Source organism: Pipistrellus hanaki, assembly GCF_964339955.1.
Source record: "Pipistrellus hanaki genome assembly, chromosome: 14".
In the NCBI taxonomy this organism is placed as follows: Eukaryota; Metazoa; Chordata; class Mammalia; order Chiroptera; family Vespertilionidae; genus Pipistrellus; species Pipistrellus hanaki.
Window position 1 is genome coordinate 9,338,281 of NC_140516.1, and position 71,392 is coordinate 9,409,672.

Here is a 71,392-nt window from a genome sequence, read left to right on the forward strand (position 1 = left end):
TCCTTCTTTATCTTGTTATGTACTTTGTTTGAAAGTCCATTTTGTCTGGTATAAGTATTGCTACCCCAATCTTTTTTGTTTGTTTTTATTTTCATTATATATCTTTTTCCCATCCCTTTACTTTCAGTCTGTGTGTCTTTCAATCTGAAGTGAGTCTCTTGTAAACAGCATATGTAAGTAAGGGTCTTGTTTTGTTATTCATTCAGCCACTGTATGTATTTTTTTTTTTAATGTTTTTATTTATTTCAGAGACGGGGAGGAAGAGGGAGAGAAAGAAACATCAATGATGAGAGTGAATCATCAATTGGCTGCCTCTTTGTACACCCCCTACTGGGGATCAAGCATGCAACCCAGGCATGTTCCTTGACCTCCAAGTTCATGGGTCGATGCTCCACCACTGAGCAACACTGGCCAGGGGCCACCCTGTCTTTTGATGAGAGCATTTAACCATTTGCATTTAAAGTAATTGTTACCAAAAAGTGGTGGGTTTGACTTCCGATCAGGGAACATGAGGAGGCAACTGATCAATGTTTCTCTCTCATATCAATGTTTCTCTCTCTCTCTCTCTCTCTCTCTCTCTCTCTCTCTCTCTCTCTCTCAAAATCAATTTTAAATAATAATAAAGTGGCCGAAACCGGTTTGGCTCAGTGGATAGAGCATCGGCCTGCGGACTCAAGGGTTTTCTCTCATTGATGTTTCTAACTCTCTATCTCTCTCCCTTCCTCTCTGTAAAAAAAAAAAAAAATCAATAAAATATATTAAAAAAACTTAAATAATAATAAAGTAATTGTTGATTAATGTGTACTTATCATTTTATTATTCATATTTTTTGCCTTTTTTTCCCCCTTCTTTATAAGAAGATCCTTTAACATTTCTTATAATACTGATTTGGTGGTACTGAAATTTTAGCTTTTTCTTACTGAGAAATTCTCAATCCTTTAATTCTAAATAATAGCTTTGTTGGATAGAATAATCTTGGTTGTAAGTCCTCGCTTTTCATAATTTTGAATATTTTGTGCCAATTACTTCTGACCTGCAAAGTTTCTGTTGAAAAAAAATCAGCAAATAGGATTATGGGAGCCCTCTTATAGGCTATGTTTTTCTCTTGCTGCTTTTAAGATTCTCTCTTTGCTTTTAACCTTTGGTGTTTTAATTATGATGTGTCTAGTGTGAGGTTCTTTGGGATAATCTTGTTGGCACACTGCATTGTCTAGACTTGTATGTCTATTTCCTTCATCAGATTAGGGACGTTTTCTGTCATTATTTTTTGAAATAAATTTTCAATCCCTTGCTCTCTCTCTTCTCCTTCCAGCACCCCCATGATGTGAATGTTTGGTTTGTTTGAATTTATCCCATAGGCTCCTTAAACTGTCCTAATTTTCTTTGGATTATTTTTTCTTTTTGCTGTTCTGAGTTCTGATTGTGTGTTTTCTGCTTAAATACCTTTAAATTACTGATTTGATCCTCTGCTTTACCTATACCACGGCTGATTCTCTATATGTTCTTCATTTCAGTTTGTGTATTCCTCATTTCTGACTGGTTCTTTTTTATCCTCATTTTTATGTTTCCTATCTCTTTGATGGATTTCTCCCTAAGTTCATTGAGCATACTTATTACCAGTGTTTTGAACTCTGCATCTGGTAGATTGTTTCTTTCTTTCTCTGGAGTTTTATTCTGTTCTTTCATTTGGGACGTTTGTCTCCTTATTTTGTCTACCTCCTTAGGTTTGTTTCTCTGTGTTAGGTAGACTGCTACATCTCCTGGTCTTGGTAGAGTGGCCTTATGTAGCAGGTGCCCTGTAGGGCTTAGTGGCACCACAGCCTCCCTGGTCACTTGAGCTTGCACCTCAGATGCACCCCCCTCCCCACCACACACACACACCTGTGTGGGCTGTATACGCCTTGCTGTCGTAGTTGATCCTTGATTGCTGTTGGGAGGAATTCACCCCAAGGCCATTCAGCTGCGCTGACTGATCACTATCACTGTAGAGAAGCTGCTGTGCAGAGTCTGACTCCACGGAGCAGGACTTGCTTCAGTGAGGCTCTGGTGCCTGCTGAGTCTGCCCCTTGAGTGTGTTGCTTGTGGAGGCAATTAGGTGGTGCTTCAGCATGTTCTGAAGCTGTCCACCAGGTGGGCTGGCTCTCAGGCCTTCCAGTAGGTGCAGGCCAAGGTCAGCCACCACCTGTGGCCTGACCGGGCCACTCAGCATGAGTTGCAAAGTGATCTGCATGTCTGTTTCTCTTGCTGGGCCTGGAGATGCCCAGGAGAGGCCAATCTGTGAATCAAGTTGGGCTGCCAGTAGTGCCAGGCCTGGGGCCACTTAGCGAGAAGTACAAGGCACTCTTAGGCCAGATGCTGCTTGTTTGGAAGTTTTAGGAAAGTTTGTAGCATGAGCCAAGACAGACCATCTGTTTGGAAAAGCCAGTGGAAATGGTTTGGGTGTGCCCAAAATTTGGGTGGGGCAGGTTCTCAGGGAATCTCCAGGGCGGGGCTAACAATGTTATGGAGACTGAGGGAGACTCAGATTTGGCACCTGCCTGCTGGCTCGGTGGAGGGAGGGCTCAGCAAAGGAACAATGGTCTCTGCCAGCACTTCTGTCTGGGAGAAAGCTGCCCTTCTGGCTCTGCCCTGATGCCCAACACTTCAGGTTTTTCTTGTATGTCCTGGTGTTTTTTGGGCTGCTGCCCCAGTGCTGGACCTCAGAGCTAGTGAGTCCCAGTAAGCCTGTGAGCAGTCCCTTTAAGAGGAACACCTGGGGCTAGAGAAGCCCTCCGTCTCACTCAGCCACAATCCCCACTGGTTTCACAGCCAGAAGTTATGGGGCCTTTTCTTCCTGACACTGGAACCCTTAACTGGGAGGCCTGGTATGGGCCTAGGACCCCTCACTTCTCACGGGGGATGTCTGCAGCCACGATATCCCTCCCGATTTTAACCAGGCCTGTTCAGAGACTCTGTTCCTCCTACCAGTCTCAGTGTGGCTTCTTTATATCCTTATTTGTAGGAATTCTGTTGACCTAGATTTCAGGAGGTTCTGAATGGTGGATGTCCTGTAGTTTAGTTGTAATTTTGAGGTGGTTGTGGGAGGATGCAAGCACAGCATTTACCTACTCTACCATCTGGACTGGAAGCTCCAAACAATATTTTTGCCTTTTATTGATATATACCTTTTCTTTTTTTTTTCTTGATTGCTGGACATGATGTACTGAGTTAAAGGAATTGCCATTAGTAGTCCTTTAGTAACATGGTGGTACAATTTAGTAGTGTGTACACACACACACACACACACACATACACACACACACACACACACACACACACACACGTGTGATCCATAGTCACATATTTCAGAATACTTGCTTTTCTTCTCCCCCTGCCAGAAGCACGAGGAGACATTTTTCTAATATTGTGAGAACTTGGTCAAGCTTCTGGGGGTAAAACTCATAAAGTGTGAGGTCTGCCTATGACTTAGTCCCCTTGGCATTCTTGACTCTCACATTGTCCACAGTGAGCCCCCAGCAGTGAGCCCTCAGTTACAGGTTAGGTGTTCCCATCAGGGACTGGAACTCACAGAGCTATCTCATATGAATTTCTCTTTGGTAAGCTGTGATGCTATTTGCCTGTTGGTCTCCCCAGCTTTGGGGACAGCAGTGTGCCCTGTTTCCTCATTTCTCCTACAGATCTCAGAAGAGTTGTTGATTTTCTAGTTTGTTCACCTTTGTACTAGTTGTTAGGATAGGGGGTTAACTTCCAAGCCCCATCCAAACAGGCAGGAAGCTGGCATTCCCACCATTATCCTTCTATTGCATTAAGAGCTGGTATTTGGAAAAGCAGCCCTTTGTAGTGTGAGTTGCCAATGTGTTTCCCAGTTATTTGTTGGTCTTTGGACTTTACTTATGATTGCTTTTGCCATCCAAGCTGTGTTAGTTACTGAGGGCCGGGCTCAGTGCTGGGAGCTAAGGAGACCAGGAAGAATAAGACAACATGCCCCTGCTTTGCTGGAATGTCCAGTCCATTGAGGCAAGGAGGATCAGTTCAGTAACAACAGCACCAGATGTGAACCGAGATCTGGACTCCAGGTTTGGTCCTGCTGAAGAAACTATAGGGCCTGTGGCCGCCAAACCTAGAGCAGCACCTACACGGTACAGATGGAGAGACAGGCTCAGTGAAGGAAGAGACTGGCCCAGGGTTTCATGGTGGCACAGCTCTGGAGATTTAGTTCAGAGCTCTTTTCTCTTTATCAAAAAGCTGCTCCTGAACAAGCCAGTCAATGAAAGAGAGACACCACATGACCTCACTTATATATGGATGATAAAGAACATTATAAACTGAAGAACCAAAAGATAGATATAGAGACAGTAAAGCAACAAGCAGACTGTCAAATTACAGCAGGGAGGTTGGGGAGATCTGGGGGAGATAAGAGATCAACTGAAGGACTTGTATACATGCATATAAGTACAACTAATGGACACAAAACTCTGGGGAGGGAGGGTATGTACGGGAGGGGGGAGTATTGGTATATGTACAAAAATAATAATTTAGCCGAAACCGGCTTGGCTCAGTGGTAGAACATCGGTCTGCGGACTGAAGGGTCCCGAGTTCGATTTCGGTCAAGGGCATGTACCTTGGTTGCGGGCACATCCCCAATAGGGGGTGTGCAAGAGGCAGCTGATCGGTGATTCTCTCTCATCGATGTTTCTAACTCTCTATCCCTCTCCCTTCCTCTCTGTAAAAAAAAAAAATCAATAAAATATATTAAAAAAATAATTTAATAAAAAAAATATTAAAAAAAAAAAAAAAAAAAAAAAAGCTGCTCCTGCCCAGGATTTCAACTCAGTCTGTGCAGGAGGAGTATTTGGAGTAGGAAGTGGGGCCAGCACATCTTGATGAAGAGAGTGCAGTGAGTTAGAGACATCACCTGCTGGCAGAAAAGCTCTGCAGGGAGCTGCCCAATGGACAGACCAATGGACAGACCCAGAGAGGCATTTGCAGGGACTCAGCCCCTCCCACTGGCCACGCCTCGACCTCTCCCATTCTAACTGGCTGGACAGGCTCAGAGTACTTCTGAGAAATTTCCCTCGTCAGTTCTTTGGTTACTTTGAAGTAACAAAAACGCAGGATACATGCTTATTTCTTTTTCTTTATTTTCCAGGTTTTAAAATGAGTTGATGTTTTTAGCATCCAAATATGTTTTTTAAAGGATCATTTTGAATTCATGGATTTGAACACATCCAGTGTGTTCTAATCCAATGCAATTAAAGATGTCCACATTGTCCCATCTTTAGCAAGAGAGAGCCTTTTCGAGGTAGATCCTGGATCCTTTCTTTCTATCGGGCCTTCAGGAGTCTTTAAGAGCGTACTTAATATCTAGTTTGACAATAAGTTCCAGGCTTATCTTGTACGTTTTCTGCCCCAAACCTGCAACCAGCCGTTTCTCCGAGGAGCTCCTGGGGTATGAAGAGGCCACAGTCTGGGCTTATCTGTCTCTTGGGAGAGTTTCTTCATGTTTCCTGGCCAAGACATGAGAATTATGTCTCTTGCCTAACTCCAAAACACATACTCTGTCCAAGGCCTGAATATGAAAGGGGGACATTCCTTGTGATTCTGTAAGACTTTACAGTCGTTTCTCAATTTAAGGCAGTGGTTTTTCACCCTGCCGCCATACTAGAACGCCCTAGGGAGCTTTACAAACAATACTGACACTTGGCTTTATCCCCAGAGATTCTGGTTTAACTGGACTAGGACTGGCCTGGGAAATAGTTTTGTTTTTGTTTTTTGAAGTGTGAAGCAACCAGAGATGGTGCTCAACCCTGGATGTATGTTGTTTATCATTCCATATGTGTTTTTACACTTTACCACATATGCATGGAGCTCTAAACAATACTGTTGTGTGTGCCTTAAAACTTTATGCGAATTGTATCCTGAGTGTACCATTTCTAAGCTTATTCTTTTCCCTAACATTGTTTTGATGCACTCTGAATTGATATGGACACCTCCAGTGTATTCACGGTAACTGTTGTAGCACATTAAAACCTTCCCTTTACCCCATCATTTCCAGTGCAAAATTCATGCAGTTAGTTGTTTAGGCCCCAAATCTTGCAGTCATCCTTGACTCCTCTTTTTCTAACACCCACATCTAATTGTTCAGGAAATCCTCTTAGCTCTGCCTTCATATATACCCAGCACCTGACTTTCTCATCACCCCCACTACTACCTACTGGTCTACCTCCTGTTACCCCTTGCCTGGACTATTGCAGTAGCATTCTAGTGGTCTCCCTGGTGGAACCTACGATCTATTCAATGTATTGTCTCAAGCAGTCAGAATAATAAATCAAATCAGGCTGCTCCTCTTCGCCAGACTCCCCCGTGGATCCCCATCTCTCTCAGTAAAATTCCGTTCTCACCATGGCCTGCCAGACCACATGGTGTGCATCCACCATCCTACCATCTTCGCATCTTACTTCCAAGCCCTGCTCCTCACGCATGTTGCTCAAGCCACACTTCCTTCAAAATGTCCCTGGAATATGACAATCCCACCCCCACCTCTGGGCCTTTCTACTTGCTGTTCCCCTTGCTTGGAACATTCCTTCAAAATTCATAAGACCTACTTCCTTACTTCTTCCAGGTCTCTGCCCAAGGGCCCACTTTATGAAAGAAAAGTCCTCCTGGGCCAACCTGTCTGCATTACTCCCTGTTCTTGTCCTGAGTATGGGAAAAACTGATCCTACTCTTAATTTGTTGGGTTGGCCCGGACCATCACTAGATTACATAGAAAGATGACCAGAGGTACCAGGAAAGAAGCGTGTTGTCTTTGAAAGGATCATCCCCCCTTCCTACCCCCACCCCCAATCCAAGGATCCCTTCTAAACAAAAGACCATTCCCTTTTAAACCTAGAAAGAATTTGAGGGGTTAAAGCAGAACAAGACAACTTTTCTTTCCCCTTCCCGCCCACACATACACCCACAAAGTCATACCTACCTATTGATAGATCCTCCCTTCCTCCAACTGATAGATGGGGAATGACATAAACTCCACCTGCAGCCAGACATTCCTGAGCACTGAACCACCAATCAGCACCTGCCAAATACCCTAAGTCCCCTATTCCTAAGTCCCTAGGTCCCTAATCATATGCCTTATGTGAAACCACCAACCAGCGTGTGCCGAGTGCCCTAAGCCCCGTCCCTTCTCTTTCCTCCCCATCCCCCTTTAAAAATATATATATTTTATTGATTTTTTACAGAGAGGAAGGGAGAGAGATAGAGAGCTAGAAACATCGATGAGAGAGAAACATCGACCAGCTGCCTCTTGCACACTCCCTACTGGGGATGTGCCGGTAACCCAGGTACATGCCCTTGACCAGAATAGAACATGGGACCTTTCAGTCCACAGACCGACGCTCTACCACTGAGCCAAACCGGTTTCGGCTCTTTCCTCCCCTTAAAAGGTGCCTGCAGCCCGGCCCTCTTCCTCTCTTCCTTGGGAAGGCAGCTGTCAGCGGTACTCCTCTCTTCAATAAAGCCTGTGTCCTGGTCCCGGTCATCTTTCACCTACCTGTCCCATGGGACATTGGTAACAGAGTGAGGGAACGTGGCCTGGGATGAGGAGAAGCGTTCAGTTGGACCCTGTGATTTCTTCTACCACAGCCCTTTACAGCCTCTTCCCCCAGCTCACCTTCCTTTCCCACCCCCACCCCACAGGGATGCGTGACTCTGGCAAAAGATAAATCAAGTATGAGAGAGAATTGCTGGGCAGATGTGGCTCAGTGGCTGAACATCAACCTATGAACCAGGAGGCCACGGTTTGATTCCCAGTCAGGGCACACGCCCGAGTTGTGAGCTGGATCCCCATTCAGGAAGCAACCAATCAATGATTCAATTTCATCATTGATGTTTCTCTCACTCCCTCTGCCTTCCTCTCTGAAATCAATTAAAAATTAATTAAGAAATACATTAAAAAATAAATAAAAAGAAATAAAGTAGCCAGAGGACTGCTTTTCCCCTCAGTAAAATGGTGTTTATTTGTCTTTAACTTTAAAATAGTCCTCCATGAGAAAAGAGCACTGCTTTTGAGGACTCAGTGTACTGGGGAAGAGGGCAGCCAATCAGATAAACGAAGTGGACCGACTCCTCCCTGTTCTCCAATCCATACCTCTGTTCTTTCCCTCCAGCCATTATCTTGGCTCAGGGACTCGATCCTGCCTGAAAGGACCCATTTCTTTACCCTCTGCATCCGTCCAAATAGTCTCTGTTTTAAAGGTCCAGCTCCAGCCGAAACCGGTTTGGCTCAGTGGTAGAGCGTCGGTCTGCGGACTGAAAGGTCCCTGGTTCGATTCTGGTCAAGGGCATGTACCTTGGTTGCGGGCACATCCCCAGTAGGGGGTGTACAAGAGGCAACTGGTCGATGTTTCTCTCTCATTGATGTTTCTAACTCTCTATCTCTCTCCCTTCCTCTCTGTAAAAAATCAATAAAATATATATTTTTTTAAAGGTCCAGCTCCAGACCAGGATCCCTCCACAATCACGTCCACACCATTCCTGACCCTTGCCCCCTAACGACTGTTTTCCAAAACTCATCGGAGATTACTGGGAGCAGCCTGGTTCTGGGGAAGTTGAGGTGGGAGCTCTGGCATAGCAAACTTGTCACTGAGTTCTTTTAGGATGGTTCTCAGCCTTGGCTGTATGCTGGAATCATCCAGGAGCTCAGAGATATTGCTGCCTGAGTCTCATCCCAGATTCTGATTGAATGGACCTGTGGGTGTGGCCTGGGCAGGATTTATGTAAACATCCATTCCCAGGTGGTTCCGCTGTGTTCCAAATTGAGAACCTGCAGCTTTTTAGCAAGGACTCTCTCTTGCATTCTCCTGGTATTTTGTATTATTTCGGGTTTTCAGATAAAGAAAAGGAACCTGCCAACGCTTGTCACACACTTGCTGAAGCTTCAAGCCCAAAGCCCACAGACATTGTCTTTGATTTGTAGGGTCTTTGAGATTCCCTTTCTCAAAGTGTACGCCTTAGACCAGTAGAGGTCAGCATCCCCTGGAGCTTGTTAGAAATACAGAAACTCTTAACTGTGAAACTTGCAGCACAAATGGCTCGGCCCACCTCCTACACCAGCCTTCACAAAGCAGCCCAAGGCCCTCCCCCAGTCCCCGCCTGGGAAAGCTCTAGGCTGGCTGAAGAATTTAGCTTGTTCAGGCCAAACACCTGACTGTAGGTCTCTGACCTCCCTTTTCTTAAGAGCATTCATTTAAAAACCTTACATTGCAATCCTTTCTCTGTCTCTGAGATGTGTAAGTTTGTATCTCCCAGGAGTGTCTTTCTCAAGGACTGGGAGCCATCCTTTGAAATGCAATCATGAGAACAGTGGGGGCCCCACCCCTGTCTCTGTGGGAGGGGAGAGGCCTGGGGGGATGGCCAGTTAGCAGACACAGAGGCCTGATCACATGGAGCAACCCCCAGCCTGCTTTCTGTGATTTCCCACTTTGAGCCCCTGCATGTCTCCCCCACCCCCCCACTTTCTTCTTTCTCCCTTAAAACCCAGGCACCTCTGCGCAGAGCCCAGCTGCGCTGCTTTATAGAGGCCTCTCTTTTACACACACACACACACACACACACACACACACACACACACGTTACTGAAGAACACCTGCCTCTGCTGCCTTCTGTCTGGCTTTTTATTACCATCTCCATGTCATCAAGCTCCCTAGGTGATCTGCATGTGAGCAGCACTGACTTACAATATTTATCATCCCCTCAATGACTTCAACAAACAGACCCACGTGGTAGACAGGAATGATGATGCTCCTTTTCCCAGGAGAGAGCTGAGGGCCAGAGCTTTGCTCAAAGTTAAACTGGAACGAGAGCCCATCTCTCGGCTCGATGTGCCGCTCTTTGCACAACGCCACCCCAGTCAGAGAAGGAAGACCCGGGGCTCGAGGTCTCAGGCGTAAAACAGCTGGCGAGGGAAATCCTAACAATCACATCATTTCCCTTGTGCATCCATTGCGGCAACGTCTTCATAGGGTGGACTCTTCTTTAGTTACAAGAGAGCCGTTTCAGAATCAAGGGCCTTCAGGCACCAGGGGTCCCGCTCCCGGGGATGAGTCACAGTATGACCCAGGTGAAGCCCTAAAGAGCGTTCCCTGCAGGCTCAGGAGCCCAGCCCTCAGGCCTGTGCACACACCACACCGCTGCCACCGCCACAGGTCAGACCAGCCCCCGCCTCAGCCTGACCCAGCCAACTCACCCCACACACATGGAAATGCTGACTTTTCACATTTAAATCGTCTTTGGCACGGACGATTTAAATTCAGCCATCATTATGATAAATTTTTTTCTTGTTGGCTTTATCAGAAAAACTTGTATCACAGGCAATTCCTGCTGCATAATTTTAGTAAAGCCAGAGATGATCATTTCTTCTAGAAAAACAAACTTCTGTGGTTAGAAAGGAAGACAACAGATTTCAATTTCATTTTATGATCTACCTTTATCAAGCCATCCAGAGCACATCATTCCTTTATGTTATTACTTTAATCTTATGTAAGAAGTCATTGTAGAAAACACACAACCAAAAGCCTTCAATCCGCAATCTTCTAGTCAATCACCAAATTCCCCTAGGTTTTTAAAGACACGAAAGTAAACTAATTTCCAATAACAGCACCTCACACACCATATATGTTTGTAATGCGGCGCTCCAGCCAGCTTTAAGCCTCGTGTTTTGCAGGGTTTAGCTGAAATACCCCTCACAAACGTCTTAGATTTTTATCAGTCTTATTTGGGGGCTATTTTGTCTCACTGAGCCTAAACAGAGCACAGTGTTGAAGTAAGGAGTGATCTAGTCTAAGGAGATGGCCTAAGTGACCGAGTGGAACCCGGGCCTCCTGTGCAGCAGGTGAGCCCCTCTTATCCCTGAGCTGGGCAGAGCCCACAGTCACTTTTCCTCTGAGGCTAAACTTGCAGCCTGTGGTTTGATCTTCTTAGCAGCTTCCAGAACAGAGGCTAGGTTTACTTTATCTCCAAATTCTTTTTCTCGGTGCTCGAGAAGAATGCCCTGGAAGGAAAGAAGAGGGAACATCAGTCCTCATTCTGAGTCGTTTGTTCATGAGACGACACCGTGCGGCAGCTGTCCGCTAAGCCCTTTGCTCCAGCAGCAGGGGACAGAGGCCGGATCAGGCTGGCTCTTCCCCCTGAGGATTCAGTCCTTGGGGGTGTGTCAGGGGACAGCCAAGACACAATGTCTGGATTGTACTGCAGCCTCTGGGAGTGGGAAGTCATGGGTGATCACATCTCATCCAGCGATCAGGGAAGACTTCCCAGGTGGTAAAGCAGGAGAGTAACCAGGATGTCCACAGGGAGAGGTGAGGTAAAAGGATGTGCCAGGACAGAGGAATGAATGAGCTGGGAAGTATGGGAGCTCAGAGGTCACACTCTGGAGGTGTTGAATGGCCAGCTGAAAAGTGGTCCTTTCTTCACTTGAGTTTTCCTAAGAAATGGGCCCTCACCTCTGATGCTGGGATGGAAAATGCACTAAAATACAGAGTAACCCACAGTACCCTGAAGTGATAAGGAAGATAAAATAATGTTTGAGGTCAGAATCAAGGCATCCTTGTTAACCTTTTTTTCACCCATGATATCTGGGAACTCATCTTAAATTTAAAAAGTAAACAGTTGGCCGGGACTGGTTTGGCTCAATGGATAGAGCGTCGGCTTGGGGACTGAAGGGTCCCGGGTTCGATTCCGGTCAAGGGCATGTACCTTGGTTGCGGGCATATCCCCAGTAGGGGGTGTGCAAGAGGCAGCTGATCGTTGACTCTCTCTCATCGATGTTTCTAGCTCTCTATCTCTCTCCCTTCCTCTCTGTATAAAAATCAATAAAAATTTTAAAAAAATTAAAAAAAAAAGTAAACAGTTGTAAACGTGTTCGTTGTGCCATCTATACTAATAAAAGGATAATATGCTAATTAGAGTGGACATCTTCCGGACATCCATCTGGCTTCGAGGCCCCAGGCTCAGGCCTCATGGCTGCAGCAGCCGACAGTGGCAGCAGCAGCAGGGTGATAGAGGCAGAGCCTTTCCCTGATGGACCTGGTCGCCTCCTGCAGAGGGAGGCAGGCTGTAGCTTAGGCCTGTTCCCCAGAGACATCCCCTGAGGGTCCCGAACAGTGAGAAGGGGCAGGCCGGGGTGAGGGCCCTCCCCCCCCAAGTGCACAAATTTTTGTGCACCGGGCCTCTAGTTGTTTATAAAGCCTCTTCCAAGCATGTCAAACTCTCAAGGGGAAAGTCCCGGCACACAGGTGATACAGGGAAGCAGACCAGGAAACTATCTACTTGCCAGCAAAGCAGGATGAGACACTGCAGTGCCGCGGAGGGGCATACACGACACGGGGAATGCTCATGATCCACCATTAAGTAAAGAAGAACATCTAGTTTAGTAAAAAACCATCTTCTGAAAACAATAAAACAAAAGGCCGCTCCGCTCTGTGCCAGCCGGTTTTCGGTGAAGGCTGAGCATAAGGGACGCTCTCCCTACCTTATGCTGTTTCATTTTCAAATTGTTTATGTGGAAAACACATTCATTCTCTGAAGTAATCATGCTTTAAAGGTGATTACAAAGGAAACCCCACTGAGGCACCTGGCACAGAAGGGCTGCAGAGCTCTGCTTCAGGGAACCTGGAGGCCAGTCCCGAGTTTTGGCCAGTTGTCAGCTTCCAGCTCCTCGGCTTCCAGCAGGAAGGAAGGACGCAGGAGCTCCAGGGAGCACCAACAAAGCCAAACACCACGCCTAGCAACTCCAGGGGCACGCCAGCCAAGAATGGGGAGCCCGTGAGCACCCCATGAGTCACCGCCAGGCAAGAGAAGGCTGGCAGGTGAGCCAAGCCCTGCCCAGGGGCCAAGGGAAGGAGGGAGGGTGGGGAAGGGATCCCAGAGAGCCACAGTGGGCAGGGCCTGAGCCATCCTCTGAGGAAGTGGCCGGCCCAAGTGCAAGGACATCTGGAAGGGCCTCTGGGAACCACTGCTAAAGAGAGGCTGGGGTGAGGGGAGGGCAGGACAGACCGAAGTCCGGAGTCTTGATTCCACTGCACCACCTACTAGCTGCACGCTGCTGCCCCGGGTTCATGTCTCCGGGCCCATTTCCTCACCTTGGTGGGAATAAGCACACCTAACGTCCCAGCCTGGCTGTGAAGACACCAGAGCTGAGCTCCGGGAAGAAGGCAGGCCTTCTCTGGCAATTATATCGCTATGCCATTCTGGTACTGGCAGAAAGCCAGCAAATAGGTTTACGTTAAACCCGACATCAACTCACACCAGATTCTAATTCAGACCAGCAGCAGCAGTTACCAAGCTTTAAAGACGGGATTAGAAAGGGAAGGATTTCTATTCCCATTTGCTTTTATCCCTCCCAAATCAGGAAAAGTCCTGGGACTGATCAGCGTTAGCTGTGAGGTCCACCAATGTAGACAACCTGCCTTTTTACAGACGCAACCAAGAGTTAATGCCATGCTAAGGGTGTCAGAGACCAGGCTGAAGTCAAGCCTCGTCTCCAGGTTCTGCCAGGCCCTTGAGCCTGCACCCCCATCACCCCCTCCCTGCTCTGCGTCCTCCCGGCCTCTGCAGGCACTGCCCTCCGGCGAAGGGGAACCACCACAGCTCAAGGCTGCCCAAAGTCTGACATGGAGCACTCACCCACCTGCCTCCCTCCGGGGCCACAGAGACCTCATCTCCCCGCACACCCCTGGGGTACCCGAGCTACTCTGGATCCTCACAGCCAGGGCCTGAGAGACCTGGGGCAGCTCTGTCCCCAGGACCCCAGTAAGAAGAGGCGTCTCTTCCCACACCTCCTTGCTATTTCCCCTAATCAGGTCTGTTTTGAGTCCTTTCTCCTCCACTTTTCTCTACCGTCCACCTTGGTGACCTGGGACTACCACATAGAAGTGCGCTCTCCACAGGAAAACCTAGGCTTTTGTTCAGGCACAGAAAGCAGAACTTGGCCTCACAGCGCCTGGCTCAGCCCCAGAGTGCCACCTCGGAGTCCTCCCTCGCCTGTAAACTGAGGAGTGAGATCTGTGATCAACGGCAATTCCTCTCTCTTCCCCTCCCCCTTCCCCTCCCCCTCCCCCTTCCTCTCCCCCTCCCCCTCCCCCATGGCCCGGCTTTCTGGGAGGCTGAGGCAGGAAAGTCGCCCCCATCGGGCCTCAGGCTCACAGACCCCGACACCCACAGACCCAGGCGTTAGTTACCTGCTTTCCCGATCCCACCACGAAGACGCCCCCGAGGATGAAGCCTTCGCCCTCCAGGTTTCCAGAGAAGCCTCCGCTCCGGGCCCGGAAGAAGTTGCTCCAGACGCCCAGCCGGACGAACCCCATGAACATCATCTTCCGCCTCTGGGGGCCGTAGAACTTCTTCTGTAGCAGCGAGGACAGACCCTCTGAGTACCTGGCTGCCCGCCTTCCCCAGGCCCACAAGCTCCCAGCAGGGCACAGGCTTTCAGACTCGGAGCCTGCTGGTTCGTGTCCCCCCAACACGTGCGCGCGCGCGCGCGCGCGCGCACACACACACACACACACACACCAGAACTGGCTGCGAGGGTCTGGCCCACAGCGGTCAGCCCTGACTCTTGCCTACTGTAGAGACTACAGGGCTCCTGGGCCTGACGGGTGACTCAGCCCCACATTCGCAGAGGGGAGGGCAGAGGGGAAACAAATATGACTGCAATGAATTAAGGAACAGGGGCTTGTGCTGGGCCCCCATCTATGGGGTGGGGAGAACCAGTGGAGTTTCAGCTACTTCCTGGGCAACCTTTCCCAGGTGACAATTCAGGACGGGCTCAGTGAACAAGCAGGAGGGACAGCTTCTCAGTGTCCGATCAGGCTCAGCTCAGAGGCTGGGAAGGCCCTGCAAGTTCAGGGCAGCTGTCAGGGCGCCCAGCCCGGCCTGCAGCTCCAGGCCACACCCTCCGGTACCGAGCTCTCCGCTCCTGAGCACAGTCCCCTGCTGTCCCCCACAGGCTCGGGGACACACCTTTTCATCCAGGAAGATTTCTCCTTTGAAATAAGGCTGGAAGTCCTTCACCTCAGTCTTGACCTGCTCCTTCACCACGGCGTAGAGGGGCACGCCCAGCTCATCCAACTTGGGCTTCAGGGAGGACAGGTCCGCGGCCTCCTGCAGAGAAGAGCAAAGGTCAAGGCTCTGTGGCCAGCCAACGCCCACTTCCCTCCAGCCCAGAGCACGGCTGGCCCTGAATGCTGCGGAAGAACAAAGGCAACAGAAGGCCAGAAACAATTACGGCCTGTGCCGCCCCGCAAGACACTGTCCCACGGGCACGACATTGTCCCATGGGCACGAGGCCTCTTGTCTTCTGCCTGGTGGGGAGAGCGGGGAGGGTGGGGCAGGCTCCTGTGATGGATGTCCTAACCTCAGGGAGCATCCAAATCTAAGAGACTGCAGCCAAACATGGTCATTTACTCATAGCTATGATGCTTCTCTCCTAACTCATCTTCTAGCCCCTCCCCTGCACTACACCAAAATAGCACAAGGGTCTATTGGACCAAAGAGCAGGCCTGGGATAGCTGCCTCCACACTTCGGCTCAGCTGGCTTCCCCTCTTGGCAATAACCTGCCTCCTTTCTGCAGCTCAGCTCCTACCCTGCAGAAAGGGAGCCCTGTTCTAACACTGCCCCTGCCCGCCGGCCCGGGGGGAAGGCCCGATCCTCTGGGCAGATCCCATCCTTCCTGCTGGGCCACTCCCGTATCGAGTCTGCCTGTTACCGCTAAGCTGAGCACTGGCTCCTCATTCGTGTGCCTCATGCCTAGGAACTAGGTCTCCATTTCCTGTCCCCCTCAGAGCCGAGCACGTGGCCTGGGGCACAGAAGGGACTAGGGGCCAGGTGGGAAGAGCCGAAGGCGAAGGTGGACACAGACAACGCAGCTCAGCTGAGCAGCACAGCATCCTGGACTCCCAGGAGCCGCCTGGGTGACTAAGAACGGCCTGTGCCACGGGAAGGCTTTGAAGCGAAGAACAAATTCCTTTCTCACACTCGGTGTCAGAATTAAAGAAACAGCATGAAACCCTCCCAAATGCAGCTCACTCGCCTCCCATGTAACACACTGGAGTACAGCAGCACTATGTTTAATTTTTCCTTTGTTTTCTAGAACAACAGCAACAGCACAGCCAACGAAGCAGAAATCATTCCAGTGCTTACGGGCTTCGGTGCTGGCAAGTTCTGCCCCAGAGCAGAGAGGCCACAGGCCCGATGTGTGTGACAGGAAACGTCTCACTCCCTTTTCCTGGGCTCTCTCCTCTGGTCTGACCCTGTACAGAGCTATGAATGGACAGTCACGGACCTGCTCCCCAGGCCACTCAGAATAGCCCAGACTGCCATCGGACTGTCCTTTCAGAAACACGAGTTCCCACACGATGCTCTGCTGGGGCAGAGACCGGTGCACAGGACGCAGGCTGCAACCTTTTGGGTTTAACCTGCCGTGAGCAATCCAGTCACAGCAGGCCTCGTGCTGCTATGTGGAGGTATCACAGGTTTGGAATCAAAAGCTGAGTGCGAACTACGGGAGGACCTCTAAGGAGGTCCCTATCCTGATCCCAGGAGCCTGTGAATGTGTGTTGTTACAAGGCAAGGGGGAAGTACGGCAGCTGATGACATCTGGGCTGCCCATCAGCAGACCTTACAGGAGACTATCCTGCATTACCCAAGTGGTTCCCACGTGGAATCACAGGGTCCTTAAAATTGAGCAAGGAAAGCAGAAGAGTCTGTGTCACCGTCACGCGTGTAAGAAACTCGCCCAGCCACTGCTGACATTAAAAATGGAAGGAGGGGCCACGAGCCAGGACTGCAAGCGGCCCTGGGAGCTATCGGAGGGCGGAAGCTGTCTCCCTCTTACATCCCCCGGAGGAAGTGCAGACCCGCTGAAACCTGGATTGTAGCTCCATGGGACCTGCCTCGGAATTGTGACCTCTAACTGTGATAATAAATTTGTAATGTTTAAACCCTGAGTTTGTGATAATTTGTGCAAGCAGCAACAGGAAGCTAACATACCTCCCCTCAGCGGGGTGACTTTGCCACAGCCCCAGTGTCTCAATTTCCTCCTCTACAAAACGAGAACAGTAACAACCGGCTGTATTTTCCAGGGATGTGGTGGGGCACGGATGGAACGTCAGGCGTGGCAGCGCCCTGAATGCAGGTGCAGCCGAGCACACCATGTCCCGCCGTCAGCAGCTTCTCTGCCAGCCCGACCACACAAGCAGGGACAGATGGGCCAGGCGGAGGGACGCCTGAGGGCCAGGGAGCACAGCCAGAGGAGGAGGAGGACAGCGTGGACGCGGCCACGCCAGCGGAGAAGCAAAGCCGTCTCAAGCGCAGGAGCGCCGTCACTCCCAGCTCTCCCCAGGCAGGGCCCGGTTCTCAGACCTGGGTCTGGCCCTGGGCTTGCCTGTCTGTAAAGTGACAAGGCTGGGCCCTGCCGTCCTCTGACAGGCTTCCTTGCTTACTGAGCAGATGATGTTGGCCTCCCTTTGAGGGGCCAACCTGGAAGACTGCCCAGTCAGTGACCCCAACTTTCACCAAACTCTCATGCCAGCTCTACCCACACTATCCCCGAGCTCCAGACCCACAGCTGAGAGCGCAGGGAGGCAACGGAGCTGCCACATGCAAACATGTGGCCCCCAGCTGTCCACCGGGACTCCAGGAGACAGGCAGGTCCGTTCTAAAAGTGAGACCCTGGGCTCCCCTATGGGCACAGCCGCACCACAGGTGAGGGCTGGCATGCCTGTACCAGCAACAGTGCAGGCACCTCCTTCCAATGAGCAAAGCCCTGTGCTGAGCCTCAGGAACTCGGAATTGGGCCTGGTCCCCGTCCTTGATGCAACAGGAAGGTAGTCCAGGACTCAGACAGTGCGAGAGTGATAGGGCTTGGGATTCACAAAGGACAGTCAAGTGTGCTGCTAACCCCAGGATACGGTGAGTGGTTAAATGAGCAGAAACAGAGAATTAGTCCTAAGAAATCCCAGAGCAAATGACAAAAGAAGGACCAGTGCTGATCCAAGGCCAAAGTGGGCCTGCAGGTCCTGGGTCCCGGCTGGAGTGCCTGGCCCCGCCCTCTGGGGTCCTCTTCTCGAACAGATCTCCAAACGCACTCACCTCTCGACAGAGGAAGCAGCCTGGCCTCCGCACAGCCATGATCACAGCGCCCTTCTTCTCCCAGAGCTCCTTTGCTTTGAACGTCCTTGGTTCTGGGGAAAAGAAGAGTCCAGCATGCTCTCTGCCCAGCCCCGCCCACCTGCCCTAGAGCTCAGCCGATCATCGGTGGTACCAGGCCTCGCAGAGGGCCTGGATCTGCGTTTCACATGTGGGAAAGCAAACAGGAAGCACAGATGGGGAACAGTCATCCTCAGAGGAAAATTCACACAGTGTAAGATCCCACTATATACTCCAAATGCCCTTCCTCCATAAAAAATTATTTGCAAACTTGAACATCCCAAACTGAAACATTTCTGGAACAGTGGCAGTTAAGCAAATCCCATCCCTTAAAAAAGTATCCAAAGGGATTAAATCAATAGAAATTTTAAATTTATTTCCCCACAATATTATCCACAGGAAGGGTAGAAGATGCCTAACGAGGAAACCCCTGGGGGTAGCTGGGGCAGAAAAGTGGTGAAGCTCGAGCCAGGCTCTGGGGCCAGACCTAATCTGCATCCAGCCATGGGACTTTGGCCATGCTGGGTCTCCCCCTGAACCCCAGTTTCCCTGTCATAAAAGCAGATGTCCAGCATGGGGCTGAAGGGAGTGTTAACAGATGGCTATGTAAGTGCTCACCACAGTATCTTACCTAATAAAAGAGAAACATGCAAATTAACCATCATTCGGCTACGCCCACAGCCAATCAGAATGAGTATGAAATTAACTAAACAAAGACGGAGGTTAATTTGCATATGCAGGTATGGAATGGTGTGAAGCCTGCTATGAGGGGAAGGAGGGCTGCAGAGGGAACTACTGGAGTGGTGCTCCAGACAGAAGCGAGGACCTGCTGCCTCAGGTGGCCCAGGAGCAGGGACTTGCTGGCTCCCAGGCAGCCGGGGAGCAGGGACTTTCCGGATCCTGGCGGGAGTGGGTCGTGCAGGCACCCAGGCGGCTGGGAGTGAAGCCAGGGGAAGGCAGGCCTATTCTTGCATGAATATCGTGCAACAGGCCTCTAGTCTAATAATAGTTACTGAGGGGTCAATACGTGTGAACCCTTACTATTTTAACATTTCTTAGAGAAATCCACATCCCTGTGGGATTTTGTATAAAAAGAGAGAGAGGAGAAGGAGACTGGGAATCCCTGGGATGAACAAAGCAGGACTCCTTGATCCCTGAGAAAGACCATCTGCATCACGAACAGCAGTCACAGTTCCTGCCGTCCTCTGACAGGCTTCCTCGCTTACTGAGAGATGACGATGGCCTCCCTTTGAGGGGCCAACCTGGAGACTGCCCAGTCAGTGACCCCAACTTTCACCAAACTCTCATGCCAGCTCTACTCACACTATCGGCATGACTGAAATCCCCGAGCTCCAGACCCACAGCTGAGAGCGCAGGAGGCAACGGAGCTGCCACATGCAAACATGTGGCCCCCAGCTGTCCACCGGGACTCCAGGGAGACAGGCAGGTCCATTCTAAAAGTGTGACCCTGGGCTCCCCTGTGGGCACTGCCGCACCACAGGTGAGGGCTGGCATGCCTGTGCCAGCAACAGTGCAGGCACCTCCTTCCAATGAGCAAAGCCCTGTGCTGAGCCTCAGAACTCGGAATTGGATACAGTGTTTCTCAAATGTATTTGGCTGGGGAGCTCCTATTTTGTGAAGATCCAGGAGCCCAGATTCCTCAGCTCGTTTAGTAATCAGTGGCACAACATTACTAAATGTTATGGAGCAATTATCATTATAGTTAGAGAGTCAGCAATAGAAAGTGAAAAATTATTTGGTAAGAAAACCCTAAACTATAAAACAGCGTGTACACCCTGATCACAAATATATAGTAATATGTAAGTAAACATGCAAAAAATGTGCAGAAATAAAAACAAGTATCATTAAGGCAATGGAATTATTAGTCATTTAAAAAGCTATTAAATGTTCCCTAACGTTGTTATATTATCTTTCCAATTAAAAAAAAAAAAGTTATTTTACAAAGAAGAAATAAGCCTGCATCCCAGTGCCTTGGAAAAGTACTGGGAGCAGAGGGGTCACCGCTTACCCTTCTCCAGTGTCTTCAGGTCTATTTCCTCCAGATACTCCAGGCTGGCTCGCTGGGGCTTGGACAGAAACATGTCTGTGTTGGCCAGGAGCAGTGCCAGGGCAGCAGCCCCCAGGGCCCCCGCACCGATGGACCACATCCCCACGCTGAAGAAGCTTGGATCCTGGAGGAAAGACATTTCTGGAGATTGAGAGGAAGGAAGATGACGTTACCGCTCTCACAAGACGGCGGGGATGTGTTCTGTCAAATTGCCAGGGTCAGCCGGCAGCCACCAGGTGGCCAGGGGCAAAGTGCAGGGGAGCCGTGGCAGCAGAGATGGGATGGGACCAGGCTGCTGAGCACCTGCCACCCCAAGAGCTGGATGCAACCGACACACGGAGGTTCTTGCCCGAGGAGCTCACCCGTGAATCAGGAGCGCTGAGAGAAACGGCAGGCCCCTCAGATGCTCCTCTGGAGTTCCCTCGCCCAGGCCCAGGCCTCCCTCCAGCTCTGTGCTGCCCATCCGCGCTGCGCCCTCTCTCCCCTGTCAATGCCTGCCTTTCCCTCACAAGTCCAGGAGTCTTGGCTATCATTCCCCTGAGGGCAGCCTTCTCTTCAGTGATCAGAGGACACACACCTCATCCCACCGCACACGCTGTCTCGGAACCCTATCCTTCTCCCTCTGAGAATCCCTCAGAAATAGAGACTGTGCCCTATCCATCCAGCCCAGACAGTTCCAAGCAGGGCCTCCCTTGCGGTAGGCAGGCAATCTCGGTACATTTCTCCCATCTGAGAACAGCTTTACCTTTTACTCATTATGCAGATAAAACAGGCTCATGATGAAGACAAAACCAAACCAAAAAAGAAGTAATGCACAAAGCCATCATCGACCAGAACACAGAGATCTTCAGAGCGACCACCACCTTTTCGCTTACAGTTTAAGAGAGATGACCACTATTAGACACCAGTTATCCAATCTGACAGTTTCCCCATGAGTAGAATGCACAGATGCCTGAGGAATGGATGGGGGCAGAGCAGAGAGAGCGGGCATGTGTAAGAGCACAGCGCTGCTGTCTGCTGCAGAGGGTCTGGGCAAGCACTGTCTGCACCAGGCGGGGTTTGCCATTGAGCGGGAGCTCCGGCGGGGCCTGCAGAGCCGTCCAGCCTTGTTCTGAGCTCGTGCACCAGTGCCGCCCTAAGGCTCCTCCAGGTGGGGAGCCTTGTGCTGAGGGGTGCGAGCTCCTGGAAGCAGCCCACCCCTGAAGCAGCAGCAGGTACCCATCCAGTCTTCCTTCAAATGACAACCATGTACAGAACCTATCTTTCTATTGGCCCTCTCGCCATCCTATGGACCAGACTTACACTGGAGCCTTCTTCCCTGAATATCAGCATAACTCATTGTGCTGGGATCAGCAGGTACAGACCTGGTGTGTGTGTGTGTGTGTGTGTGTGTGTGTGTGTGTGTGTATAAGGCCCTCCTAATCTAAGGCAGCTCTCCCTGCTGGATTTGGCTGGGGAGAGGATTTCTCCAAAGGATTAAACACATGCCCAGAACTCTGCATACCACTGGAGCCAAGGGAGGGGCAGCGAGGGACCCGCCAGGGCCAGGAAGCGGGGCTGGGAGTAACTTGGTTGTGCTGTTTTGGGGAAAAGAAAGGTAGGTCGGACTAGAGTTTAGGTCAGCCTGGGGAGCTCAGATTTGAATTAAGAAATAAAAAGGAATTTTTAGGTGGGGGTGGGAATGACCAAATGAAAGCAGCATTTAAGAAAGAAGAATTTGGCATCTGCTATATTAGGGGAGAAGGGAAAAGGGAGAGGCCGACGTGTGTGTGTGTGTGTGTGTGTGTGTGTGTGTGTGTGTTGGGGAAAGAGATGCCACTATGGTATCTCCAATGGGAGGACTCAGCTGGGAGAGGTTCCTTATAACCTCAGTCCTCAGCATGTGGATCCTGGGTCAGCACTGGCACGGTGGGGAACACAGAATCTGCAGCTGGCCTCAGAACGAAGGAATCACACCCTGCATTGTAATCAGTCAGGCAATTCACATGCACATGAAGTCTCAGAAGCATTGTCTTGGAGCAAAGCAGCCGGGATCTAGTGCTTGGCTGGCCATGAGGACAGGCTGTTCCCTCAGGTCACTGTGGGAGGGCAGCCATGGTGACAGTGAGAGTCAACACCGGAACACATCATACCTCTGCCTGGATTGTCTAACCTGTTCCTTCTGTCTTTCAAGACTCAAAACACCTCTCCAAGCTCCCTGATGCTCTGCCTACCCCCACTCCCAGCCCAAGAGGTGCCCACCTTGGTACTGTGCCCATACTGCACCCATGATCCGTCTCATGTGCTCGACACAAGATTGAGACGGGTCTGTTCCTCAGTTTACCTCAGAACCTCCTGTGCCAGCACATACCTGTGTGGTAAACAGTGGGCTCTCCATTGTGTGCAGTAAAATGAGTCCAATAGAACTGAGTGATGAAGATGATGACTTATGGAAGACCAAAGTTCTTGGCCAAGCAGGAAGCTGGCCCGAAGTTCTTAGGCTGGCTTCCAATTCTCCTACGTAGCAGTCACACATCACTGGATTACAGTCCAGAAAACAATGAGCAGGAAAGCCATCGCTCTCACCTGCCTGCTGTAAACAAGAGGTCCCCCAGCGCCTGGAACAATCGCTGCATGTTTACACACTTGGAAATGTCCCTGGATCTCTGACATGTGTGTATAATTCAGAAGCACACGGCATGGCCTCTGATCACAGAGCTGATAACATTTCTGCCCCAGGACTCAAAGGCCAGCTTACATCTGCCCTACAAAAGGTCCTGCTTCCATTCCTGGAACACATTAGTGCCCTTCAGGAAGCCAGTGACCCTTGCGGTCAGCTCCACGCCCTCGCTGCACACCACAGCTCTTCTCAGAGGCACAGGCTCCATCAACAATCATGTATTTGCACAAGAGCACAAGGGATCAGACTCAACCAGACTCAGAATTTCTTTCCAAATAAAACTAAATGACACAACACACAGCCCTCAAGGAAACAGGCCTAGGGCACAGGTAACAGAAATTCTGGAGGAGAAGCAAGGCAGCTGGGGAAAGGGGTGAGCATAGGCTATGTCAGTGCAGGCAGCCACAGAAGCACCCAGAGCAGGTGTCTTCGGAGCAGATGTAGGACCCGGGGGCAGGATGGAAGAGCCAGTCAGGCCTGGGTTGAATAAACCTGGGGAGCAGCAGGCTAGCTGGGGGTGAATGTCAGCACTGAAGGCACTCTGAGAATGACCCAAAGGCCCCCAACTCTCTACCTCAAGTTCAGGAGGTGCAGTACAGGATGTGGACTCCAGCACCACCAGAAGCAATGTGCACCCCCCACCACCTCCTCTGGCTGATCCAGAAAGCAGGAACAGGGGGTGGACCCTCAGCCTCAGCCTGTAGGGCCAGTTAGTAAGCACCTTGCTGGCACCAGAGGTGAGATTCAGGCCTCATATGCTCCCTGAGGCCTCTGGCTGCTGGCTCTTCTGCCAGTGGAAGCACTGAAAACTGACTTCGGAAACATCTAGGAAGTATGTAGGTCCAGCCCCTCAGCCAAAGCCCCGTGAACTACAAAGCAATTTCCATCCTGGCCTGTCTCAGAGCATGCACCATGGCAACTTGTTGCACAGCGAGAGCTGACTCTGAGCCCGAATCACGGACAAAAAAAGGGGAGGGGGGAGTAGGGGGAGCCTCCATAGCTAAGCAGAACAATGCCTGTTCACATGGGTCTCCAAGGCTACTCACAGGGCCAGCGAAGCAGCCTTTACTTGGTGCCCCTGGACATGCATGGCCTGATTTCATTCCCTCAACCGCCTCCTGATGCAGACCCGGTTCTGTGTTGTAGCTGACAGCACCGAGCTAGAGACGTTCATACCCTCTCGGGTGCCGCACAGCCAGCAGGCAGCAGGCTGTACCCTGGACCTAGACCTCCAGGACCCCACAGCTGGAAGTCCTTCTACTGTCACACTTTGCCTCCCCACACCTTTACTTAGGGGTTCCTGGAGGTCAAGGGGTACCTTCCCCATTGTCTTAAAGAGAATTTAAAAAGATCAACTTATTTTTTCAGTCATCAAAGACAGTCAAACCATGTTTGGCTAAAGGAAATTTACCATGTGACAGATGTCCCTTCTCTGTCTTCCCTTCCCAGCCCCATCCCTAAAGGAAGGGGTCAGTTTCGCTGAAAGATAATAGCAAGGTTGTTTACAGAAGAGCAGGCCCCCACCTGCCGCAGCTACAGTATCCAGTGCTCCACGCTGGGGCTTATCTGATCTGTCCTCTCCCACACAAGAAGGTGACGCACGATAAGACCACAAAGACCACAAACCAACACCAGCTGTGGCAGCTCCGAGTGGCAGCTCCAGTCTGGAAGAGCCTGGTACCGGGGGAGGAGACCCGGCGAGGCCCCCTCGGCCAGGCTGGGCTGATTCCAGCACCGCAGCCCTCTCACCCCCCACCCAGCCTCATTCCCCCAACTCCAAAACGAGGGGCTGGTCAGGTGAATGCTAAGGATCCTGCAGCACCCAGGGACATCCTGTGACTACCCAAAACAGCTCACTCGGGAGTCTGCACATTCTTGGTTCCTCATCGTAACTCTACCCTCTCCTGCCCATTTCAACTTGCAGCGCTTCTTCGCTGCAGCCCAGAGAGTCACAAGGTACCTTCCCTCCCCCACACATGGTCCCCGATGCCCAACCTTGGACAGTTCAAACCTGGGGACAAGGCACTCACCATTCACAGCGTCCACACTCCTGCTTCTGCGACAGCTCAGAGGCTCACCCGGTGAGCAGGCACAGCAGGCAGCAGGGGAGGGCTGGGGGCGGAGCTCCCGAGTCCTGCCTATGGCCCGGAGCTCCCTCATTCCAAGGGCAGGACCAGGCCACCCAGAAACCCTGGAGCGCCTGCAGCTGCCAATAGTCAATTTCCAGAAAGCTGGCGCGGCGCCCCCCCGCCCCCCAGCCCTTCAGAAAGCTGAGCAAAGTTTGAGTCATTTGCAGTCATGCAGATTATAACATCTGTCAAGTGCCGGCGGCTCTGCCTGCTATCCGGTGCGTCCAACGAAGCGGAGCCCTTAACGCAGCTCCTGCGGCCCACTCACCGAGATCAAAGGAAGGCCTCCTTCCTCCGGCACTCACCCACGACCCCGTTCCTTCCCACACCCAGGAAGTCGCTGGCACCTCGGAGGCCCCTCACCTGCTGTCTCTTATTTATTATAGCTCCTTCGCCATCCCTTCTTTTCCTGCCACTTAAGTGACTCCTCTGAACCCTCCTCCCTTCCTGGGCAACCTCACCAACTGCCAGCACTTCCCCCACCACCTTGGTACTGGCTTCCAGTTCTCCCACTGTTCCTGACTCAGCTCCCCTCGGCTGCTCTGCAGGTTATCTCTGCGGCAGTACCTCCGCGAGTGACCCCCACTATCAGTTTCTCTTTCGGAGTTCCCCAGCTTACTGAAGGACACAGCATCCAGCCAACCGCTCAAGCCAGAAACGGATGGTCACACTTGACCCTTCTTTCTCCCTCGCTGCCCACACCCACTCAGTCAGGAAAATGTGTTTGCTATGCATGCTCTTCTTCTTCTTCTTCTTTTTTTTTTTTTTTTAATATTGATTTTTTTCTTACAGAGAGGAAGGGAGACGGATAGAGAGCTAGAAACGTCAATGAGAGAGAAACATCGACCAGCTGCCTCTTGCATACCCCCTACCGGGGATGTGCCCGCAACCAATGTACATGCCATTGACCGGAATCGAACCTGGGACCTTTCAGTCCGCAGGCCGACGCTCTATCCACTGAACCAAACCGGTTTTGGCTGCATGCTCTTCTTGACCCCGAGGCCTGCTCCTCTGTCCAGGCCCTGGCCCCTGCCACTTTGTGCCTGGCCAGTTTCAGGAACCACACCACTGGGCCTGGCCTGGCTCCAGCCGGGTCCTCACAGCTTGTTCTCCACGCTGGAGCCAGAGCGGGCGGAATGGCGGCCTGAGTGCCCTCCCCTGGGTCTGGACTCACAATGGCCTCAGCACGCGGACAGAGCTCTCCACAGCTCAGGGCAGCCCACCCCTCTGCCTCAGCCCTGCCACTTCCCACCCTCGCCAGACCTCTAAGTGCAGAGCATGCTGTCAGGCTCCACTGTTGCTCCTGTCACTTCTTTAACCCAGGACACCCTCCCATCCATGCCAACGAGGTAGAGGCCCAGAACAAATTCCACTTTCTCTCCACAGCCGCTCCGGAAAGCCCTGGCAGCTGACTGCTCCCTCGCCTCTGATTATATAGCGTGCGTGCAAATGCAAACACACACGTATCTTTGCACATTGCACAGGCAAATGGACTTTGTGTACTCGCGTTCTTTACATGTCTGTCTAGGAGAATAGTGGATCAATACGAGGGCAGGGGCCACTTCTTCATTCCTCCATCTCCAGCACTTAACACGAATCCTGGTAACTGGTGGGCATTACATGTCTAACAAAATGATCTGAACTATACCCTTTAGACCACATGTGTCAAACACAAGGCCCGCGGGCCAAATCCAGCCCGCCAGGCCTTGCAATGTGGCCCGCACCGCGCTATCATCACTGCACTCCGCTGTCAGTTTATGACATTGTCAGTTTATGACTGTTCAGTAAACCATTCGGCCCGCGATTTAGGCTGGATTTTAGATTTTGGCCCCTTCTCTGATTGAGTTCAACACCCCTACTTTAGACGCTAGTGAGGCAGGGTTGGAACTGACTTGTAGCCACCCAGTTTCAGCTCAGTACTGAAGGTAACTGGACAGCGCCGGCGTGGCCTTAAAGAACACACTCCCGCCTGGGTGAAGGTAGCCTTAGGTTGGGTCCTAGCTCTGCTGCTCACTGGCAGGGCAATCGACATAAGCTCTGAAGGCACTCTGGGCCTAGGCCTCATCTGTTTACACAGAGGAAGGAACTAGAAAATCTATGAGGCTATCTCAGTTCTAACATCCAAAGACACTTAAGTAACGCATGCTTGCAATTCCTGGGATCTGACGGCCAGAAATCTACGGACACTGTGCTATTCTGCTGCTGGGTGTGTATTCCCAATCCCTGCTCTCGCCCGGCCCCCTCCACCCTCCACCTTCTCCACCCCCACCTCCTCATCCAGCCCCGACTGCTGCCTGTTCAAGGACCCTGTTCAAGGACCCGTCTCCGGCAGGAACTGATCAAGTCTTAATAAAACAAAGTACCATCACTGGGTGGGTTAATTCCTGCCTGTAACAAGTAGAGACAGCATCATATTCCAAACACGGAGGGGACACTTGCCCAGTGCAGCCCCACCCAGGGAATCCTCCCTTCTCCGAATGAGCTGGCTTGAGGCAGAGCCAGGGCCGGAGGAAGAAGGGGTGCCAAGGGGTGCCGAGGAAACAAAGGGAGCTAAGGGTGCACGTGGGCCGCCTCGCCCCGGGCCCTCAGGGAACAAGTCTGGAGAGGATGCTTCAGCTCCCTCGGCTCCCCTTCCCTCTCCTCAGGGCTCTGAACCAGCCCTTCCCTCACTGAGTAAATAAGGAAACCAAGGCACGGAGAAGGGATAGCTAGTCCAAGGTCACATGGTGGAGGCTGCTCAGTGACTGAGCTGGGACTCCCACCTCCCAGTCCATGACTATTTATCGTGCAGTGGACACTCCCGCAGAGGCTAGAACAGAGTGTGTGGGAAATGGGGGGAGGGAAGGGACCATGGTCAGGACTTGGAAAGGGGCCTGGGAATCTGACAGCACCAGCCCTTCTCAAGCCTAGTGCTTTGCAAGCAGCTTATGCTCCAAAGGCAAACGTTTTCATAGGGGGATATAGCTGAGAAGCCATGACAATTCGGAAGCGCTTGTAACAAGGTCCTGCCGATACTGGAAATGCCAGTTAAGCAGCCTGGTGGCACAGGCACCCGGGACCGCAGGACCACTAGGGACTCTGTTCCTACCCACCCTTGTCATCAAGTATCATAGAATTAGCTACTTGCAACGAGCTGCCCAGCTCTGGCCCAGACTGCCTTTCAGATGCCAGATTCAGAAATTTCTGAGCAGACACTAAAAGCAGAGCAAAGGGTGACCAGCTGCTGGGAGGCTCTGAGACACCGCCCTGGGTGAGGGAGGGATGTGGGGCTGGGAGAGGCTTTCCTCTAAGCAGAGCACCTCGTCTACCAAGTTGCATGGGCGCGGATGGGAAGGCAGGGGCGATACCATTAAGACACTGCGCTTCAGGAGAAAACCCTGGGTTCTCACTCTGACTCGGAGAGGCCACTTGTCCCTCTGAACCTCAGTGTCTCCTTAAAAACAAGGGCACTCTGAAGGGTTGCCAGGAAGAATATATGCAAAACCATGTGAGATGCAGTAAAGTGCTTCCGAATTGTAAGGAAGGCCGCGTTATTTCTCTCTTCGCAGGGCTCGGATTCACTCCTTCCCCTGAGGGTCAGCCATCTGAAGAGCACGGACACTGAACCCCCTCTCCAGCTCCGTTACCCCAGCTGTGCCACGGCAGACCGGCCTCCCGTGTGGGCGGCCCGGGTCTGGAGGGAACTCTGGCTTGTCTGGGGCCCTCTGACCTAACTGCTGAGCCACAGGGCACATTCCTGCTGCTCCCCCCGCGGCCTGCCAGCACTGCCTCCCCCGCTGGCAGCACCAAGGAGGGCAGAGGGCACCGCTCGATGTAATCTCCCTGTGCCAGAGGCCACTGAGCTCAGAGGTGAGGCTGGTCCCGTCAGTGCCAAAGGCAGTTCTTGCCACACCAGCTCGGCACAGGGAGGCTTCAGGGCTCTCTGCTCAGCACGCCACAGAGGGAAGTACCTTGGCAGGGACACCGACAGAGCCCAGCACCCGTCCTCACCAAGCTTCCCACGCTCCATCTCGGTGATTCAAGCATCTTCTGTGCCCATCAGAGGCAATGCAGAACACCTGAACTAAGTGGCATGCCTCACCCAGGAGGGCGATCTGGGGAGGGCTGGACCAATAAAGGCGAATTCAAATTCCTACCAGCCGCAAGCACGTGAACAAGGCACTCTTTCTTTTGCATCAATAAAACCGGAAGAATTCCCGGATTACCTTTCACAGAGTTGTGAGAATCAAAGGACAAAATACAGTGCTTTGCAAGCCACCTTACAAAGAGTGACAAAAATGTGAGGTATAAGTCTTGTTTCTAGATTGGTCAGTAATTGCTCCTAATATGCTGTTTGTACACGATATGCAGGTAAGTTCCAAGTTCCAAGACCAGGTAAGTTCCAGGGAGTTGTGCTGGGGTTCACATTTTGAATCCCAATTCTCAGTCTCCAAGGCTGGGCCAGAGCAGGAGCATCCAGACATAGACAAGCTGGCTCGGGGACAATGCTTTTCAAAATAAACCCTAAGTAATTATTCTTTTTTTTGTTTTTATCTGCCAAGCTCAAAATAAAAAACATTTAAATAAAATTTAAAAACACACACACACACACATAAAAACCCCTAAACTGAGGTCTCCATAACGGGGCTGCGGAAGGCGCAGGTGTGGGAAGGAAGAGGCTACAGTCAGCGGGCCGCCCAGTCAGGCTTTGGACTGGGGAGTGCTGCCTCCGCACAGCCCTGGACCGGCGGGGCCTTTCCCATCTTTTCCACCTCCTTCCCCTCCCGGTCCCTGCGACAACCCCGAGCATGGTGCTTTGTTCGTCATTTCATTCCTAGACTTCAGCTCCGTGTTTTAAAATGTACACATGGGCTATGTTTTCCAAGTATGCCTGGAGTTTGCAACCTTTGGGGAAGGGAGGCAAACAGGTGCCTTCGAGATTCGGAAAAAGCTGGAAATCGTGGTCCCATAAAACACAAGCCCCTATGCAGGCACAGAGCCGCGGACGCCAGGTCCCTCAGAGCATTATCCGCACCCGCTCACCTGCAGGCTGTCCTGCCCGCCAGCCCTCGGAGCCCCGGGCCCGCCCCGGGCTCGGCGCGCGGGGCAGAGTCCCTTTCTCAGCTCCGTCTCAGCGGCGCAGGCGGCTCGGTGCCACCGGCGCCCTCTAAGCCTGGGGGGGGTAAATAGGGCTCTTCGCGAGGCAGAGGCGCCGGGTCCCGGCCCCAAACGCGGGGTTTTTCCACTGAGCGCGCGCCGAGGCTGCCGGGCCGGCGCCGCGGGGCGGGGGAGTCCGCCGAGCGCGGCGGGGATCACCCTCGGGCCCGCAGGTGCGGCCAAGCCCGGGAAGGGGGGCGGGGGGCCCGAGGCTGGGAAGGTCAGGACCCGCCCGTCCGGAGCACAAAGTAAACCTCGCAGCAAGTAAACCTCGCAGCTAATCATCCGCGCACCGCGGCTCGGCTCTGCCTGGGTCTCCTCACCTGCGCCGAGGCGGAGCCACCTTCGCGGAGGTCACATGCCTTGCAGAGCCCCGCGTGGAACCGTGGACCTCGTCCTGCTCGCGCTCCCCTCCCGCCCGCTATCTCCGGTGCCCGACGCGGGGGGCGGGAGGACCGGCTCTCCCCCGCCCCAGGGGTCCTGGGTGGGCCCGGCGCCTGCGCAGACTCACGCCTGCGCTGCCGCGCCCTCTCCCGCGTGATCTGGCCCCGCCCCGAGGGAGGAGCCCAGGCCTGTGGGCGGAGCCCGGACCTGCGCAGGCGCACTTCAGCCCTCCCGCCCCAAGGGGTGTTTGCGTGCATCCCTCATTCTCGAAGCTCTAGCTTCCTTCAGTCCTTTGTGCGTGGTGACCCTGGACCCCTGATTCTTTCGTTAGAGGCCCTTTCTGGAGCAAAAGCACTGCCCTAATTGGGTCTACATACACCCGTCCTGTAGCTGAGGACGGTCACCTTTCAGTCCTCAGAGCAGTTTTTTTTTTGTTTTTTGTTTTTTAATGCTTTTCCCCCCTGCATGGGTAGGGTGACTCTTTAGGACTAACGCATTCCTATGAGTGTCCCTTCAACCTGTAGGAACAGCTTCAGAATTGCCAGTCTCTCACCCCATCCCGCATTCTCTTTCATCCCAAAATGCTGGCCTGCTGGAAACCGATCCTTGTCTCACTAATAGGAAGATGTAAAAGGCTGGTCAACCTTGAAACTCTGAAAGGTCAGAGTCAACCACTCCCTATCTAATTGAGATAATGGTAACCTAGGCAACTTCCCCATCTTGTAATCATGTAAATCCTTGCTGATATGATAATTCGCTTATTACCTGCCTAAGGGCTATGGGTGTATCCCAAACCTGCTTAAGGGTAAAGATTTCCCCCATAGTCTCGATAAAAGGGATAGCAAGGCCGGAGCCTAGCTGCAGTCCTCCCACTAGAAGTGGGCTCCCACCTGGGCCCCCATATCGCCAAATTAGATATTTTCTAGTCTGTTTTCATTTGTGTGTAGCCATACTCCAGAACCGGAACCCTAACCTACGTTGGACGTGAAAGGGGTTCCCACACTGGCCCTGAGGCAGAGTGTGGGCAGAAGGTGATGAGGAGCAGCCTAGAGGACTGGCTCCTGGATGTTGCCCGACTTCTCTCAGGTTTTGAGTAACATGGTCTAGTTTGGCCCCACTTATTCATCCATTCATTCACTCATTCTTTTACTCCTCTTATAATCAGTGTCCACACTGTGTTACACCCAGACTTCGTAATCCCCAAGGACCACCAGGGAGCCGAGTCCGATGCAATAAACAAAAGAGCCTGTTATAAGAAGGCTAATTACCCTCAGAGGACCTCTCCCACTCCTGCCTCATTCCTCCTTTTCCTGTGAAAGGGAAGGGGAGAAAGCTCAGTCTCTTTATCCCGAAATGGGATGTTTAGGAAACAGTGAGGAAGGGAACAATGCCACTTAGAACAAAACAGGAAGTCATTTCCTTTGGGTATGGGTCCCCAGGGACTCACACTAATGACAGAACCATTCAGCGGTCAAAGGTAGCAGGATCCTGGAGTAGGAGTCCTGAGATTTCAGCTGTGATCTAATTACAAAATGCAAAAAGCCATGATTGTATTTACACTTCTGCCACATTCCAGAACTCTGGATTTCAAAAGCTAGGCTAGATCTGATAGCTAATTATCACACTTCTCACTAACACACTCCTTACACTCCCCATGTTTCCCAGAAGGCACAGGCTGAATTCCTTAAAGAACAGTCATCATGCCAGAAGACTAAGTTATGGGCAAGAGGGCACAGAAAAACTTACAAAGATCAAGGGTTAAAAACAAAAACAGGACAATTTGTCAAGTTTTAAAGATAGAAGTAATTCTGGTGTTGTAAAGACCACATGAATTTAAGGGGGTAGGAATTAAGGTTGACCGGGAGCTATATGATAATTTAGGTAACTTACATATGTTACCCTCTTAACGGGAGCTGGGCAACTTTTCTGTCCTTCACAAACCTAGTAGGGCAGGCAGAAAGCATTGCTAGCAGGAGGCAGAAGTGGGTAAAGACTTAGGACTCTTTCAGCATCACAGCCACCTCTAGATTCAGCTAGCTTCATGTACTCACTCAGCAGTGATCCATGCCAGTAGCATAACACGACATTTAAAAAATATATTTTTATTGATTTCGGAGAGAGGAAGGATGAAGGAAAGAGAAAAATCAATGAGGAGAATCATTGATTGGCTGCTTTCTGCACCAGGGATCGAACTCTGACCTCCTGGTTCATGGGTCAACGCTCAACCATTGAGCCACACCCATCAGGTGTAACATGATTTTTAAAAATATATATATTTTATTGAATTTTTTACAAAGAGGAAGAGAGGGGGATAGAGAGTTAGAAACATCGATGAGAGAGAAAATCATCAATCAGCTGCACACCCCCTACTGGGGATGTGCCTGCAACCAAGGTATATGCCCTTGACTGGAATCGAACCCGGGACCTTTTAGTCCGCAGGCCGAAGCTCTATCCACTGAGCCAAACCGGTTTCGGCAAACATGATTTTTTTAAAGCTGATGTCCTGTAGTGTATCTGGGCTCAGTGGAAACAGTAAGGGAAGCAGTTAGCATGAAAGTGAAAATAAAGTAAACAGTGCTTGACTTCTTTGAATCCCATTCTGTAGATGAGTGAAACTCAAGTTAAGTTCTAAAAATACAAATGAACCATAGGTCAGCTCCAAATACCTTCCTACTTGCCAACATTCCTGACCTCTGTTATGCCCAGACTTCGTGATCCCCAAGGACCACCAGGGAGCCAAGTCCGATGCAATAAACAAAAGAGCCTTCACCATGCTAGCATGTGCTCCTCCCACCCACGCCGGCAGCATGGCGGAAGAGAGCGAATTTCTCCCAGTCCAGGGGTTTTGAGGGCTAGGGATAACTCCGCCCTGCGGGGTGGAGTCGGGAGCTCATCCTTGCCCCGCCCTGCCCTCTCATTCCCCCCTTGTCTAATGTGCCTAGTCAAATCATTGACTCAGCCTATTTCCTTTCAGCATAAACAACAAATTCAGTTAACAAGACCCTTAGTACCACAGTTCCCATCAGTATTGTCCTCACTGAAGTCCAGTTCCCCTCCTGCAGGTATCAGTTCTCCTCCTGGCCTGTAGTTGCCAGGATCCAGGCCATGCAGGAGCTGGGAGTCATGTAGTCAGGTCTGGGTGCCATCTACTTCAACAGCAGTGGGCGTGCTCAGGATAACAGTGCAGCATCCCTTTGAGTCCTTGGGCAGTGAATTTCTTTACCCACATTGAGTTCCGGGGCTACAGGGTCTGTGGTGGGCACTGGCAGTGCATCTGGAACAAGCAAACTGCAGAGCCTGTAAGGACTTGAGCAAGAAAATGGTTACCATACATGATCCCCTCCCAAAAAGGGGAAACTTGTCCCAGTAAGGGGTACACCTGGCCCTCAAGAGGGCAAAGGACAGGGGGTTGGTCCAATTTTCACCGATTCTAAGACACATTTAGTTAAACCCCCTTCCTCCCGAGTCGCACCTACCTGTCCTAAGGCTAGAGCCATACTCTGAGATACCTTAGCTACCAAGGTGGGGCTGTTATCTGACAGTGGTGTATACCTCAATCTAATCTGAAGTGTCTATAAAAACTAGACCTTAATGCTGGTGGTTTAATCTCTGAAATCCACCTACCAATGCTCTCCTGGGGAGGTTCCCTGGGACCTGAATTCCCAGGGGGGATCCCCTTACCTTGCTTAGCATTTACCTGTGCACAGACAGTACTTCTAGCAACTCTGCCTCACAGAAGTTCAGAAGTCTTGGTGACACTTAACCTGGTGTCACCGGGCAACTCTGACCTAGAGCCTCTGGGACCAACAGTCTTGTCATCTGAAGGGTCCATCAACCATCTGGTCCTTCAGTGGCTTGCTTCTGTTCAGCCAATTCCTTCTGGCTGCAGTTGGTAACCCTCTTTCTTCTGTGGATGGCACAGTGTCTCCATCAAAGGGCCTGGATTAAGGCCAAAAGTTCTGGAACTGTGCCCAAATAGTGTGGTTCAAGGTGACTACCACTGCCCCTGCATATCAGGTCCCATCCTGAACGTAACTGCTCCCATCCGTGAACAGTACCTTGTTGTCTGTTACCTCTGTGCAGTCAGGAATGGGTTCCCTCATCATCATCTGGAAGCAGGCTGACAGGGTTGATGGTCAGAGTCTTATGAATCCAGACACAGGGCTGGTCCAGGAGAAAAGCCTGACCCATCCAGGTTAGCTCCTGGTTCAGAGTCCGCTTATCTGCCTCCTTCCTTCACCAGCAATGCTGTGGTGGCCACTGCCTGGGAGCACGCTGGCCACCCTGCTGCCACAGGGTCCAATCTCTTAGACAGATAGGCAACAGGTCTCTTCCAGGGGCCTAGAGTCTGAATGAGAACCCCTTTGGCAATGCCTCTTACCTCACTCACGTAGAGGTGGAAGGGCTCCACGTCGTCCGGCAAGGCTAGGGCAGCTGCTGAGATGAGAGCCTTCTTTAGCTCCTCAAAGATCCGTTGTTCCACTTTGGACCAGTTCAACAGCTGCATTCCCCCAGTACGTGTTCCTTCCGAGGACCACAGTCCTTCTTGATGTCCAAGGAAAACAGGCAATTTGTCCGGTGGCTTCCTGGGCTGATGTACGGGTCCTATTGGCTCTCTCAAGACTAAATAGGGTGCCCCAATGCCCATCAGGAAACTAACAGGCTTGCCTCGCCTAGCTAACCTGCCAGGACATAATCTTTATAATTTTTATAAAAATCTTATCTTCCAAAAATACATAACCATGCCTCAAATTTTAAAGAAAAGGCAAGGGAGGAGGGAGCAGGTCCAGTACCTGTTCCCAGGCCTCTCGAAATTTAAAATGCCACATTTTTCCTACAGATACAGATCTATCAGCATTTCTAAGCCCCTCTACTCCCCCCACGCAGAACATCGGTGAAAATTGTCCAAGCAGTCTTGGGGGGTTAAATCATACAAATAATTGTTTTCACATTGTTTTAACACAATTCTAAATAAATTATAAACCTTTGTGATGAAGTCTACTTAAACCTATAAAGTAGATACACATGACTGAAAGTAAAAATGATTCCCAAAGTTTAAACAAAATACAAGATGCAGGTACAAGCCCAAATTCAACAGCAATGGCATATGAGAAAAGCAAAACAAAACAAATCAAATATAAAAGTTTCATGTTACATTAAACATTACTTCAGAAAAACTGACTTAAAATAATTTTTTAAGTGTAAGCATTACATACTTTTTCATCTGACAAATGAGAATAAATCAACCCTTGAGATTTTCGATCATTACTGCTTATTCTTAACACATATAATACAGTTTAGTCTGCCATATTCTAGGCATCTAGTTACTGCAATTAATTTTTCCTAATTCAATTTATACTTTGAGCTTTTAAAGCTGGCAAGTCAAATATATTTGGCATTTTTTTAGATTAATAACATTACATTTCTAATACATCCTGCTTATTTAGGGTAAAGTTTCAGCAACAAATCTAATCATACAGTTTTTTCAGATCTCAAATTTTTTTTTTCTGAAGTTCAAACAAAGCACTAATAATCTCTTTGTAGGAGAGCTAATAGTCTTGCGCTCTCCGGCCTCCCCTAGACCTCTCCACACCAGAGGCAGTTTACTAGGATTTAAGACAATGTCAGTAAATCATAGGTCAATCACAATTCATACTTAAGTAGCTATATGACTCTGCTTAGTTGATACCAATGACAAGGAAGACTAACCATTGTGGGCTGCTTCACCACCAATCACCTGCTGCTGGAGCAGCATTTCAAATGCAAATGAACACATTCTTTACCTGAAGCCTCTCAGCCATCTGCCTCAAGGCTGGGAATTTCAAAAGCTGCTTACAATGACTTGGGAAACTAGTTTTAATTTATCTCCCGGTTATCTTCACCATTTTTAAACCTCATTCTGGCTCATTCTGTACACAAAAAAGTTTTAAGCACAGCCCAAAACTATGCGCACTCGTTTTGAACTGGCCTTTTCACTTTACTGAGCACAGAGATTCGCCCTTGAGCTCTTCTCCAGTACCCGATGTCGCCAGGGACCAGATGCCTCCATGCCGGCCCAGGCCACCAGAGCCCAGGCCCCCGGAGCGAGGCTGCTGCCACTGCAGCCCCAGCCACGCTACTCAGGCGGCCCCCAGAGAGAAAGCGCGGGTCGCCCCAGCGGCTTCCCGGCTCCACTTCCCCTTCTCCGGGCAGCCAGCAAATTAACCCAGGTGCCTGCTCCCCGAGCCAGGCCACCACTGCCCAGCCATGCTCCAACGCGCAGACTGAGCCCCGCGGGAGCACCCCCTCCGACCCAACGCCGCCAGGGGGCCCCGCACCGCCACGCCGGCCACACTTCGCCGGCTCCATCCTGGGGCGCCATGTCGCCCACAGATACCAAACTCAGACCTGGGAAAGGCTCACTTTCCACAGGTGAGGTAACGGCTCACGCCGCTCACCTCGTCCTGGAGAGGATTCATTCCTCTCCCCATGAGGGTCCCTCTAGGGCCCTCCAGGGAGGTCAGAACGTCTTCTGATCCTCCTGCCCGTGGCCTTCATGGTGCGTCCACCAGGCGTCTTCGGGCACCAATTCCATGAGGGGTTTTACGTCCCTCCAGAGCGCTCACACACCTACCGCGGCCAGTCAGACTCTCCGGATTGGGGTCCCTCATGGTCCTGGGTGGGGATCCCAGACGAGTTCCCCCACCTCCACTCTTCATAATTTTTGGAAAGTATATAAAGGTGCTCTGCTTCCACAGTGTGCCTCACAGCAAACCCTTCAGGCTCTAACTTCTGGAGCCCTCAATAAGCAACCACCAATGGCTCACCAGGCAAATCAACGTCTGACTGGGCTGGTGGCAGGATCATTCTGGCCCTAGATTGGGGAAGTGGGACTTCCTCAAGTGTCCTCACTCTTTATCATTTGCTCTGTTCATTAACATTTATTGAACCCTCATTCAGTGAGGAAGCTTTGGTTTGCAAGTAACAGAAATTCCAACTCAAACGGCCTTGAGGTGATCCTGCAGTTCAGTAATGTCATCAACATAGATAGCTACTCTGATCTGCAATCTATGTGCTGGCTTCATGTTAAGGCTGGTCCCTCTTGGTTATAGAATGGCTTTCAGCATCCAGCATGAGGATGAAGGCAGTTAAACCAATGAGTGAACAAAAGCCCAGGGCCTCACTGTGATTGGCAAATCACTGTGGCCAAGGTACTACTGCATTTGAATTGGTTTAAATATGGGTGAGTTCGCATCTTACACACGATTGAGTACACTCTTACAAGTAAAAATGAGAGTGAAATAAATGTGTGAAGGTGTTCCTAAGACATCTTCACATCCAAAGTCCAACTGTTCTCTATCTTTTTGGACTCAGTCACTGAAGTCTGGATTTGTCACACACAATATCGTTTGGCTATTAGGAACAGGGGTAGCGTAGAATTTCTTAATGTCTTAACTCTTGTCTTCTGCTCAAAGACACAGGAAGTTTTGATAAATAGATGTTTGACATCTTAATGATAGTCCTTCAAAACACATGAATTGGTAATACCAACCTCTCATTACTTTGGAATTTATTTTATCTATTTCAAGAGATTTGACAAATTTTCCATTGCACTACAATACGTTTGTATGCATCTTGGTGGCAAAACATGATAGACTTCATTTGTGTGTGTGCGGTGGGGGGTGTGGAAGGCAGGGGACAGCTTTCTCTCTTTGTTCTAAAAGGCTCAATTGTTGGTTTGCAAGAAAATAGGAAAATGAAATCATTCTTCTAATGACAAAATTTCCTTTACTACTATCAAATTTATGTTCCACTGCTATTTCCATGAATTTATACATTCACAATCACTTTTTCATTTTAGTGTCCAAACATAATGTAACCTTTGAGATTTCTATACAGCAATTAAACTCAACTCATGGAATATCAACAATGTGTACTTGTAACTGAATGCAACTGAACAATTCTAATACAAGAATTCAAATTTTATAACTAGACTGGAATTACTATAAAGTCATTGTAATCCAAATTAATATGCTATTAGTTTTGCCAGGTAGTAACAATGTGATGTAGGGTGGGGACTCTGAGTCACGCCAACCATGTGATGATTTAGGGTGGGGAGACTGAGATCAGCCAAATGAACAGTCAACGAGGTTTGCCTGACTAATGCCCAATAAAGACTGTGGAGACCACTAGCCAGGTGAGCTTCCCTGGTTGCCAACACTCTGTGTACTGTCACGTGTGATCACTATGTTCCATGATGCCACGATTAGACAACAACTGGAAGCTCTGAGCTTGGTACTTTTGAGGCAGGTTAGTAAGAAGCTAGGAAATTCCTTGGCAAGTGAAATGGAGAAACTGAGGTGGAAAGCTAAACAAAACACCCGGAAATTAACAGCCAGCTAATAAATCGCAAGATTTTTTTCTTCCCTAACCAGGGACACTTAAGAGCAAATGGTTTTCACCTCTCCTCCCCAACCAAAGAGTGAGTAGCTTAAATCACCTTAGGGAGATAGATAACACAGACCCAGTTGGTGCCATTAGTACCAGCCAAACCCCAGAACAGACAAGTCAGGGGAATAAATAACACTACACCCAGTTAGAACCAGACAAATCCAAGATAAAAGGGAAGCTGACCAGAGAACCATCCCAAGCCCCACATACCCTCATTCTGCTGCATCAGCATACTAAAGGACACACTGGGATGATGGTGATGAATATTCTGTTGTGACCTTTCCCAGAGACCTCCCCTAAAACTCCCACCTTGGAAAATAGATGAAAACCCTTCCCCTGAGCACATCCGGACCCAGTCTTTCCTCAGGCGTGAAGATTTGCTTTCTTTCCTCTAAGCCACACATGTCAAACACAAGGCCCGCAGGCCAAATCCGGCCCGCCAGGCCTTGCAATGTGGCCCGCACCGCGCTGTCATCACTGCACTCCGCTGCGTTTCATCACAATGACGCGCAGTGACATAGGAGGCTTGTGATCTCGCCGGCCGCCCTACTTGCTATCTATTACTCATGCGCATAGATAACAAGTCACGCGAGATTCAGGAGGCGTGACCTATAGTCCAGCATCTGATGTGGTTGTGCGGGTGGCAGAGCAGAGGAGACAGTGAGTGTGCGGGCATAAAAAATACACAGCAGAAGCTGCCAGTTCCTGGCATAAAGTGCAGGCATAAAAATCGCAACAGAATCTGCTATCTGTACCCAGCCAGGCATTTATTGACTGACTTTTTTTTTCTCCACTCCATCTGCCAAATCAAGCTATCCCTGTGCAGTTTTCAACTTTTTCCTTCTAACGCAGATTTCCAATAAACTACATCTTTTACTGCCAATATTGATTCCAAAATGTCCAGGAAAAGAAAAGTTGACAGTGAAGGCAGACAATTTAATGACAAATGGGAAAATGAATACATGTTTGTGCTAAGAGAGGGCAAACCAATGTGTATATTGTGTTATGAGACAGTGTCGGTGTTGAAAGACTACAATATATGTCGTCATTTTGACACCAAACATAATGTTAAGTATGGCAAATATACTTTGGAAGAAAAGCATAAAATTGTTAAAGAACTAAAAGGCAAACTACAATCACAGCAGCAAATGTTTACAAAGGCTACAGCGAAAAATGATGCTGCAGTGAAAGCAAGCTTTATAGTGGCTGAAGAAATTGCCCGTACTTCAAGGTGTTTTTCAGAGGGTGCCTTTTGGAAGCAATGCATGCTAAAAGTGTGTGAGCAAGTATGCCCAGACCAGATACAGAGTTTTCAAAATGTCAGTTTGTCAAGAAACACCATTGCAGATAGAGTTCAAAGAACTCTCAGGAAATCTATCATCACAGCTGGCCGAACAGGCATGCAGTTATCTCGCTTTTTCACTTGCTATCGATGAAAGCACAGACAACACTGATACAGCGCAGCTGTCCATCTTTATACGTGCTACGAAGACCGACCTCTCTGTCACTGAGGAACTTTTGGATGTAGCTGCCATGCATGGGACGACGACTGGTAGAGATATATTTGAGGCTGTGGAGAAATCTATAAATAATTTTAAATTACCCTGGGAAAAGTTGGTGGGGCTAACTACCGATGGCGCACCTTCAATGTGCAGAGAAAAGAAAGGCTTGGTTGGACTAATGAAGGAAAGAATGCAAAAAAGTCACTGCCACACACCCTTGATTACTTATCATTGCATTATCCACCAAGAGGCTATGTGTGGAAAAGTTCTGGACATGAATGACATAATGACCACAGTCATTAAAACTATTAACTTTATACGGGCACGTGGCCTGAATCATCGCCAGTTCCAGCAGTTTTTACAGGAGGTGGGTGCAGAGCATGGAGACGTGCCATACCACACAGAAGTAAGATGGCTGAGCAAGAGCGCAGTCCTCAAAAGATTTTTTGAGCTCAGAGAACAAATTGCTCTTTTCATGGAAAGTAAAGGAAAGCCCTTGCCTGAACTGTCGGATCCCGCCTGGCTATGTGATTTTGCTATGATGTGTGACATATGCGAGCATCTTGCCCAACTGAATCTGAAGCTGCAGGGACGCAAACAAGTCATCACGAAGATGTCTGACATGATCACAGCATTCCAGAGTAAACTTCAACTATGGAAGTCCCAACTGGAACAGGACAATCTTGCCCACTTTCCCGTTTGTTTGAGTATCTCAACCACTATTTCTGGTACTTTTCCTTGCAGTCGGCTGGCTACCAAAGTTAGCCGTTTACTAAGTGAATTTGAGCGGCGCTTCTCTGACTTTAGAACACTAAGTGAATTTGATCGGCGCTTCTCTGACTTTGTCTCCCCCATCACTGCTCCAGGGAGTCATCCGGGCAGGGTGCTTTGTTTGCATCAGCCTGTGGGCTAGGCCCTGTCCTGGCTCTGGAAGCTTAGACTGGGCAAGGGCCATAAAGCCCTGCACTGCGGTGCCGTGTGTAACCAGGAGTGGTATTGGCTCCTGAGCAGTGGAGAGGGAGGGGAACGGCTCCTGGACTGGGGACCTCAGAAAAGAACATCCCGAGGAGGGGACCTGTGGACCGAGACCTGGATGTGAGTGAAGAGGCAGCCAAGTGGGGATCTGGGGAAGAAAGCTCCAGGCCTGAGGCAGGAGTGAGCTTGGCATATGCCTGGTACGAGGAGAAGGCCATGTGGCTGGCGCTGAGTGAGCGCAGAGGAGAGGAGGCAGTGAGGACAGGGGCACGAAGGAGCCCGGTCAGGTAGGACCATCCGGTTCTCAGTGAGGATGGAGTCATGTTCTACTTTTTTATTTTTTATATTTTTTAAATTTTTTTAAAAAATATATATATATATTTTAAAATATATTTTATTGATTTTGTACAGAGAGGAAGGGAGAGAGATAGAGAGTTAGAAACATCGATGAGAGAGAGTCATCGATCAGCTGCCTCTTGCACACCCCCTACTGGGGATATGCCCGCAACCAAGGTACATGCCCTTGACCGGAATCGAACCCGGGTCCCTTCAGTCCCCAAGCCGACGCTCTATCCATTGAGCCAAACCGGTCTCGGCTATTTTTTAAATTTTTAAAAAAATATATTTTATTGATTTTTTACAGAGAGGATGGGAGAGGGATAGAGAGCTAGAAACGTCGATGAGAGAGAAACATCGACCAGCTGCCTCTTGCACACCCCGTACTGGGGATGTGCCCGCAACCAAGGTACATGCCCTTGACTGTAATCGAACCCGGGACCCTTCAGTCCGCAGGCCGACGCTCTACCACTGAGCCAAACTGGTTTCGGCCATTTTATTGATTTAAAATATATATATATTTTATTGATTTTCCACAGAGAGGAAGGGAGAGGAATAGAGAGGTAGAAACGTCGATGAGAGAGAAACATTGACCAGCTGCCTCCTGCACACCCCACACCGGAGATGTGCCCGCAACCAAGGTACATGCCCTTGACTGTAATCAAACCCGGGACCCTTCAGTTCGCAGGCCGACGCTCTATCCACTGAGCCAAACTGGTTTCGGCATGTTCTACTTTTTGTAGCGACTCTTGGTATGTTGTAAGTTGGATGGCATGATCTGATTTTGGAATGGTGCTGCAGAGTGAGGGGATGGATGGTGGGGCCGTGTGCTGAGATGGAATTTGGGGGCAGGAGGGATTGGATGGCCTCCTAGCCAGGTATATAGAGCTGTCACTCTCCTATGTTAGTGACCATTCTGGAGTCTAAACCCCCATCACAGGAAGGGGTGGGACGGATGAGGATGAGATCCTGTTGACCGAAGGGAGACCTGGCTGTTGAGCCCTGGGATGCGGAGGCAGGGTTTGGTGGCAAGTCCTCTCCACCGCTGGCCGTGTGCGAGTGGCCTGAGGTAAAAGGAAGACGAGGTTTATGTTGTGAAGTCCCGAGAGGGAGCCTTCCAAGTAGGAAGGAGCGATGAGCTGTCCCCCGGGAGGTGAAATAGGAAGAGGATGTAAAGTTGACATTAGCTTTGACAAGGTGAGGGTTGTTGGTGACCTTGACCAGAGCTGCTTTTTGCTCCGGGAAGGGGGTGGGGGTGGGGCTGACACCCCCCTGGAGTTGGCCGAGGAGCCAGTGGAACGTGAGGAAATGGAGACTGGTGACTTAGGACATTTCTTCCAAGGACCCTGGCCCAGAAGGGGAGCAGGACAATGGGGCACTGGCTGGAGGTGGTCTGGGGGTTAAGGAAGATACAGCGCAGGTGTGATGCCTGTGGGGTTGGTCCAGAGACACAGACGTTGGTTCTGCTGGGCAGGAGGGCGAGTGCACCAGCATGAAGAGGCTTGTAGAACCGTAGCAGGTATTGCCGACCAGCGTCTGTGTGGGTAGGTGGAGAAGGACGGACAGAGCGAGCGGCCACGGTGCCACCTCTCGCCTCCACTGTAGATTTTGGCATTTCCTGTTGGGATTGGAATTTTTTCCCCCTCCATGCCAGCTGGCTTCCTGAAACTTACTCTTAATTGTAGTTGACGATATCGTATAGTTTCAGGTGTACAACATAGCGACTCAACATCCGTACACTTCATGGAGTGCTCCCCGCAGCCTCTGGTGACCTCTGTCACCGTTGTTAGGCCTGAAGCTCTGGAGAAGAAGGCGGACTTACAGACACTTCCCCGGCCTCCACCCTTGATTATGCAGCACCACCTCCTGACGATGTATCTCCAGGTTGTGGGGTTTCTGTCCGGGAGAATTAGGGTGGAACTCAGCGGCAGGGCGTTCACCCAGGTCTTTCCTGAGCTCAGACATTTCCCCAATGCCGTCATTGCCCTGAAGTAGGGCGGGGCCCGGCTTGGGACGTGGTTCCTTCGTAGACACGTCTCAGGGCCCTTCCTCATGGGGCGCTGGCTGTCCCACCCTCGAGGTGTGCGGCTTCTAGACCTGCATGCTCCCTGTGTGGAGAGCCCCAGCCGCTGTATGGCGGAGCGCCACCTGCCAGGCGGGCCTTCTCACACAGCGGCCACTTGCACATCCAGCTGTCTTATCCCGCCGGCTGTGCTCCTGGCCTTGTGCCCTGACCTCCGATTCTCATCCCGGTTTTTGCAGCTGGAGGGAACCTCTCCCAGCGCTGCCGTGGCTCAGGGTCCTGATGTCCCCGTGTCTTCAGAGGCTTTTCGGAACAGAGTCCTTGCTCGTGGGAAGCTGTGCTCATTTGCGGGTAGCACCTTTGCAGCACCAGATTCAGAGTGGAGCTCCTGAGTCCAGAATCGTGGCCATTTGTTTGGTGGCTGAAGGCTGCTGCAGTTTGCTGGGAGTTTTGCAGAATTGGCAGTGCTCATGGTCGAGAGTTCATCATTTTCAGTTGGTGTGCACTGGGCAGAACAGGAAGGGACAAAAAGGAACCCTCAGGAAATGAGGTGGTGGGGAGGTTTGTGGGGCGGGGGAGGGGAGGAGGGATGCCAGGCACCTGGCTGGGGAGGCTACCTGGCCCTTCCCTGCTGCGTTCTGGGTGATTTGTAGTCCTCTGCCCAGGAGCTGGGAGTCTGCGTGAGACCTAAGAATTGGGCTGCAGAGCCCTCAGGGACCCGCATGGGGCCAGTCTGGACTCTCTAGAACTAGTGACCTCCTGAGCTTCGTGTTTTCATTATGAAATACTGATCTCACCTACCTGCTGCTTGCCCCACAGGCTGCTGAGATGTCTCATGATATGCAAAACCCCTGCCTCCTTAGAGTAGTTCTCTTTTTAAAAAAGAGGATAATGGACGCCATGTTCCCATATCCTAGCTCCAAAAATTACCAACTCATCCAATCTCGCGTCGTTTCTACCCCCACACCCACACCCTTGGAGGTTGTGAAGCCAAGCACAGTCAGGGAGTTGTTACAGTGTTTGGTTTGTTTGGATGAGATCACAGTGCCTAGGCTCAGCAGGCCGGTTTGCGTGTGCGGAGGGCAGCCTGCTGTTGCTCAGACCACTTGCAGGTGCTGAACAAGCACAGGCTTCATTTCGCAGTCTGTCCCCCTCGCACTGTTTTCACAGCCACAGTCTCTATGACAAACACCTGTAACTCCCGCAGTTTTCTTAAGCTTCTCTCCAGTTTAGGGACAGATGTTTTCCAAGCCGGGAACGGTAATCCTGGCTCCTTAGGGTGAAACAGGCGGATGTGCATGTCCGTGTCTGTTCTGAACGGCACCTGTTCCGATCACAGGTGTGTCCGGAAACAGCGCTCCCAGCCAGCACAGCACTTTGAGGGCATCAGCATTTCTTACATGTTACAACATTATTATAACCATCATTTGTTTGTGTTAGACCTGTTTCTAGCGCAAAATCTCATTTTGACTTGGGGAAATGCAAATCAAAACCACAGAGATACCACTTTAAACCCATGAGGACGGCTATTACGAAAAGAACGGAACATGACAGATGTTGGCAGGGTTGTGGAGAAATTGGAACCCTTGTGCACTATTCATGCAACTGTAAAATGGTGCAGCTGCTGTGGAAAGTAGTGTGGTGGCTCCTTGAAACGTTAAAAAATAAAACTACCACTTCTGGGCATATTCCCAGAAGAATCGAGGGCAGGGTCTGTAGTGATATTTGTACACCCATGTTCATAGCAGTGTTATTCATAGTAGCCAAAGGCAGAAACAGCCCAGGTATCACCTGCCAGATGAATGGGTAAACGAAACGGGGGCTGTGATGCACTGGAACATTTTTCAGCCTTAAACAGGAAGGCAGTCCCGACACAAGTGGATGAACCTTGAGGACGGACGCTGTGGGAAGTGAATAAGCTGACAGAAAAGCACAGATACTGTGATTCCATTTCATTGGTGCCCCCAGAGCAGCCAGATTCATAGAAACAGGAAGTAGAATGGTGGTTGCCAGGGAGAGGGGGGAGGGGAGAATGGGGAAGTTATTGTTCAATGGGTGCAGTGTCAGTTTTGCCTGATAAAAAGTTCTATGGCCCTAGCTGGTTTGGCTCAGTGGATAGAGCAGACTGAAGGGTCCCGGGTTCGATTTCAGTCAAGGGCACATGCCTGGGTTGCTGGTTCCATCCCTAGTAAGGGTTGTGCAGGAGACAGTCATTCAATGATTCTCATAATGAATCTCTCTCTCCTCTCTTCCTCTCTGAAATCAATAAAAATATACTTTAAAAAAAGTTCTGTGGATGGTAGTGATGGTGGCATAACCCTTTGAACGAGCCGGTCCCACCCAGCTGTACACTTAAAAATGGCAGTTTGACATGATGCCACTTGCCACAGTGAGAAATGCTTACACGCCCCTGGACTTGCAGGCGAAGGAGGCAGGAGGGCCGGGAGGGGTGGTGGGCGGCCTTCTGCTCACTGGCTCCCAGAGAACTTCGCTTTCCCGCTCCCCCGAGTGAGTCCTGTACAGACGTCATCGGATGGCGTCTACAGAGCCAGGGTGCTTCCCACACACACTGAGGGTGATCGGCACGGGGTCCGGTGAAGGCCTTGCCTGCATCTACTTCAGAGGAGGACTGGTTAACAGTGAGGAGCTGAGGCCGCTCCTGAGCACAGACAGTGCACGTCCAGAGAGCAGGGACCGCCGTGGCTGCCTCGGTGACTCAGAAAGTGCAGGGTCAGCTCCCGGGCCCGGCGTGCAGCCTGCTGCTGAGTGAGAGGCGCCGCCCTTCACAGTGATGGATGCCGCCAGCCGGTGAGATGCCTCCTGTGATCTGTGGTCCAAGCCGGGAAGCCTGAGGTTTACCTTGCTAAGAGAGTTAGTAAGAATTTTGCGGAACAACAGGTGTCCCAGGCAGACCAGGATATGTGCCCTCCCCTTCCTGCCCTGAGGCAAGGCCTCCCCCCGGGGGGGGGGGGGGGGGGGGGGTCGGGGGAACCATCAGTGCCTCTATGCTGGGCTGACAGATGGCCCGAGTGTAATGTTACAGCCCAAGGCCTGGTCCCAGGTCCGAGGGGAGATGTCTCTCCCCTTCCGTCTCTGTTTTCTCGTGACGTGTCTTTTTGTTTTCACTGCTGAGAAGTGGTTCCGTTTTCTCTTCAAGGTTTTTTTTTTTTTTTTTTTTTTTTTTTTTTTTTAAATATATTTTATTGATTTTGTACAGAGAGGAAGGAAGAGAGATAGAGAGATAGAGAGTTAGAAACATCAATGAGAGAGAGTCATCGATCAGCTGCCTCTTGCACACCCCCTACTGGGGATATGCCCGCAACCAAGGTACATGCCCTTGACCGGAATCGAACCCGGGACCCTTCAGTCCCCAAACCGACGCTCTATCCATTGAGCCAAACCGGTTTTGGCTTCAAGTTTTATTTCATTAACCTTTTGTAATTGCTTGGAAGTTCTGCAGGAGACACCCCCGCGGCACACCTCCCTCCTGTGCTCAGCTCTCCTCCGGCAGCAGCCCGGGCCTGCCTTCCGCGCCTCGTCCCCGCGTGGAGCACGTCCAGGTGCTCGGTTTTCCTGAATGTGCTTCTGGAAACTCCCGGATTGCGCATTCAGGTTGTTTTCATTTTTTTTTATGGCCCCGGATAAGGATGTGGCGGTTGGCTTTGTGGAATACAGATTCTTCCGCGAGGGGGAGGGAGGCAGGGATGATTTGCTGGAGTCGAGTCCCAGGAGGGAGATAAATGGGTCAGAAGGTGTGTTGGTTGTTTCGATGGCCTGACGTATTTACAGTCCGGATCGTTTCTCCAGAAGGGCTGTCCCAGTTCCTAAGAAGCAGAACAGCTAATCACTGTGTGTGTGCGTGTTCTCCAGCGCCTGCCAAGGCGGAGGCCATGGCCGTTTCACCGGAGGCTCTCCTGGCCAGTTGCTGCCTGCGGAGCTGGGCTGCAGGGCCTGGGCGCCGGAGGCTGATCCCGGGGGATTTCTGGGGAGCAGTGGTCTGCTCGGGGCCCCGGCTCTGGCTCACAGGTGGTCTCAGGTCTCTGTCTGGAGTGCCTGTGACTCAGCATCGCTGCCAGCACCTACTCAGCACGGCCTGGGCTGCTGGGGGAATCTCATTTCCATCTTGTTAGTACCTTTCCCCCAGAAATGCGTTTTGAAAACAACACCCCGTGGAGGTGTTAATGAGACAGTAACATTTGGCCATTTCAAGTGTACCCTTGGGTGTGTTGAGAACTGGGTGCCCAGGGGACCCCCATCGTCACCCAGTGAAGACAGAAAACATGTCCCACTTGGAAGCTGCCCTGAGCCCTCTGCAGGCCCCCCTTCTGCAGGCAGCCGCCCACCGCCTCCGGCCCGCCTCCTGCCACCGCAAAGCAGTGTGACTCGGGGATCTGCCTTCTCTGGGTGATGTTTTTTTCTGTTGTTTTTCTTTTTTAACTTCACTGATTTCTTTTGAAATAAAAATTTGTATTGATGTCTCTTATTTTTATTATCTCCTATTTTGGAATTGTTATGTTGTTTTTCTAGCATCTAAGGTAGAAGATTCGGCCATTGATTATAAATCTTTTTTTCCTAGTATAAGTATTTTATGTATATGCTTTCTGCATCCCACACATTTGGCATATTTTCATTTCAGTGGTTAAAATATACATGCATACTCTGTGTGCAATATGTCTTTTCTTTCCTCCTCTGGCTCACTCTGACTTTCTTTTTTTCTTCTTTTTTTTTTTTTTTTCTTCCAGAGGGAGGAAAGGAGGTGGGGAGAGAGAGATAGGGACATCAATGATGAAAGAGAATCATTGATCAACTTCCTCCTGTATGCCTTCTACTGGGGATTGAGCCTGCACCCTGGGTATGTGCCCTGACCGGGATCTCACTGGTGACCTCCTGATGCATGCATGGGATGATGCTCAACCAGCTGAGCTAACTGGCTGGGCTTTATTCTAGTTCTAATAGTTCATTTGGGTCCTTTTTATATTTCTACTAGAGGCCCGGAGCACAGATTTGTGCTGCGCAGGTGGGATCCCTTGGCCTGGCCTGTGGGGATTGGGCGGAAGCCGGCTCTCTGACATTCCCCGAAGGGTCTCAGATTGTGAGAGGGTGGTTCTCGGGTGAACCCAGAATTGGGCGCCCTCCTCTCTGGTTCCGGATGCATCATCCGAGAACTCCAGCTGTCAGGTCACCACAGGTTAGCACAGGGGTCTTCAAACTACGGCCCGCGGGCCACATGCGGCCCGCAGAGGAGTCTGATCCGGCCTGCTAGGTTTTTTGGGCAGTGAGCGCAGCCGAGGTGTTACAGTAGGAATTAGTAGTTCATATAGTCCGGCCCTCCAGCTCTCTGAGGGACCGTGATCTGGCCCCCACTTTAAAAAGTTTGAGGGCAGCTCCTGCGTTGAGCGTCAGCCCCTTGGTGGTCAGTGCACGCCATAGCTACCAGGGGGACATTTGAATGGTCACACGGTCGATCAGGCTTTGATTTCTCTCCTCATTCTGTTTATTTTTTCCTTTAAATCCCTGAGGCTATTTACCATATTTGTTTTAAAATCTTTGCTAATTCAATTTCCCATCATACCTTACTGGTTTACCCCTTTATTATAGGTCACATTCCCCCCCCCCCCCCTTTTTTTTTTTGCCTCGCTACTAACTTTGACTAGATGCTAGGTACAGCTCTTTCACCTAAGTATTCTCCTTGTCTTGTTCAGCTTGGGCTGCCATAACAGGGTACCCAAGGCAGGCAGGTACCCTACAGGAACTTATTTTCCCACCGTTCTGGAGACTGCAAGTCTGAGGTGAGGGTGCCAGCGTGGGCAGTCTGATGGGGACTCTTTTCCTGGCTTGCAGACGGCTGTCTTCGGGCTGTGTCCTCACATGTCAGAGTGCTCTGGCCCTCTTCCTCCTACAGGACACTAGTCACGGAGGCCCCACCCTCTGACCTCCTCCAGCCCTAATCACTTCCCAGAACCCCACCTCCAGTGGCATCCCAGGGGCTAGGGCTGCAACGCGTGGAGTTGAAGTGGGAGCACAGCAAGCATTCAGTTCCATTCACAGCCCTTCCTTACCAGTATTGTATCCTTTTAGCCTGCCACCGTTTGTTAAATATTGTGTGTAAGGTTCATTCATGCCATTGTGTGTAGTTGTAGCATTCATTTTCATTGTTGTGTGATCTTCTGTTGTGGAAATGTATCATTTGTGTCATTTACAGTTTTAGGCTATGAAGACGGGTTAGATTAATATGAAGACACTAGAGGCCTGGTGCACGAATTCGTGGATCAGTGGGGTTCCTGGGCCTGGCTTGCAGGGTTGGACTGAAACCGGTTCTCTGACATCCCCCTGAGGGGGTCCCGGATTGTGTGAGGGTGCAGGCCAGGCCAAGGGACCCCACCGGTGCAAGATCGGGGCTGGGGAGGGACGCAGGAAGGCTCTAGGGTAGGGATGTCGAACTCAATCAGAGAAGGGGCCAAAATCTAAAATCCAGCCTAAATCGCGGGCCGAATGGTTTACTGAATAGTCATAAACTGACAATGTTAACCAGAAATGTGAATTTAAAATGAGTGGAACAATCTTTTCCTTAACAGTGCTGTTAACCAACTCACATGCTATCAAGCAAAACAGTAATATTGGTATCAAGCAAAACAGTAATATTGGAATGTACCTAAAATGCTCATTGTTTTGTTTTCTGGCTAGGTGTCTGACACCGTTTTCCCCGGATCAATGAGTCAATGTTCGGTTTTATTTCTTGGGCTGTAGCAACCCGCAAAACAGCATGGAGGTTGTCATTGGTAATGGGTGATCTGTGCTTGTTTTTGTTCAGATTCATTATTGAAAACATCTGTTCACAAAGATAGGTGCTCCCGAACATGGATAGAATACGGGCAGCATGAAGTCGGAGCTCTGGCATTGAATCAGGGGGCAGTAGAGGGTAGAAGTCCTCAATTTCAACATCCTGAAACCTTGATTTCAGGCCACTGTCAGACTAAAGCTCGATTATCTCCATCTGAAGGTGATGGGGCACATTGTTGACATCAACTGTAAAAGGATTGGCAAAGATGTCAAAGCCTGAGTGCTGTGTTCTAAAGTCAGAGAAGCGCCGCTCAAATTCACTTAGTAAACGGCTAACTTTGGTAGCCAGCCGACTGCAAGGAAAAGTACCAGAAATAGTGGTTGAGATACTCAAACAAACGGGAAAGTGGGCAAGATTGTCCTGTTCCAGTTGGGACTTCCATAGTTGAAGTTTACGCTGGAATGCTGTGATCATGTCAGACATCTTCGTGGTGACTTGTTTGCGTCCCTGCAGCTTCAGATTCAGTTGGGCAAGATGCTCGCATATGTCACACATCATAGCAAAATCACATAGCCAGGCGGGATCCGACAGTTCAGGCAAGGGCTTTCCTTTACTTTCCATGAAAAGAGCAATTTGTTCTCTGAGCTCAAAAAATCTTTTGAGGACTGCGCTCTTGCTCAGCCATCTTACTTCTGTGTGGTATGGCACGTCTCCATGCTCTGCACCCACCTCCTGTAAAAACTGCTGGAACTGGCGATGATTCAGGCCACGTGCCCGTATAAAGTTAATAGTTTTAATGACTGTGGTCATTATGTCATTCATGTCCAGAACTTTTCCACACATAGCCTCTTGGTGGATAATGCAATGATAAGTAATCAAGGGTGTGTGGCAGTGACTTTTTTGCATTCTTTCCTTCATTAGTCCAACCAAGCCTTTCTTTTCTCTGCACATTGAAGGTGCGCCATCGGTAGTTAGCCCCACCAACTTTTCCCAGGGTAATTTAAAATTATTTATAGATTTCTCCACAGCCTCAAATATATCTCTACCAGTCGTCGTCCCATGCATGGCAGCTACATCCAAAAGTTCCTCAGTGACAGAGAGGTCGGTCTTCGTAGCACGTATAAAGATGGACAGCTGCGCTGTATCAGTGTTGTCTGTGCTTTCATCGATAGCAAGTGAAAAAGCGAGATAACTGCATGCCTGTTCGGCCAGCTGTGATGATAGATTTCCTGAGAGTTCTTTGAACTCTATCTGCAATGGTGTTTCTTGACAAACTGACATTTTGAAAACTCTGTATCTGGTCTGGGCATACTTGCTCACACACTTTTAGCATGCATTGCTTCCAAAAGGCACCCTCTGAAAAACACCTTGTAGTACGGGCAATTTCTTCAACCACTATAAAGCTTGCTTTCACTGCAGCATCATTTTTCGCTGTAGCCTTTGTAAACATTTGCTGCTGTGATTGTAGTTTGCCTTTTAGTTCTTTAACAATTTTATGCTTTTCTTCCAAAGTATATTTGCCATACTTAACATTATGTTTGGTGTCAAAATGACGACGTATATTGTACTCTTTCATCACCGACACTGTCTCATAACACAATATACACACTGGTTTGCCCTCTCTAAGCACAAACATGTATTCATTTTCCCATTTGTCATTAAATTGTCTGCCTTCACCGTCAACTTTTCTTTTCCTGGACATTTTGGAATCAATATTGGCAGTAAAAGATGTAGTTTATTGGAAATCTGCATTAGAAGGAAAAAGTTGAAAACTGCACAGGGATAGCTTGATTTGGCAGATGGAGTGGAGAAAAAAAAAGTCAGTCAATAAATGCCTGGCTGGGTACAGATAGCAGATTCTGTTGCGATTTTTATGCCTGCACTTTATGCCAGGAACTGGCAGCTTCTGCTGTGTATTTTTTATGCCCGCACACTCACTGTCTCCTCTGCTCTGCCACCCGCACAACCACATCGGATGCCGGACTATAGGTCACGCCTCCTGAATCTCGTGTGACTTGTTATCTATGCGCATGCGTAATAGATAGCAAGTAGGGCGGCCGGTGAGATCACAAGCCTCCTATGTCACTGCGCATCATTGTGATGGAACGCAGCGGAGTGCAGTGATGACAGCGCGGTGCGGGCCACATTGCAAGGCCTGGCGGGCCGGATTTGGCCCGGGGGCCTTGTGTTTGACATGTGTGTTTTAAGGTATAGTTATTTAAAGTTGTTTTCCAAAAACTCTTTTGTTTCCAGTTATATCCATTTCTCAATCCTGATATCAATTTCCTTCTCACTTTTATTTTTGCTTGAATTATTAAAAAAAAATTGTTGGCTTTAGTAAAGTACACTTTTTAACTAAGTGACAGTTAAGGTGACATCACCAATTAAGTGTGCCATTTGAAGTGTTGTGGCAAATGCTTACAGCCATGTTCCCACGCCGCAATGATCACACAGCCCCTCTATTGCCCTAATAGTCCTGGCCTGCCCCTTTGTCATCAGTTCCCTTCCCCCTGCCCCGGGAAACCACCGATCTACTTTCCATCACTGTAGTTTCTTTTTTGTAAGGTACCTCATGGAAATGGGATCATGCCGTATATTGTATTTTGTGTCTGGCTTCTTTCTTTCTTTCTTTCTTTCTTTCTTTCTTTCTTTTCTTTTTTTTAAAGAAGATTACTCTGGCATTTTAAATATATTTTATTGATTTTTTTTTTTTTTTTACTGAGATGAAGAGAGGAAGATAGAGAGCTAGAAACATAGATGAGAGAGAGTCATCAATCAGCTGCCTCTTGCACACCACCTACTGGGGATGTGCCCGCAACCAATGTACATGCCCTTGACCAGAATCGAACCCGGGACCTTTCAGTCCGCAGACCAACGCTCTATCCACTGAGCCAAACCGGTTTCGGCTGTGTCTGGCTTCTTTCACTTACAACACCGATTTTCCACAGATGTGCGGTGGCAGGGACACTGGTATGCCACAAGAATCTTTAAAACATGCAATGCCTGACTATTTAGTGGAGGTCACTGATCTTTTTTCTCTTAGGTTGTCAAATAAAACATAAGAATGATAGCAGCCAACACAACAATAGCCATTTGGTGTGAATGAATCATAATCCTTCTTTTTTTTGGTCAGATCAGCAAAAAACCTATTTTTTGGTATTATGCCTCAAAATATTAGCAAATTAGTTCATGTTGCCATGAGATGAAACAGGTTGAAAATCACTGACTTGGAATTATACTTTTGAGGTGCATTCATGTTGCTGTGTACACTATTAGTACTTTATTTCTTCTTAATGCTTAAGCATAGTTCATTGTATGTTAAAAATGTATGCCAAAATTCATTTATCCATTCACCTGATGATGGGTATATTTGTGTTGCTTCTAGTTTTTTGTTTGTTTGTTGTTGTTTTTTGTTTTTGTTTTTCTTTCATTTATGAATCTAGCTGCCAGGAACATTTTTATACAACTTTTGTTTGGACACATGTCATTTCTCCTGGATCAGCATCTAGGAATGGTCGTGTAGTAAGTGTATGTCCAACTTTATAAGACACTTGCAAACTGTTGATTTTCATTCCCAGGAGCGAGGTATGCATTCCTGTTGCTCCACATCCTCACAGTATTGAGTTGTCAACCTCACCTTGCAGTTGCTCCACTGACATACACTTGCCATTAGACCCTGAAGCCACTCTCAATGCTTTAGTGCCTATGGTCCAGTCTCTGCAAAGATCTTGCAGCCATTAGGGACAGAGAGGGCTCAGCCCCCATCATGTTAAGTACCTCTAATCTCATCTCTTCTGTTACCTCAGAAATCTCAGCCTCCCCACGGCCTGGCTTCCCAGCCTCTCCCCCGATGCATTGGCTCCAGTGTGATTCTGCTTTGCCAGCTGGAAATAGAAAACATTTACTCCTCACTCTCTATTCCCAAGAGCTGAACTCGCTAGGCTCCCTGTTCCTGGTGAACAGGAAGAATAACTGACAGCAGATGTCTCTATCCCCGTCTCTATCCCAACTCTGGTCCTGTCTCTCTCTGTCTATGCCCAGCTATGTGTAGGTCCACAGGAATACACTGACATATACATAGAACAAGGTCTAGGAGGTAACCCTGCAAATTGATAGCAATGGTTACTTACCTTTTTGGGGGGAGAAAGTGCAGGGAGAAAAGATGAGAGGGAATTTTATTTTTTTCTTTTAAAAAAATATTTTATTGATTTTTTAAAACATATTTTTTATTGATTTTTTACAGAGAGGAAGAGAGAGGGATAGAGTTAGAAACATCGATGAGAGAATCATCAGCCAGCTGCCTCTTGCACACCCCTAATGGGGATGTGCCCACAACCAAGGTACATGCCCTTAACCAGAATCGAACCTGGGACTTTTCAGTCCATAGGCCGACGCTCTATCCACTGAGCCAAACCGGTTTTGGCTATTTATATTTTATTGATTTTTTTACAGAGAGAAAGGGAGAGGGATAGAAAGCTAGAAACATCGATGAGAGAGAAACATTGACCAGCTGCCTCCTGCACACCCCCTGCCAGGGATGTGCCCTCAACCAATGTACATGCCCTTGACTGGAATCGAACCTAGGACCTTTCAGTCTACAGACCGACACTCTATCCACTGAGCCAAACCGGTTTTGGCTTATTGATTTTTTAATAGAGAGGAATGGAGAGGGATAGAGATTTAGAAACATTGATGAGAGAGAAACATTCATCAGCTGCCTCCTGCACACCCCCCACTCAGGATGTGCCTGCAACCAAGGTACATGCCCTTGACCGGAATTGAACCTGGTACCTTTCAGTCCACAGGCTGACGCTCTATCCACTGAGCCAAACCAGTTTTGGCTGGGAATTTTATTTTTCAATGTGCAGATTCCTGTTGGCATTTTTAAAGCAATGTAATTTGTTAAAAATAGCATCATGTTAAAAATAAAAGTGTCCATTTTTTGGGCACCCCCCTCCCCACTCAGGAGATCTCTGTAGTTCTTCCCAGTTCTATCTCTCATTTAATTATTAATTATTATTTTTAAAAAATCACCTGCACTTCCATTGAGGCCGGAGAGCCTTTCAGAGCTCTCAAAGAGAAACTGTCTCAAGAGACAGGCTGCTCATTCATTAGAGCCTCATCCCAGAGAGATTCCAGGTTTATCCAACACTGTCTAAATTGTTGTCTATTTTCCCAGTGTCCCATTCAGAATAGTGTGTGTCCCAGAAAGAAGAGCCTTCGGCCAAAACCGGTTTGGCTCAGTGGTAGAGCGTCGGTCTGCGGACTGAGGGGTCGCGGGTTCGGTTCCGGTCAGGGGCATGTACATTGGTTGCAGACACATCCCCGGTGGGGTGTGTGCAGGAGGCAGCTGGTCGATGTTTCTCTCTCATTGATGTTTCATAGCTCTCTATCCCTCTCCCTTCTCTCTGTAAAAAATCAATAAAATACATTTAAAAAAAGAAGAAAAAAAAAACAAAACAAAAAAAAAAACAAAGAAGAGCCTTTGTTGGGACAATAAACAAAATCATTGTCTTCCTAAGCACAGATAACTGGGTTTAGACGGTAATGTGTTGCCACCAGCTAGTCCTTCTGAGAGAGGACAAAGGCTCCTCCTGCCTCTGGTCACCTTGCTGTGTGTTCTTTTGCTGATATCTCCGCGTAACAACAGCTTCCCCTCCTGAGCACACTGTCCGGACACGGGGACCTGGTTGGAGCCCATGGGTGCTGTTTCTGTATCCCAGGATGCTGGTGAGCTTCAGGGGTGGCTGGGACTGCCTGGCTACTGCAGGAGGGAGCTGAGGGGTAAGCAACCTTCACTCTCACCTTGGTCTCCCCCCAGGAAACATCGGCTCAAATCCGGTAAGGTAGCCTCTTCGGTGACTGAGCATCCTCCTCCCACCCCAAGCTGCCATGAAGTGAAACCTGTGCTACTCACGAAGCGACACCGCTGTTCCGTCCTCGGTTCTGGGCACGCAGGCCCAGAGTGAAAGCTGTGGGAGGCCAGGAGTGGAACTGGGCCTGCCCAGGACTGCTGGCAGGGGCTCCTCGGGGTTCCGTGGCCCTGTTCTGGCGTAGTCCCACTTCACCAAGAGGCCTTCACAAGGGTCAGCCTCACATCCCCTTTGTTACTCAGCCACACCGACATTCTTCCACATTTCCAAACTCAAGATGTCTTTGCACACATGCTGTTCCCCTAGCCTTGACGGCCCTTCCGTGTGCTTTTCTGCCTGTAAAACTCCTTGTCCTTCAATGCAGGCAAACATCATATGTGTGAGGCTTTTTCTCACACTCCGCCCGAGTTACTTCCCCTCTCCTGGCTCTCCCGGTCAGTTCCTACTTCTAACAGGCACCGCTTCCCTCTGCCTCCTGCACTGGACTGGGATCTCAAGAATATAGAGACTTGCTCATCATATCCAAACCCCCAGACAAGAGCTTGGCCACCGTTACTGTGAAGAGTGGCCTGGCCCTCCCTGAGTTAGGAATTCTGAGTGTGGAAACAAACCCGGAGACATAAGTTTCCATGGCTCAGCCAGGTTTCACCACGGTTTTCTCTAAAAAGGAGTCTGTGGTGAGTGGTTTCAGTTACTCCTGCACCCCCACCAGCAGGCACACCTATACGAAAAAATTAATCCTCGGATAAACACCCATCGCCCACTGAGTCATTGTGCTCGAGGGGCAGGTTCCGATATTCAGGAACATGTCTGTGGGCCTGATCCTCAGCCAGATCTCTCAGCCATGCTGCTCAGCGTGGAGAGCAAGGCAAACCTTTCTTTCAAAGAAAAATGTATGGATTCTACATGCTTTTCCCTGGGGGCACAGCATACATTACTGAATTTGGAGGCTGTTTTTCTGCACACCTGGCATGTCATCTCCATATTTTCCAACAAGTCAATGCATGCTCATTCAGCAACTGATTTATATTTATAGGTACCCATTATCTCTGCTGAAAGCGTTTGTTTCCTAGATAATGTTGTAACTGAAGTTCATAATTATACTACAGCATGCCGGGACTCTCTTTGCAAGGCCCAACTTTACTGTTTTAGCTCCTTCTGGGGCTGCAACTTTAGGAGTCTATTGAGTGGAAAAATCTTAGTTTGACTGAGCAGACTTCCCTAAATAAATGTCACCATGCAGTATGTGAAATGTTAATTTCAATTTGTTCATTCTTTGAAAGACTCTGTGTTTGTTTGTTTGTTTTTTAAAATCCTATATAATAAAAGCCTAATATGCTAAGTGTCCAGTCGTCAGGTCATTTGTTCAACCAATCAAAACATAATATACTAATGATATGCTAAGGCTGCTCAACCACTCACTATGACATGCATTGACCACCAGGGGTCAGACACTCCGACCAATAGGTTAGCTTGCTGTTGGGGTGCAGCCGATCAGAACTGAGTGAGACAGGTCGAATAGGCCCTGGAGCTCTCTCTCGGTCCCTCCCAGGCTGGCCAACCTCCCACATCCCTCCCTGGCCCCGATCATGCACCGGTGGGAGTCCTTCAGCCTGGCCTGCACCTTCTTGCAAACTGGGACCCCTTGGGGGATATTGGAGAACTGGTTTCGGCCCGATCCTGCAGGCCACGCTGAGGGACCCCACTGGTGCACAAATTCATGCACTGGGCCTCTAGTAAAGCAATAATTGGTCCTATCTGATAATTCAATTAGTTAGAATGGTGTCCTGATACACCAAGGTTTCATGTTCAATTCCCAGCTAGGGCGCATATCAGAAGCAACCAATGAATGAATAAATAAGTGGAACAACAAATCCAGCTCTCTCTCTCTCTCTCTCTCTCTCTCTCTCTCTCTCTCTCTCTTCCTGAAACAGGGAAATGAATACTCTATACTTATATAAAGCTACCCATATTAATCTTAGCACATGTTAAATCCAGCTTGTTACTCTAAGCTGAATTTTCCTCCTGAAACTAGAGCTTACATGTTAGAAGTTTCTTTTCTAAGTGTTCTTTTCTAGAATCTGCAGTTTCAGTTCCTGTGTGAACCTAAGGAGCAGCTGACCTCAAGGCCCCCAGTCACAGGAATTCAACCAGATGGCCGACTCAAGGACCCTGACCATGAAATCCATATTGGACCAGCCTGCATGTCCACAGCCCCTCCCCTGATCTCTTTGTTCTGCTTTCCCTCTCCCTCCTAATAAAAACCCCTGCCTTCACTGAGAAGCTAGATGGTTTTTTGAAGACTGGGAAAAGCCCCCTATCTTGTCGAGATGCTGGCACTCAAAACCTCCTTCCTTTTTCACCAGTACCTGTCTTGTGTGCTTAGTTTTTGTTGCACCAGACAGCTGAATCTGGATTCGGTTACATCCCTTTCCCCTCCCCTCTCCACAAAATCAATCATCAATCAATAAATAAAATTAAAATAAAGCAGCAATATGCTGAGTCAAGTGATGAAGGCTTAGATCTGGATGTGTTGAGTTAGTATAGGGCTGGGGTGTTGATCTGTGAGTGCCTTGCGTGGGGCCTGGATGAGGCTGGTTGACCTATTTGGAAATGTCTTTTGTGTGAAATGTATCATTGGGCATGTGGAGGTATTATTGATATGAGAAAATGCTAAGTAACTGATTTACTATCTGAAAAGGGATTTACTATCGGAGAAAGGGAGGGAGGAAGAGACTGAACATAAACTGTGCACCTATGGATGAGGACAATGGGGGATTGGAGGGGGCGGAGGGTGGGGTGGGAACCTGGTGGAGGGGGGAAGAAATGAGGAACCTTTGTAATAATATGAACAATAAAGATTGATTTTAAAAAAATAAATAAATAACTATAAATAAAATAAAATAAAATAAAGCAGCAATAAAGCATGCAACTGAACTGATTGCATCTTAAACCTGAGAGTCAAGCAGTGTCTCCAAAATATATATATTATTTATTTATTTATTTATTTTTAAAATATATTTTATTGATTTTTTTACAGAGAGGAAGGGAGAGAGATAGAGAGCTAGAAACGTCGATGAGAGAGAAACAGCGACCGACCAGCTGCCTCTTGCACACCCCCTACTGGGGATGTGCCTGCAACCAATGTACATGCCCTTGACCAGAATCGAACCAGGGACCTTTCAGTCCGCAGACCGAAGCTCTATCACTGAGCCAAAATGGTTTCGGCAAAGATATATTTTTAAATATTTTATTTTATTTTATATAATAAATCTTTTTTGTTTAGATTATTACAGGTGTTCCTCTTTTTTTCTCCCATAGCTCCCCCCCATCGATTCCCCATCCAAAAGATATTTTTACATCCATGTTCGTACTAGTGTTGTGAGGTCGAACCCTGGGTTCAAAATAAGACCATTGGGCCAAAACCGGTTTGGCTCAATGGATAGAGCATTGGCTTGGGAACTGAAAGGTCCGATTCCGGTCAAGGGCATGTACCTTGGTTGCGGGCATATCCTTGGTAGGGGATGTGCAAGAGGCAGCTGATAGATGACTCTCTCTCATCGATGTTTCTAACTCTCTATCTCTCTCCTTTCCTCTCTGTACAAAATCAATAAAATGCATTAAAAAATAAGTAAATAAGACCATCGGAGGCTGATGATTGATTAAAAAAAAGCAGGCAAGGATTTATTGAAAAACTGGCCAGGATGGCTGCAAGAGCACCACATGCAGGTGGCCACACTCACGACCGCACTATTTCAGGTATAGGCAGTCCCTTTAAAGGTCCAAACCACAAGAATTTTCCTTTGTTCTGAATTCTAAAGGCTGGGAACACCCCCCCAGGGTTGCTCCCAACCACATCCTGCTGGACATTGGAATGTGGCCCTATCTTGCAATAGCTGATAATACAGAAGCAGAACTCAGCAGTTAATCTCTAAAGGTTATCTACAATTTCTACCCTTGAAGTTACTGAGTCAGTGGGAATCAATCTCCTGTAGTTCTGGCCCAAGGCACAGGAAAATTGCCTTAGCCTCCAGATCTCCACCTGGAAGCTGAGGTAACTACCCTATGTTTAAGCAGGTAAGAAGCCAGAATAGCAGGGTTAAAATTCAAACAGCAGTTTTTACTCAAGTATGGTTGCTACCATATTTCAGTAGCATTATTTATAGTAGCCAAAAGGTGGAAGCAACCCAAATATCCATCAACTGGTGGCTGGATAAACAGAATGTGGTATATACAGACAGTGGGATATTACTCAGCCTTAAAAAGGAAGGAAATCTTGTTACATGCTACCGTATGGATGAACCTTGAGGGTATTATGCTAAGTGAAATAAATTAGTCACAAAAAGTCAAATGTTGTATGACTCCACTTATATATTTTGAGTAATCAAACTCAATCGAAACAGGAAGTAGGATGGTGGCTACCAGAGGGCGAGGGGTGGACATGGAAGTTATTGGTTAATGAGTATGAAGTTTCAGTTTTGCAAGTTAAAAACGTTCTGGAGACCTGTTGCACAACAACAAAAATATATTAATGCTACTGGGCTATACACTTAACAATGGTTAAGATGGTAAATTTTGTGTTAAGCATTTTTACCACAATAAATTAAGACAACAAAACAAAACTCTGAAGGCTCTTCAGGATCACCTGATCTGACCTACTATTTTATAAACGACACAGAGATTTGCCCAAAGTCATTACCCATGCATTAAAGGTGACCTGACTCACAGCTGGATGTTTTCTGCTCCACACCTTGCACCTCCAGTAGTTCTGGTGAGTTCTCCCTCCTCCTTCTCTACTGGGGAAAGGAGGACCCCAAGGCCCTGTGATGCTCCCAAGCAAAGGGCAGTGGGGAGAGACCCTGTGAGGCACTAAGTTCTCACCAGCCTCAAGCTCTTTGTTTGCATACCCTCAGCAGTAGGCTGAACTGCTAATTTTTATTGGGAATAGATACCTGTAACTATGGAAACAAATCAAGTGCCATCTAGGGTCCTGAAGATAATGGAAACCTAGAATTTTGCCAAAGAATGACATAGTGAGCCCAGCCGCATCTGGGAAGACCTTTCCCGTGCCCGGATGGGCAATCACACTCCCAGCAGACACGGAGTTTCCCTGGCTCCATGTTGGGTTGTTTGTTGGCTCGGGTCTGCATGCACCAGAAGCTCAGGCTTAAGAAGTCTCCCTGACAAGTCCTGGAGGCCACCAAAATGTTCTCACTGCAGAACTTTAGGGTCTCTGAATGCAATGCTTTGCTAGGCGTGCACTGCCCACTCGGACCCAAGCCGGAGGCACTTTGCTAACCGCATCTCAGTGGAAGCGAACACTGCATGATGATTCATAAAGGTTGGACTTGGGTCAGGATTGAATTTCAGTTTTAGCAGGTGTTATCTCTGTAACCATAGTCACTCATCTCACTAAGCCTATCTGAAAGAAAAATGAAGATAATAAGGCTGAGGATTTGATGAGATAATGCATGCCAGATGTTAGCCTAGACCACGTAGTGTAAGTACTCCCTGAGGCCCTTAGTAACGGGAGCTTTGTCCTTGGCTTATTTGCCAGATCTAGATATGGTCTGTGGATTCCAACCCCGCCTCTGTCTTGCTTTTCTCTTCTCCCTTCCTAGAGCATCTTTCCCCAGTCCCACTGAGGCCGAGGTTCAGTGCCACCCGCTTTGTGAAGCCTGCACGGACACTCCCAGCAGGAAAGCACCTGTCCTGGAGGTTGATTTGTGGAGCTCTGGGCTGTCACGTAGTCATAAGGACACTGTTTCAGATGTGTCTTGCTGAATTTGCCCTCAGAAGTGGCCATGGAATGCAGGAGGCTTCAGGACCTGAGATAGGGGTTTAGTCTTTGTCCAGGCAGGCTGGGAAGCTCTCTGAGCATACCGCATAGTGCCTCTGCTCACAGGAAGTCTGTGAATCCTCAGGGAAGTACCTTTATGACCCAGTGTGTCAGGTACTGCAAGCCTTGGAGAAGGAGGCTTTCTTGAGGATATTGCACAGTCCCTCCTGCCAGGCTGCCTGCTGAGCTCTAATTTACCCAGTAAATGGAACCCTGGGCTGTGGGGTTGGCTTCCCTCTGCACTGTCTTGGATTCATGGATCTGGCCTCCGTGCCTCCATCCCATACCTGTGTTTAGACCCAAAGGTCTAGGCTAACTCTCCTTGCCTACATTCATAGCAACATCTGCTTGAAGTCTCTTAGGTTCTGTACTTCCTCTCTTGGGACGTGATTCTATTCAGCTTGTGTGATCATTATTTGGTATAAGAGTTGCTCCTCTATTCGATTAGAAGCTCCTTTGAGGGCAAGAATTGTGTTTAGAGGCAAGCATGGGGCCTGGCTCATGCTTGGTGCACAATGGTTTTGTGTTGACTTAATTGTTATAATAGTGAAGTGTAGAGGACCCCCTGGGAATGTACATGGATGATCTTTAAATTAAAGTCAGCCGAGTCCGAGGTGACTGGCAAGGCCATCTTCTGAAAACAGCCTCCCAAAATGTGGGAGACTGTTATCAGTACTGATTTCTTATCTTTTCCATGTGTTTGGAATGAGGAATGAATAGACCTTGACTTACCCAGGTCTTGATATACTAAATCTCAACTTGTACCAGGAATGAGGAATGAATAGGACCTGGGCACACCCAAAACTCCGTTGACCTTAAACCCCCCTTTGGTAATAAATAAATGTGCTGTGTTGTCTGTGGTGGGTGTGATTGTCCCTCCATCAGAATGACAGCCCCCCACCCGGGTGCCAGCTTGTCTCTATTTCTGCCTCTGGTCTCTCTCTCTCTCTCTCTCTCTCTCTCTTTTTTTTTCTTCTATAATTTCTTAATACCCAGCTTCTCCACTCGGGAAAACAGAGAAACAGCCCCCACGGTAACTGCCAATTACCGTGTGCCCGTGATCTGTCTGGCTAAGAGCTAAGGCTTTCCATGCATTATCTCAGGTATCCTCACATGAGTTCTGTAAACGAAGCATTGCTATCCTCCCCTTAAAGAGAGGATATGACATAACAAAGTCACAGAGTAAGAAAAAGGGATTTTAATTCATGGATAGATGCATGCATGGCCATGTGAAACACACACACATTGACACATCTTTCCATTTGGAAAACTTCCACTTTGCACCTGAAATCACATCCATTATGTGAGCCTGAGGACAGCTGGCTTCCTTCAGACGATCCGTGTGCAGCATCATAATGCTGGCTGCCATCAGGACAGACCCAGGCCGGAGCTGCCCCGTTTATAAGCCCCTGGACTACACAAGGTCTGCACAGTGGCTTCCGGACTCTCTCTAGCTTCTTCAGAGCTGGCCTCAGCTTACTCCGTAGGCTCCAGGAGGGCAGGGACCTTGTCTCATTTAGGACAATGCCTGCACCTGTTAGGTGCTCAATAAATAACCATTGTTATTTTCAAGTTGTCCCTCGGTCTACTTATCTCTTCTTAGAGTAATTAGTGAAAATTTCAGAAATTAAAGCAGGGGTATTTTACACAAAAGGAAAGCTTTTTGCAATCCATGGAAAGACCCTTTGTCCAGGCTTGGCTCTTTGTATAAGCAGACATGTGTCTGGATCGGAATCCCTGCTGAACAGCCTCCTGAAGTTACTTATTAATAGGCAGCCTTTTCAGGTGAGCGTTTATGAAGTGCTGGTGACACCACATGGCTGTGAGAGGAAACACAGTCTGGGGCTTCTGTCAATGTAGAGAGAAAATGGTGGCGGTGGTGGGGGCCTCCAGAACCCACAGCAATAACACAAAGACAGTTTTGTGGGTCTGCCTGGACGGCGTGGCTCCGTGTTTGAGCATCGATCTATGAATCAGGAGGTCACGGTTCAATTCCTGGTCAGGGCACATGCCTGGACTTTTGAGGCTCGATTCCCAGTAGGTGGTGTGCAGGAGGCAGCCAATCAATAATTCTTGATTCTATCTCTCTCTCCCTCGCCCTCTCCATTCCTCTCTGAAATCAATAAAAATATATTCTAAATTTAAGAAAAATAATACAGTTATGTGGGCATAGCATAACGACAACAATGGTGATGGCAGCTGGTGTTGTTGAGGATCTCCTAGGTCCCAGGCACAGCACTCTGTGCTTTGTGTGAATTAACCCACTGAAGTGTCACAGGGGGCAGTGGGAGGTGGGGTGGATGGTTGGGTACAATAACCAGAGACTGACTTCTTGAGTTTGAGGTGCCTGAAGGACTATGCCTGGTAGGAAAGAGTTAGCATTGTGCTTATGCTGGTTATATCAGTGATCATAAGACTGGCCATGAGCAGTGGATAACAGAAGTTGCCAAGGCCGTTGTAATAATTGCTAGAGGCCCGGCACATGAAATCCTGTGTGATTACGGTCCCGGGGCCTGCCTGCAATCAGGGCCATCTGGCCGCCACTCACCCCGGTTCCCCATTTGCCATCCAGTGGTGGGAGCCTGATGGCCGGGTGAGGGACCGAGAGGTCGGCTGTTGCTACCCACTCACCAGCCCCACCCCATGCTGTGGGTTGCCCTCTCTGTGTGGGGCCACTGTTGGGATGGGGGCTTTGGCCTGGCACTGCCCACAACCCCCACCAGCCACCCTGGTTTCCATTCTCTATTAGCGATCAGAGCCTGCCAGCCTGGGAAAGGCATCAAGAGGTGGTCAGTGCACCTCATAGTGACTGGCCGAGTGGTAGTTCTGGTCATTCTGCCGTTATGGCTGCTGGGCTTTGTTATATAGGATAGTCTGAAGAGCAGTGTTATGACAAGAGCGCAGTTTCAGTGAGCTCTTTTGTGTTTTGATGAAAGAGTTGTTTATTTAGGCTTATGTCCAGAGAGACAGGTAATCCGTTAACCTGAAGTTTGTGGTAGTGTTGCCCTTCTCCCATCACGAGCCTGACTTTCCCACCAGATTGCAGGCCAAGAACTTTGGAATCCTGGCATGTAGGACAGCTTCAAGAGAACGGGGGATGGGGTTTGACAAACAGCATGACATTTAATATGTTATTATAGTCTGCACAGCAAAGAAATGTTGCCCCAAGACGTGTAGGTACCTAACAATCTCAACAACCAGAGAAGCCAGTTTTTCTCCTAAGGGAGGATCGGGGAAGGAAGCAACCAGAAGATCACTGTCCCATTCTGGAGGCCGGTTTAGAATAATCCTGTTGGCAATCAAACACTGGGAGTGCAGCATCCTATCTAGCAGTCACAGTGAAGCTGAAGTTACAAATGTACAGAAATTGAGCTGCTCAGACTCACATGTATACATTTTACTTAAAAAAAAAAAAAAATAGCCTGGCTGGCGTGACTTAGTGGTTGAGCATTGACTCATGAACCAGGAGATCACGGTTTGATTCCCTGGTCAGGGCACATGCCCGGGTTGTGGGCTTGATCTTCAATTAGATAGAGTGCAGGAGGCAGCCAATCAATGATCCTCTCTCATTAATATTTCTCTTCCTCTCTCCCTCTCCCTTCCTCTCTCTGAAATCAATTTAAAAAATAGATTTTATTTCCCCAATGGTAAAAATATCTATTTCTTTTTAACTTTGTAAAGCAGCCATGATCATTATAAAGAAGTTTAAGTGATATAGAAAAGTATAACAAAATAAAAATTCATCAGTAATCCTATCACTCAAATGTTCATCTTTCTATATACTTCTACATGCTTCTCTAGGCATGCTCTCATGCGCGAGCACAAGCAGGCACACACACACACAGACACACACCCTGAGATAATGCATTTGCTTTGTCATCACATATCTTTCTACATTATTGCTTTTAATAGATGCATAATGGTCAGAGTGGGATATTTCCATGATGAATTGCAGTAATGCCTTTGTTCTATCTACCTAGCTATCTGAAATATACAAGACATTATATACCAAATCAAAGTACTCTTTTTGCAATCAGCTCTCAAAATTACTGTCAGCTGTCAGTCTGTGTGTGTTTTTGTTCTGTGAAGTTGTTGAGGAGATGTTCACGTCTTTGAAGAAAAGTTCAGATGCTAAGCAGATTGGAACCCGGGATGGGGTAGCACAGACTCTGGAGCTCAGCCAGTTACCTAAAACCCTCCGAGGGGAGGGTGCGCAGGCAGGGCTTGGCAAAGTGCACTAACTTGGAGTTCCTCTCTGTTGGTTTGTCCTCGTCTCTCTGATACTGCTCCCTGGTGGTAGTGTACAGGCATGGTTTGGCCCAGCAACCTCCAGTCCTGTGGGTCTTATCTCCTCCCTTGGTTACTACTTAGGCAGAAGGAACAAATACTAAAAGGGAGAGGGGTTTCTTTTTAGTCATGTAGGTTCTGAATCTAATAAAAATTTAGAATTTAAAGTTCTGGAAAATGGTAAAAGAACTGAATTATTTAAAACCCCTCTTGTTTTCCCATCTCTCCCTCTCCCTCTCCCTCTCTTTCTCCCTCTTCTTTCTCCCTCTCTCTCTCTCTCTCTCTCTCTCTCTCTCTCTCTCTCTCTCTCTTTCACACACACACACACACACACACACACACACACACACTCATATACATGCCCAAATCATATGATTGTTTAGCTGTACCACTTCCCCTTTGTTGGTGACATTGTGGTTGCTTTGGGGTTTTCACTGCTGTAGACATATTTTTATGAACAGCTTCGTGCATACATCTTTACACATCTTGACAAATCAAAAAGCTTTTTCTCATGCCTATTACCTTTGTGGGTACAGAGAGATTGCAAACAGAAGCTGAAGAGTTCTTTCAAGAGAATTCCTTGACAGAGAATCCAAGATGGCTGCTCGGGTAGGCAACTAGCCGCAGCCGCACACAACAATTTCAATAAAATACAACTAAAATATAAAATGGACATTACCCAGAACTACAGGAAAGTCGACTGACTGGAAATCCTACAACAAGAAGCAAGGAGAAAACCAGAAGGAAGCGCGGAGGAGCTGCAAAAGCCTAAGGTACGGAGACACGCGGCGGGCGGAGAGGACGGAGCCTGAGAGGAGGGAGGCCGAGTGCCTGGCTGGCGTTCCCAAGCGGGAAGCAGAGAAAAGCTCCGATTGTGCTGGGCCCAGCTCCAACTGCTCTGAACCCCAATTCTAGGCCAGACCCTGGGGACCCAGGCTCACCCATAGGGAGCTGGGCTGTAAGGCGGAACCCCAGGGAACGGAGAGAGGAGGTCCCGGAGGCGCGCACAGTGCGCGCAGAGAAGGGCCGGCTGGCTGTGCCGCGGGATTGCCCTGACGGGAAGGAGACAGGGGCTCCAGACTGCTCTGAACGCCACCTCCAATTCCACTTCCAACTGAACTGAATCCCAATACCGGGCTCATTGGGGGAGAGCAGACAGTTTGGCAGCAGGCGAAAATCGAGGGCACCTTTCTCTCAGAGGCGCTTGCAACAAGTACTGAAGGACCCTGAGTCTCAGGAGTCGCATAGGGCGGGGCTGACGGAAGCCAAGGCTGTAGGCTCCACCCTGAAACCCCGCCCCATCAGGAAAGCTGCCTGCGAAAATGCCTAAACCAAATAGATCACAAACGAAAGAAATGGAGGACAAAAAGCGACTGGATATAGAGTTCAAAACCACACTTATAAGGTTTTTCAAGAGTCTCCTAGAAAAGGCCGATAAAATAAATGAGACCTATGAGGATATGAAAAGGGATCAACAAGAAATGATAAGGGATCAACAAGAAATAAAGAATACATTGTCTGAAATAAAAAATATTATACAGAGTCCTAAAAACAGAATAGAAGATCGCAAGAATCAAGTCAAAGATTTGGAACATAAAGAGCCAGAAGACACTCCTATGCAGAAGCTAGAAGGCAAGAGAAACCAGAAAATTGAAGATGATGTAAGAAACCTCTGGGACAACTTCAAACGATCCAACATCAGAATTATGGGGGTCCCAGAAGATGAAAGAGAGCAAGATATCGAAAACATACTGAAAGAAATAGTGACAGAAAACTTCCCCCACCTGGTGAAAGAATTGGACTTACAAGTCCAGGAAGCACACAGAACTCCAAATAAAAGGAATCCAAAGAGGACCACACCAAGACAAATCATAATTAAGATTCCAAGAGCAAAAGACAAAGAGAGAATATTAAAAGCAGCAAGAGCTAAGCAGGTAGTTACCTATAAAGGAACACCTATATGATTGTCAGCTGATTTCTCAACAGAAACCATGCATGCCAGACGGGAATGGCAAGAAATATTCAAGGTGATGAATAGTAAGAACCTACAGCCAAAGATAATCTATCCAGCAAAGCTATCACTCAGATTCGAAGGTCAGATAAAGAGCTTCACTAATAAAAAAAGCTAAAGGAGTTCATCACCACCAAACCAGAATTATATGAATTGCTGAAGGGGGTTCTTTCAGAAGAGAAAGTAAACAAAGATAAAAATTATGAACAACAAATACGTAACTATCAACAAGTGAATCTAAAAACCAAGGAAACTAAAAAAAATCTGAGGAACAATATTAACTGTTGAATATAATAGAATCAGAGGTATGGAAGGGGAGTGAACTGATGATTCTTGGGGAAAAGGGGAGAGGGAGATGTGGGAAGAGACTGAACATAAATTGTGCACCTATGGATGAGGACAATGGGGTGTGGGGAAAGGACAGAGGGTGGGGTGAGAAGGGGGGGGGAAGGAACATTTGTAATAATATGAACAATAAAAATTTATTAAAAAAAAAAAAGAGAATTCCTTGAGAGATGGGGGTGGGGGAGGATGGGGGGAGGCAACAAGGACCTGCTTTTACAGCCATGTGACAGCAGGGAGCACTAAGTGGCAAGCGGTCCTCTCCCCTACTGCTGCCAGCATGCCCCATGCTACCAGCTCTGCCTCTGGGGAACATGGTGCCACCTTAGCAGTGCAGCTCCAGACAGAGATGAACAGAGAGGAGCTAACTCAGCAAACAAAAATGTAAATAGTAAGTGTAATAGTTAATCAGCTTAACAATAACCCACAACCTTCGGACCAACTAGTAAGTGTAATAGTAAAGCTTATTAGTCCCTAACTTTAGGGGAGGCGGGCCTTTAGGGCACCGAGAGGTAGGGAACTTGGTCAGGGCCACACAGTTAGTAAGTGCCATGCCTGGCATTTGCATCCAGGTCATGCTGAGGCCAAAATGATTGCTCTTAAAGCTTATGTTGTTTGTGTTACAATCAAATGTCAACCCAACTGAGGGGAAAATCAAATAGAAATTGACTGACCAATCTTACCAATTCTTTGTTTTTGTTTGGTCTGGAACTAACAGGCTCCCCTCATCTATCCACTAGATATATATATATATATATATATATATATATATATATATATATATATATATATATATATTATTGATTTTTTTACAGAGAGGAAGAGAGAAGGATAGAGAGTTTGAAACATTGACAAGAGAGAAATATCCATCAGCTGCCTCCTGAACACCCCCTTACTGGGGATGTGCCCACAACCACGGTATATGCCCTTGACTGGAATCAAACCTGGGACCCTTCAGTCCAACACTATTTGCTGATCCAAACCGGTTAGGGCCCATATAGTCATTTGATTTTTCTTTGGAGTTTCTGAAGGATTGGATGCATCTTTAGGCCTGACATTTTGTTGTGCTGTTGACAATCTCTTAAGCAATCATTTCTTAGATAATTTCGCCATCATTACTCATGTCTAAGGAATATCACTTAACCACAGTGGAAAAGTTATTTCCCCATAGAATAACCACCCTTGAGAAGGAATTTTACTCAGATTGGGGGATATCAGAAGCAACTCAATTTTGATTAACAGCCCCAGGGGACTTCTGTTTTGTGATGGAGCTTGCTCAAGAGTGTGGCTGGATTGTTTATTTCTTCCCAGTGATGTCTGTTCACTGGCTTGACCTCCAACATCCACCTCTCCTGGAAGGACAATCTGGTAAACATCCCCTCTCAGCTGCCAACTGGTCTCTGAAGGCGGAAACACATTGAGGAGGTCTTCACTTGCTAAAGGAAAGTCTTTGGGAATCATTCCTCAGGCAGTTTCATCCCCACTGACCTCATTCGTTGATGCTGTGACTTTCTCTTTTGTTTGCTAAGATAGATCATCTTTGTTCATCTTTGTCTGCAGTTACCTCCTGTGAAAATTTCTGAAAAGATGATAGTGGTCCCCCTTATCTGTGGTTTCGATTTCTGCAGTTTCAGTTACCTACACCCCATCGAGGTCTGAAAATACTAAATGGAAAATTCCAGAAGTAAACAGTTTGTAAGTGTTAAATAAGGTGCTCTTCAGAGGAGCATGATGAAATCTCAAACCATCTGGCTCTGTCCCGCCTGGTGTGACTCATCCGCTTGTCCAGTGCGCTGTGCTGTATGTGCTTAGAGCTGCCTTGGTCATCCATTAGACTATCGTGGTATCACAGTGCATGTGTTCAAGAAACTCTTATTTTGCTTAATAATGTTCCCGAAGCCATTCACATAACGTTTATTACCGTATATTATTATAATTGTTCTATTTAAAAAGCAAAACAAAACATTTCTTTCTTTTTTTTAATATTTTATTGATTTTTTACAGAGAGGAAGAGAGAGGGATAGAGAATTAGAAACATCGATGAGAGAGAATCATCGACCAGCTGCCTCTTGCACACCCCCTACTGGGGATGTGCCCGCAACCAAGGTACTTTCCCTTGATCAGAATTGAACCTGGGACTTTTCAATCTGCAGGCCGACGCTCTATCCACTGAGCCAAATCGGTTTTGGCTAATTGTTCTATTTTATTTTTAGTTATTATTGCTAATCTCTCACTGCACCTAATTTATAAATTAAACTTTATCATCGGTAGGCAGGTATAGTACAAACAGGGTTTGGTACCATCTGTGGTTTCAGGCATCCACTTGGAGCCTTTTCCCCATAGAGAAGGGAGGATTACTGTACTATTGAAGCACTAAACATAAGCAAATTAAATGTGAAGTGGAGAAAATCTTGG

General features: G+C 48.8%; 1 protein-coding gene across 4 annotated transcripts; it reads right to left on the reverse strand.

Moving 5' to 3' along the window:
• Window positions 1-10,316: 10,316 nt before the first annotated feature.
• PRXL2A (peroxiredoxin like 2A) lies at window positions 10,317-30,750 on the reverse strand. 4 transcript variants are annotated; one of them, XM_084903355.1, is made up of 6 exons: window positions 30,518-30,750; window positions 20,232-20,394; window positions 18,146-18,237; window positions 15,016-15,156; window positions 14,235-14,399; window positions 10,317-11,047 (listed from the first exon to the last, which is right to left on the reverse strand). In XM_084903355.1, the coding sequence occupies exons 2-6, from the start codon at window positions 20,368-20,370 to the stop codon at window positions 10,928-10,930; spliced, it is 657 nt and encodes a 218-aa protein (XP_084759481.1). In that variant the 5' UTR covers window positions 20,371-20,394; window positions 30,518-30,750; the 3' UTR covers window positions 10,317-10,927. The 4 variants fall into 4 exon arrangements, with proteins under 4 accessions (XP_084759481.1, XP_084759480.1, XP_084759482.1 ...); XM_084903354.1 differs by having other exon boundaries at window positions 20,232-20,411; window positions 30,518-30,738; XM_084903356.1 differs by lacking the exon at window positions 30,518-30,750 and adding an exon at window positions 24,960-25,467.
• Window positions 30,751-71,392: the final 40,642 nt, after the last annotated feature.

What these genes read in the sequence shown, in the direction of transcription:
- PRXL2A (XM_084903353.1), bottom strand. Translation starts at nt 25,089, where the DNA reads ATGAGGGAGCTCCGGGCCATAGGCAGGACTCGGGAGCTCCGCCCCCAG. An exon ending in AAATCTTCCTGGATGAAAAG is followed by an intron (nt 14,400 to 15,015) that starts GTGTGTCCCCGA and finishes TCGCTGCTACAG; the next exon opens with AAGAAGTTCTACGGCCCCCA. An exon ending in TGGTGGGATCGGGAAAGCAG is followed by an intron (nt 11,048 to 14,234) that starts GTAACTAACGCC and finishes CTTTCCTTCCAG; the next exon opens with GGCATTCTTCTCGAGCACCG.